Source organism: Ptychodera flava, chromosome 18, assembly GCF_041260155.1.
Source record: "Ptychodera flava strain L36383 chromosome 18, AS_Pfla_20210202, whole genome shotgun sequence".
Classification (NCBI taxonomy): Eukaryota; Metazoa; Hemichordata; class Enteropneusta; family Ptychoderidae; genus Ptychodera; species Ptychodera flava.
Genome location: NC_091945.1, coordinates 2,369,586 through 2,441,674, shown reverse-complemented (window position 1 = coordinate 2,441,674; position 72,089 = coordinate 2,369,586). Strand labels below are relative to the sequence as shown.

At 36.9% G+C, this 72,089-nt stretch overlaps 2 protein-coding genes across 2 annotated transcripts; both read left to right on the top strand.

Annotated features, from left to right (window-relative positions):
* The first annotated feature begins 28,950 nt into the window (after positions 1-28,950).
* LOC139118003 (protocadherin Fat 4-like) lies at positions 28,951-47,862 on the top strand. The gene is made up of 21 exons (XM_070681328.1): positions 28,951-29,562; positions 30,089-30,187; positions 30,377-30,499; positions 31,117-32,478; positions 32,601-32,708; positions 33,399-33,582; positions 33,913-34,001; positions 34,965-35,105; positions 39,992-40,088; positions 40,193-40,477; positions 40,563-40,717; positions 41,505-41,697; positions 42,103-42,317; positions 42,769-42,984; positions 43,401-43,518; positions 43,913-44,040; positions 44,229-44,347; positions 44,971-45,044; positions 45,702-45,819; positions 46,271-46,325; positions 46,579-47,862. The coding sequence occupies exons 1-21, from the start codon at positions 29,089-29,091 to the stop codon at positions 46,879-46,881; spliced, it is 4,656 nt and encodes a 1,551-aa protein (XP_070537429.1). The 5' UTR covers positions 28,951-29,088; the 3' UTR covers positions 46,882-47,862.
* A 4,227-nt stretch (positions 47,863-52,089) lies between these two features.
* On the top strand, positions 52,090-69,009 carry LOC139118002 (protocadherin Fat 4-like). Its single transcript, XM_070681327.1, has 23 exons — positions 52,090-52,645; positions 54,446-54,553; positions 54,913-55,742; positions 56,252-56,350; positions 56,751-56,873; positions 57,282-58,643; positions 58,796-58,903; positions 59,604-59,787; positions 60,046-60,134; positions 60,455-60,595; positions 61,011-61,107; positions 61,219-61,503; positions 61,755-61,909; positions 62,277-62,469; positions 62,845-63,059; positions 63,754-63,966; positions 64,364-64,481; positions 64,874-65,001; positions 65,285-65,403; positions 65,684-65,751; positions 65,981-66,095; positions 66,511-66,565; positions 66,804-69,009. Exons 3-23 carry the CDS (start codon positions 55,074-55,076, stop codon positions 67,113-67,115), a joined length of 4,848 nt encoding a protein of 1,615 aa, XP_070537428.1. The 5' UTR covers positions 52,090-52,645; positions 54,446-54,553; positions 54,913-55,073; the 3' UTR covers positions 67,116-69,009.
* The last annotated feature ends 3,080 nt before the right edge of the window (positions 69,010-72,089 follow it).

Here is a 72,089-nt window from a genome sequence, read left to right as displayed (position 1 = left end):
GCTGATGAAACTTGATACTGGTTATACAGTCCTTGAAATAACGATTACCAACAGAGAGGGAAGACACGGTAAGTTTATGTAAATAACTACATGATAATGCACGGCATTTGTTTTCAATTGATAGTTTGTTAATAATTACAATATATCATACACTTTGACAGGGAAAATTCAGCTTAAGTAATGTGCTCGATAATCTTACTGGACGTGACCCTTTTAACAAGCAAGCCCCTGTTGCAGTATCATCATATACCTATCAATAACTATATGTAGTCTGTATTATGGTATTATGTATTGTTCTAAGTGGGAGGAGGGCAATATTAGTTTCTCTCAAATATCTTTTTGGACGCGGTAAATGAAATTCATAAAAGGTTATTGAGTATAATGTGCTTTTGAGGACAGTATGATAACGGCAGCATGGTTATATATTTTATTAGAATGATTGCTAATGATGATGCTAATGGTCAGGTCTAACAAGGATCAGATCAGATTTAGCCGTATTTTAGTGACGCAAGGAAAGTATGTTGGAAAACATTTTGCCTTCGCGCTGTAGCTGAAGGAATATTTGCTCTGATATTTTTATTTGCTTGTATGTATTGTAGGCATTTCAAATTTCTCGAAGTTGGGAAGGAGGTATTAAATGCGGTACATAAAATACTGAAACACATCACTATCGACCAAAAACATTATTCTTTTTCTTTTGCGCTGAGCCATATATTTCAATGAATGTCATATCATGAACAAGAATGAAATTGATCACGTGATTTGGAACCTATATTGTGATTTAGTACACATTTCTTCCCATAGCGATGTTATTCGCTTCAAAAGAGACTAAATGTTTCTTTTCACTTTCTTTCTTGCCCTGATGTTTCGTAGTTATTTTGCTTTGGTAAAGTGTTTCATGATCATAACACGGTTTCATTTCAATCTAGCACAACGTCTCCTCGGTGCCGAAGTCAGGGTCGGTTTTCAGGAGGAGATCACTGAACATGACTTGTGTGGTACGGTCAACGATACCAGCATTAATCCCATCAAGTTTACATGTGTAATAGATGGTAGATATGTATCTGTGCAATTGAAGGGAGAAAACAGAATACTAACGATATGTGGCTTTCAGGTGTGCGGCGAAAGTAAGTTCTTTCATTAGTTATTCAAGGAATAATGTGTATGTCTGTAATTCTGAATTCCTTCAATTGACCAATCCTGTCATGCTGAGGTGTTATAGAATAATTTAAGCATGTCAGACTTTGTTCTCAGTACTTCTGACTATCCCGTTGTCATGCATTTCTGTGCTGTTCAATTTTGTTTCTTCTTCCTTTCATTTTTTCTTTGTTCAAAAAAGTTCTTCCAACGACTCCCCCGACAACTGAAATGATGACAACTGAAGAGGAAACAACCAACGAATCGGGTAAGCCTATGACCTAAAACTAACTGACCAAATCTGTCTACTTTTATTATGGCCTTTTGGCATTTAAGACAAGTTTTAATAAATGATATAAGAATTAGGACAACTCGCAGCTCTCTCACACAGTATCTTTTCCGTCATTACTATTAATCTTCTGTTGTCAGTTGGAGACGTAGTTATATTTCAGTCTTAACATCTCAAGAATTTCGGCACGTACGGCTCATTTATCACAGTCCCGTGGAGGGACTGTGATTTAACACAGCTTTGTTTAACTTTAAGTGTACTGATTGTAAACTCCCTTATTTCAGTCGTTCTTCAACTTTCGTATTGTCGACATTATTCATCACAATCACGACATTGCATCCGACTGACTTGCGACCTAGCTTCACGACGAGCATGGGACAAGACCTGATCCCATTTCGTCCATTTGCTTTCTCGAGGGACGGGCAGACCTATATTCCGGTCCCTCGGTCAAAGTCTCAAACTGGACCACAAGTCCAGCCATTATAATTAACGCGTGGAGGCACACCCTAAAGCTTTTGCAAGGTCGTGCTGACTGAACCTGATTCTTCACATTTATTTCTGATAATAACTATAAACTATTGCCAACCGTCGGGTAATGAAGTACTTCAGCTCGGATGTCTTTAAGCACTTTAAATACATATTAGTTGATCTTGGAATGTGAAAATCGCTGAACACACCATACCTATTTTAGCTTAATTACAAAATGAGCCATAATGTTCCATGTGTAAAGTTTTTGACAAGGTATATGCATTTTATTTGAGTACTCTTCAAAGCTTATGCTCTTTATACACTCTTTAAATGATTACGCGACAGATCTTCAAATGTCTGTCCGGGCTTAGACGAGCGCGGCGAAAAAGTCTGCTGTTTGTGGATTCTGCGTAGTTTCCCCGACTTACCTTGCGTAGTTTCCCCGACTTACCTTATCCTGAAGTAAACCCTTTGCTTGATGCTTTTCAAATCGCACGAAACATTGCCAGAGTTAAGGATAGACTGACTGATCGTCGGACAATTTCCGACGTCACATCACAGCTCATTCACCACATAAGCTTGGGAGCAGTGATGTGAAAGACCACTTGCTTATGGCTTATGAATACATATAGTCTAAATTCAAATGTAAAAATTTTCAGAAATTTTAATTTGCAAACATAACCAGTTCTTGGTTTGTCCATTTTATAAATATATATTTCCCTGGTATTTTACTTTAGCTCCCAAATAATCTCGTGGGGAACGTGATACGTTCCCATTTCCACATGTTTATGTTTTTGTCTCCTCCGCATGTATCCATTTTAAGGTTTGACGATGCACTGTAAAACTTTATCACTTTACAAACTACAAAAATATTGTCACATTTTGAAGAAATCGAGCATATTACTTGTCATTCCGTTGGACTTGTTTATTACTGGACGCAAACAGTGATTTTAATTTTTCCCATTATTCGAGTCCTTACGTTCACACTATAGACATTAGGTCTCGTCTGAGCCGGTTCTAGGTTAAAGAATGTGCAAGGTCGATGTCGGTCCTGGGCCGGCCTTATTTATGTCGGGTCTTAGGAGTGGCAAAAATTAGTGACCATGCTCAAATTGTGTTGACACCCTAATAGTCAGCCTAGAGCAAAGTCGATAAGTGACTGAAAGGCAGGACATTCAAAATAAGTGTGAACGTGACCATAATTGTTCTTACCTTGAGTCAGTTCCAGAAGCGGCCCTGTGTCTGAGTGTGAACCTTGCCATTGTAACTATTCACTGTAGTTCAAGGTTCATTTACATTACATGACTTCAATTTGCCTGAGACTTAAGGTACACACTACCATTAGTGTGTAAAATTTTACTCGTTGTAAATTTTCCGATCCTTCATATCTGAATCCTTCTTTTTCCCACATTTTATAGCAAAGCAATAGTGACACTGAAATTCATGGTCACATTATTTTATTATATCTGAAAGGCGCAAAGTCATACTGCACATGTAACTACTTTCAAGTCGCCAAATCCAATGACATTTGAATGCATAAACAATAATATATACTATTTAAGTAACCGAGTCTTAGACGGACGATATTGATAAATAGGCATATTTAATAAATTTATAAGTCTGTTTTCAGTATTTTGTTTTAATTTAAAAAATTCGATTGCTTTACGTGAACGGTGATTTCGAAGAGATAGTAGCGTAAAAAGTCCCATCTTATAATTGTGATATTTGTTTGTTTCCGGAACCGAACAACAACCATTATACCTTCCCTATTCACTCGGAATAGTCTGCGGATAGAAATGCTTGATACTATAGAAATAACGGACGACGCGCTGACTATTAACGTTTATTGTGGGCAAGGGCGAGAGGAAAGCCAAAAATTAACGGGCGAGGCTTGCCGAGCCCGTTACTTTGGCTTTCCTCGAGCCCGCGCCATTTTTTTTGTGATTGATTATGATTTATGTTTGAGCTGTAAAGTTACGATATTTTGAGTTAATCTTATTCTTCATATTCACGGGCATGTAAACAAACAATTACTGTGTATTTGTGGTCAGTCACCTGGTTCAGCTCGACCAATCAAAATGCGACAGGCAGGGCATGGTAATATATATTCATTTCAGTATGCCAATGGCCGTATTAGCGTATCCTCTGTTGTGAAACATGAACAAATGCTGGTTCTCAATGACGGGAAGACAGAGATTGTACATTTCTCATCTAAATTCAAAGGTGTCGGCCCGGTAACTCGCTGTGATGTACAGATTGGTGATGTCACCATACAGCCTTCGAACGCAGTTCGTAATCTTGGTGTTACCATGGATACAGTCGGTAGTATGTCGGCCCATGTTGTTAATATTTGTAGGTCACCTCCCATGCGTTGTGGAAGATGGGGAAAATTCGTAACATCTTAGATCAGAGCACTACGGAGAAAACTTGTTCACGCTTTCACCACGTCTCGCTTAGATTATTGTAACAGTTTGCTTTTGGCCTGCCAGCTTATGAAATTCAAAAGCTGCAAACGATTCAGAACTCTGCAGCTCGTTTAATTACTAGAACAAGAAAAACAGATCATATCACTCCTTGTCTTTACAGATTACATTGGCTTCCAGTTAAGCAAAGGATAGAATTCAAATTCTTGCATCACTTATAAGATACTCAATGGTCACGCTCCAAAGTATTTAGGTGAATTGCTTACAGTCCGTGACACTCAGCGCACACTTCGCTCTCACTCTAGTGTTGTAAATTTATATCAGCCAATAGGAAACACAGTGTATTACGGTGATAGGGCTTTCTCAATTTGTGCACCTCGCTTATGGAATTCTCTGCCATTACATATTCGAGCGGTTCAGTCATTCGATGTTTTTAAAAGTAAACTGAAAACTCACCTTTTTACGTCTTTTTATTCATAATTTTTGTAGTTTTTATGATTAATATTTTTATAACATGTTGCTAATTTAACTCTGCTTTTTTACTGTCAGTTTAAAACAATTTATGTTTCATCCCTCTCTTTGTTGATTTTAAGTGTAAAGCGCATTGAGATTATTTTTAATGTAATGCGCTATATAAGAAATAAAGATTATGATTAAGATTAAGAACGATCAGCTCTGATGGGGCATGTTACACGTCAGCTAATATTACCATGAAAATGCATGTCAATTACAAACAACGTTGGGGTTTATTACGGGTCGCTTGTACGACACTTACTTTCCTCACGTAGTTTTTCATAATTTGATGTGAAGTGCTAAATTATAACATTTTGGAGGTATTTAGCCCTGCTTTCTATTGCATCAAACCCACTCACTCGGATGCAACCCTTTCATGATGGTCGTATATTTTGTGCTTGATTCTTTTGCTATCTATGCCAATTAAAATGTTTTCCTTTACACCAATAAGCTGTGAATGCGACAATGATTATCACTCTCGAACATTTGAAAATTAGAAAGTAGCATGATTACCAAAAGGTCGATTATTTGATATTTTGTTTTCTGATTTGCTTTCTTTCGTATTTCAATAATGTTTGAAGCATCAACCGATCCTATCTTCACTCTAACGCCTTCAACAACACCACTCCCTCCAGACCCAGGTTCAACAACACCACTCCCTCCAGACCCAGGTTCAACAACACCACTCCCTCCAGACCCAGGTTCAACAACAACCAAAGGTATGACAGAAAGTGTAAGGCAATTCTTGTACGATAACAAATATTCACAATCTGTCAACACTTAAATTTTCACTTCAAGAGAGGCATATACTTTGGACTGATAAACCGAAGTTCAGCAATCGATATGGCGTTTGAAATGATTAACGACGTTGTCGAACGTAATAAGTCAGAACAATAGACTAAGGACCAAGCCATAATCTACATCATAGCCACATGTCCCATAGTGAAGAACTCACAACAAATACAAACAGCACAGAATAGATAGGCTTTTCAAAGATCCAAATTAGGATGATCACGTGCATGGTTTCATCACAAGCGGATGGAAGAATTTTACTTGTCGAGTAAATACAGATTATAGTAATCTACATGTGCCATAATTTATGATTTCTCTCGTAAAGTATGGTATTGTCTATTTTTTAAATTTTGTACAGGCACACAGATATCACTGGCTGTATGTTACCATCCTGGAATCCCGTTGTATGGTTTCATCATACCAGAAGATGAGACTTTTCCAGTGGAACCTGATACCGAAGTCAGCTTTGGCTGCTGTGAAAACTATAAACTAGTGGGCAATGCAAATTTGACATGTCTTAGTAATGGCACGTGGGATTTCGACCTTCCTGTCTGTAACCCAGGTAAAGTATATAAACTGATCCTCCCTATGGGCAAAAGCAATAATAAAGAAAGATGACTAACTGAAATCATTGTTACTTTGAAACTATAATTGTTGTATTTCGCGATTTAACTTTGAGCCAAGCGGAACTCTTTGAGACCGTTTTTGTCAATGGCGTTTATGTTTTATCCGTTAGTTTGCAAACCCTGGCCAGAAGAAAAAGGCTACAACGGTTCCTGTTATCATATTCCACGTGCTGGATCTGGTAAACACAGGTACGACTTTTATGGAGCTGATGCTTATTGTCGGAGTCATGGATATTACTTGGCTAGCATCGGCAGTTTGGATGAACACTTGTCGATAAAAGAAATGCTAAAAAGTGAAGAGTTCTACAAATGGCGATATTATTTCGGAGCAATTTGGGACAAGGTATTGAGAGAATGGAGGTATATATCTGGTCATGAATGGACCTACGATCCGTGGAGAGATAATATCGACCCGCCAGAACCCAATGATGGGGAAATCAAACAGTGCGCTGTTCTTATTAAAACTCATGAGGACACATATGATGCGGAAGACAGAGAATGTGATTCCATTAGATATGTACTTTGCGAAAGAGGTGAGTTTAACAGTAAAATGTAATCAAGATTTAAAGCCTGCCATTGACAAGTTAAAGTAGCATACCAGAAGCGACATTGAGTTCTTCCAATGATTTAAGGCTAAGTATTAATACTAATTGTTAACATGGAATAGATATTGGGACAATTGAGAAAGCCTATATAATTAAGGAGACGTAAAATTGAGTTCACCTTCGATATTTAATAATTATCCACTTTCAGGTAATCCTGTGGTGTGCGAGGATCCTGGTAAGCCTGAAAACGGGACTGTGTTGCTCAATGTAGGATTTCCGGCTCGTCTTGGCCAGACAGTGACTTTTGTCTGCGATGATGGTTTCATCATGGTTGGCAATGAAACAGTTACTTGTGAAGCAGAAACTGATGGAAATGATACTTGTCCCACTGGATACAAGTGGAATGATACGGTACCGTTATGTGTACCACCAAGTGAGTACAGGCTTTCTTAAGATACATACAGATTTTCTGTTCTTTCATATAAGACAGTATGCGCATATTGCACAAGGCATCCTTGAATAGAGCGGTAACAATTGTTAAAGGTACTCCTGGTTTGTGATGCAAGTAATATGCATTACGTTTTATATTTGATCTTTATAGGTGTCTGCTTTGAGCCATACTTACTAGCGCCGCTTGTGTTGAGGTATACAGTCCTATTTCCTGTTGAGAATGGTACTATTTTGCCTTTAGTATGTAACCCTCATATTATTCGTTAAATGGAGACACAACAGTCACATGCGTCAATGGAACGTGGGAGATTAACGCAAACTGTACAGGTAAGATAAAACTTCGTTGACATGTGAACACTTCGACGAAAAGAGTTCCTAAGACAAGCGAAAGTGAACAAATGAATGTTATTTTATTGATTATAAGAGCAACCTATAGGCGTGATGACTTTTGACACTGTTTCGCAATTAATGGGCAGCAATGTCACGTGAAATCTCATCGCGTTTTATTTCGATGTTGCACGATTCAAGCCATTGAGTTAATTAAGAATATTTACATAGTTAATGCTGTAAGTTTTCCGTGTTTTAATGGACAGAAATTATCACAGCTGAGCCTGAAACTATAACGCCATGGACAGGCGGCGCAACTTGCAGTTTTGGTAATGTATTACACACTTGTATTAGTCTAGTCGGAAGGTAGGGTTCCCATGCACCCCATGGATGTATTTTTTAACCTACATTTTTGTAATCCTTAGGGTCTATATTTAATGAATTTTGATGTTCCAAAATCAAATCGTGTCCCATGGGGTTCACTTGGCGCCATCTTTGCCGCCATCTTGGCCGCCATCTTGGATTTCAACAATGGGGTAGGGGTCACGTATCTACCGCTCGACGGAAACAGAAACAATAAATACTATAAACGTTACATTTTTAGAAAGCCAAGATCATGGCCTTTTCATTGATATATAACTTAATAGGGATTAATTAATATTCGAACGTCGATTAGACTTTATATCGGCCATTGGCCGTAAATCGTAAAATTTGCTAAATTTCACACCCAATAATTAAGTTCCCGTTCCTCCAAACAATTTTTCATAAGGTATTTATATATTTTTTGGAAGAACTCAGTGCAATAAACAAAAAAACAAACATTAATAGTATGTGTCTTGAGATTTAGTGGGTGCATGAGCTTGTTTTCTTATTACGCGGTATGCCACATATCCGTGTGTACATAAGGGGTAGGGGTAATGTTTCCCTTTCTGTTTCGAATCATGAATGATGAAACCATAAAAGTGTTACATTTTTTGAAAGTGCTGCATCAGACCTTTCTAAAAATATATAGATTTATGGGAAAAAGTTGCATATTTAAAAGTTACAAAGCTTAAACCTGTCAGTTTGTGTCAATTTTAAGTCATTTTTAAGAACGAAATTACAACATATGGGGTAGGGGTAAAGTTTCCCTTTCTGCCTCGAATTATGAATTATGAAACCATATAAATGTTATACTGTTTGAAAGCTCTGAAATGGGCCTTTCCAAACATGTATAGTCTTATTGGGAAAAGTCCATATTTTAAAGTTACAAAGCTTATGCCTTTCAGTTTGTGTCAATTTTAAGTGATTTTTTGAACAATATGCACAAAACAGTTAGTCCGTTGGCCAGGTATCGAAATCATCCTCTCTAAGGTATTTTACCCACTATGATTTTCTGTTAGCTAGTATTCTCAGCTGTCATAATCTGCTTATTTTCCATATAACTGATGGTGTGTGAGAGTGTAACGACTTGTTTGTGAAGGGCTGTCACGCCCTCGGTAGTAAAATAGGAATGGGTTAGTTGTAACATATTTACCTCTAGTCGGAATATGTTACAACTAAAACATTAAGAAAAAAGTACCATAAACAATACATTCTTAGAAAGCCCAGATAATCTTCTTACCATTGGTATACAACTAAATGGGGATAAATCGATATTCAAAAATCGATTAGATTTTATATCGGACATGAAATGTAAATTGTAAAATTTGCTTAATTTCAAACTCAATAATTAAGTTCATGTTCCTCCAAACAATTTTTACAAGGTATTTATATATCATTTGAAAGAACTTAATGCAATAGAGAAGTAAAAAACATTAAAAGAGTGTATCTTCTTGAGACTTATGGGGTGCGTCGATTGTTTACCTAATATATGGTATGCCGTACATCCTCTATAATGTACATTTAAGGGATAGGGGTATGGGTAATGTTTCCTCTCCTACCAAACGCAGCGAATAAGGAAGCCACATAAATATCATATCTCTGAAACACTAACGCAGTTGTTTTTCCAACAAGATATGGCTTGATGGGGTAACACAAAAATTATGCAGTGACAATGCCTAAACTCAAAAGTTTGTGTTACTTTACTGACATTTACTTGTTAAAAGGAACATAGAAAAATACTCTATAGGCATTAGATAGCACTAAAAAGCTAAAATGGTGGTTAATAAAAGACGTTTTACTCATTTCAATAACTCAAATTAGGGAAAGAAAGTTAACAGCTATAATATGTCAAAAATTATATATTCCAAACCCACAAACACTAAATTGGATGTCATAGTCGTCATGCAAAGTTGATATGACAGCAGCAACAATCAATCCCTTTTCTTTAATTGTATCGCGAGAGATATATAAGCAATAAAGCACCACTTTGAAAGGATACCACACGGTTTCGACCGGTAAACAACATATACGCACGAACTTCAGTCGTGTGTATAAGGAGTGAAATGGTCAAAACCGAGCTCGAGTGGTGTACCCAACTTATAGGGGTTGTTTATCGCTATATTATATCAGTATATTGAAACTTGTGATGAAAATACAAACAATGTGAAAGAAACCCACTTTGGAGATAGGAATGGCCAACTTTACAGTATATCGTAAATACATGCACAGTCACGTGACCGTCTGGCCAAAGCAGAGCTCACTATCAATAGTGTTACTTTTAATACCACACGGGAACACGAGAGAATCTTTCATCGCTGAAAACCAATCACCATTAATCCACAATATATCTTCTCTATAATAAGATAAGATGGATCGACAACACTTTACCTTCCTTACCAGAAAACAAGAGATCATAACCAATTTTTCGAAATTATTTTACAACGCAGAACACTATATACTCCCAATGAGGATTACATTTTCGACTAGGTACTAGAATTCAATAGCACAATAATTCTGGAACTAAAACCCGAAAAGCCAAATGTCACAGAACGCATTCAAATTACGCAACTAAATAGTAAACAGAAGGCGAACAAACAGTCTCTACACCAAGCAATAAGAAGGCGAGACAAACCTCAGAAAATGACTAAAAAGGCTTATATTCCCATTGACACCTCAATGTTTAAAATGCCTTGTGAGTGAATCTATCATTAGTTTCTTATCATGGATGACATTTAACCAATGTTAGACCCTGACGTCTTTGAAGCAAAGACCCTACAAACGGACGTTTTAGGGTCAATGCTTGAAGATACCATTCCCACCAGCATGATCGAATCAGAGAGACTAGATTGATCTAACTTTCAAGCTAGATCAGCCACCAGCAGCTGAGAAAAAATAAGTCAACATAATCATCAGAGTCAAGCGAGCTAGAAAACGGCTTCACACATTATAATACTCCACAGAGAGGACATTCTTACACAATTCACAAAAAGCGTTCAAAATCTTCGTTAAAGGCATTGTTCGCGATCCAGGGACGGGCATGGCTGGTTGCGTGGCAAATGCAAAATGTTAGTCATGCTGAATCAAGGTGTAATCAAGTAATAGCTTATTTATAGATTGGGAAAATCCTTATCCTGATAGTAATGATGGAATATAAAGTTTGTGAAAAGTTGAGAAATTTGCCACTTCTTTGATTTGTATGTTTTACATTCCATGTTGTACTAGCCTGTACTATACATGAACAGTCATACATCCGGCAAGTATTCTGTGCTGTTCTTTTATAGTTAGGTCCCCGCAATCCGAGATAAGTCTTTCTATAGTGTCAACCATTCTTCCGAGATAAGTCTTTCTATAGTGTCAACCATTCTCTTCGATTACTGTAATCTACTCCAATAAATTCCATTTAACTCATTGTATGATTACAGGGAAGCCTAAGCCTATCTCTTACAATCTAAGATTTGAGATATTTGACAACAATATATATGCAATTTTCATATTTTTCATAGGCCTAAATAACACACAGAAGAAAGTCATACTCAATGTTTTGTCCAATTGAAAGTCAAATTTTCACCGACACAAGTAGAGGTGGCCATCTGTAAGCCAAACGAGAATTAATATTAGCAAAGATGGATATTAATTAAGCCTTTCCCATTTCCGATCCCAGTTACTCATACAACGGGGTATAAGCGAAAGCCAAGAGTATCGAATGTGTTGAAACCTAAGTGGCCCCTATTCAGTACCACGTAGCCTACAGGTACACCTTAAAGAATACTTACCAGGCCAAAATACGAGTGTTGAATTCCTTCAAAAGTGGCAACACCTGGAAAGACACTGCGGCAACCAATTTATCACCCTGATCTCTAACTATTTACCTCTACACCCGATAAAGCATCGGGACTCAAGACAGTTGTACATCACAAACTTAAGAGAGCGATCGAAGACACTCGCTACACAGAACGCAGGATGGAAGGCTGCAAAGACGATTCTTCAAATAGGCAAAAAAAGAGGCTAAAAACAACACAAACATTCACAGCAACGACGACAGGTCGGTTTTCTTCTATATACGGTACAAAACCAAACCAAAGGGTCTTTCAAAGGCCACTGCACTTCCCTTAAAGCCCGGCTCGAAATGGACTGGGATCATGATTAGTGCCAAGTATGGTTGGGCGTTTTGGGGCATGGCTCTGCATAATGAGTCTGTTGGTAACGGTTGCGATCGTTCGCATTATCTGCGGATCTGTTTGCTCTCAGATCACGCTCAGGCTCGGACTAATATAGATACGTACAGCCTTCGTTTCAAGGTTCGTTTCAGTCATGTCATGGCAAATACTCGAAATAAAAAAGAAAGGAAAACTATCAACTTAATCAATCAAGAGTTTGCTTGAATTAATTTACCGAAGTTTCAGGCCATATCAACGTTCGTTATGTGAATGATTCAGCTGCTGACCGCCATGTACATACGGAATATTGGCGCAATCTAAAGTCGAATAATTATCAAAAAAGTAAAAAGCTTATATCTGGGCTTTCTAAGAATGTATTGTTTATGGTACTTTTTGTTTTGTTTCCGACTAGCGGTAAATATGTTACCCCTCACCCATTCCTATTTTACTACAGAGGGCGTGACAGCCCTTCACAACAAGTCGTTACACTCTCACACACCATCAGTTAAATGGAAAATAAGCAGATTATGACAGCTGAGAATACTAGCTAACAGAAAATCATAGTGGGTAAAATGCCTTAGAGGGGGATGATTTCGATACCTGGCCAACGGACTAACTGTTTTGTGCATATTGTTCAAAAAAATCACTTAAAATTGACACAAACTGGACGGCTTAAGCTTTGTAACTTTCAAATATGCAAACTTTCCCCAATGAAACTATACATGTTTGGAAAGGCCCATTTCAGAGCTTTCAAACAGTATAACATTTATATGGTTTCATAATTCATGGTTCAAGGCAGAACGGGAAACATTACCCCTACCCCTTATATTATAATTTTGTTTAAAAAATCACTTAAAATTGACACAAACTGAAAGGTTTAAGCTTTGTAACTTTAAAATATGGACTTTTCCCAATAAAACTATACATGTTTGGAAAGGCCAATTTCTGAGCTTTCAAACAGTATAACATTTATATGGTTTCATAATTCATGGTTCGAGGCAGAAAGGGAAACATTACCCCTACCCCATATGTTGTAATTTCGTCCTTAAAGAATCACTTAAAATTTACACAAACCGAAAGGCATAAGCTTTGTAACTTTAAAATATGGACTTTTCCCAATGAAACTATACATGTTTGAAAAGGCCCATTTCAGAGCTTTTAAACAGTATAACATTTATATGGTTTCATAATTCATGGTTCAAGGCAGAACGGGAAACATTATCCCTACCCCTTACATTATAATTTTGTTTAAAAAAAATGACTTAAAATGACACAAACTGAAAGGTTTAAGCTTTGTAACTTTAAAATATGGACTTTTCCCAATAAAACTATACATGTTTGGAAAGGCCCATTGCAGAGCTTTCAAACAGTATAACATTTATATGGTTTCATAATTCATGGTTCGAGGCAGAAAGGGAAACATTACCCCTACCCCATATGTTGTAATTTCGTCCTTAAAAAATCACTTAAAATTTACACAAACCGAAAGGCATAAGCTTTGTAACTTTAAAATATGGACTTTTCCCATAAAACTATACATGTTTGGAAAGGCCCATTTCAGAGCTTTTAAACAGTATAACATTTATATGGTTTCGTAATTCATGGTTCGAGGCAGAAAGGGAAACATTACCCCTACCCCATATGTTGTAATTTCGTTCTTAAAAAATCACTTAAAATCGACACAAACCGAAAGGTTTAAGCTTTGTAACTTTTAAATATGCAACTTTTTCCCATAAATCTATATATTTTTAGAAAGGTCTGATGCAGCACTTTCAAAAAATGTAACATTTTTATGGTTTCATCATTCATGATTCGAAACAGAAAGGGAAACATTACCCCTACCCCTTATGTTACACACGGATATGTGGCATACCGCGTAATAAGAAAACAAGCTCATGCACCCACTAAATCTCAAGACACATACTTTTAATGTTGTTTTTCTTGTTAATTGCACTGAGTTCTTTCAAAAAATATATAAATACCTTATGAAAATTGTTTGGAGGAACGGGAACTTAATTATTGGGTGTGAAATTTAGCAAATTTTACGATTTACGGCCAATGACCGATATAAAGTCTAATCGACGTTCGAATATTAATTAATCCCTATTAAGTTATATATCAATGAAAAGGCCATGATCTTGGCTTTCTAAAAATGTAACGTTTATAGTATTTTATTGTTTCTGTTTCCGTCGAGCGGTAGATACGTGACCCCTACCCCATTGTTGAAATCCAAGATGGCGGCCAAGATGGCGGCAACGATGGCGCCAAATGAACCCCATGGGACACGATTTGATTTTGGGAACATCAAAATTCATTAAATATAGACCCTAAGGATTACAAAAATGTAGGTTAAAAAAATACATCCATGGGGTGCATGGGAACCCTACCTTCCGACCCGACTATATATCCTTGTACAATGGAAGTCTGAGAAACCTTTATGTATACGTCATATAAATAATAATTATTCCGATAGAGACATTTTATGTGTTTTCAAAATATACTTTCAGATGGTCATCATTTATCAATGTTTTATGCATTGAGTGACATTTTCAGCCTGGCAAAGAATTTATATTGAAAGGAATACCACGCAAATGATGTCAACTGACTTGTTTGCCATGTTTCACTCAATTCACAAGGAAATAACCTTGCTCTGGGTCAACCCTCTGGACAAAGCTCAGTAGCAGGTTTTGGAAGTGCAAGGCTAGCAAATGATGGTAACAATGACATGGACTACTTCAGCTGTACTCACACTTTAAAGGAGACAAATCCTTACTGGAGAGTCAAACTTCCTGATGTCTACACGATCGGTACAATCATTATAATGAATGGAGGGAAATACCGTAAGTAAATCAAGCTGAATAGGAATTACATAATGTATGCACACGATGGTTATGTACACCCAGGGGATAGGTCATGCCTATCAATGCAATCGATACAAAGATCTGAATTTCTACATCAACAAAAAAATCGACCTGGTGTGGAACAAGAGTTTCCAGTGCACTTTTTGCCGATAATAAAATTTACCTGTTAAATACTACATGTTATATGTTGCTATCATAACTGTAACAGTCTTATACGATTAGAACAGACATCACAATCGAAAGAATGGTGATATCGCTAAATTTTGCATGGAATTTAAAAGATTTAGTTGCGGTCATTTGAAAAACCAAAATGTCAAATGTTTAACTTAAAAACACATATCATGAGCATAAGGCAGCAAAAATACCGAGCAACTTTCGTTTATTAACACTCCACTTCAACAATGTTACTTTTTGTCCATTGACTTACTGCACAAAAAGTGGAATGAAGGCCTAGAACGCGTGAAAAGTCTTAAAAGAACGTTTTGAATATGTCATATATACGTCTTACAGAAAGTATTTTGAAGGCTGCTGAAGTCCGAGTAGGGTATGAGGAAACGCTCAGTACCAATCCTTTATGTGGTAAAGTCGAAAACGTATCAAACCCTGTCGAAATTGAATGTGCGTTGGATGGCAATTACATTCAAATACAATTGAGAGGAGACAGCTTAGTGCTTACCTTGTGTGAAGTTCTAGTTTGTGGATATCGTAAGTATTAAATGATAAGAATGGTGAAAACTCTGCTAATTCAAATAAGAATAAGAACAGCTCGAAGGCATCTACAAAGGTGGTCCAGAGCAGAAAATTGGTGTTAATTTGTAAGAATTCACTGATTAAAAATAACCAAAATTGCAAAAGAAAAGAAGAGGGTTATAATTGTACAGGTATCATATTAAGTATTCAAAGTTGTACATTTTTTCAGGTTTGCGTCCTTTAAATCGCCATTATTCTTTATATGTGAAGAGAATATATATGATGTATTTCAGTATGATTGCTATGAGGATATTTCGAATTCTGCAAAAGAAGCATGAAGTCGTCGATGTTGCGTATCACCCCAATACAGAGGGCGATACGCAGAGCCAGCCTCCCCGTGCATCCTTTTGCGGTATTATCGAAATAACCTTAGTATTAGATATCTCCATTCGTGACTGGAGCATCTTATCGGCCGACCGTTTTCGTGCAATGTCAACGATTATTCTTCCGAGTCATTGCAAAAGTATGGAACGCTTATCATTGACGGGCTTCATGATTGCCTGTGCACTCATGCTGTGAACTGAACGTATAGAGCGCTAGACAAGTTCTGGCATTTGTCCGATGGGCCTTTGGAAACAGTTCAACAGTGAACGCGTAGCAAGGTAGCAACAGAATGCACTGCATATGAGAGATAAATGTTAACAACAGAAATGTTTTCATCGCATGAACATTTTCAATTTGTATGCTCAGCTTACACTCTGGTTATGTGTCTAGTCAGCGCATGATCGTGAAACACAAGCTAAGAAGCAAGAAAACACAATATTAACCCCTTTTTCTGTCAAATTTGAAGAATAGGTGTTTTAAAAAGATTGTTTAAAACACTGGGATTACGTCCTCATTTTTTACAAATTTGAAATCAACAGCTGCATCACCAACAACACCAACAGCTGAAATGGACACGACTGAAGATCCTACAACACCTGATACATACGATATGGGAAGTGATGCATCTTCTACCAATGATATTGTCTTCACTATTGGGGACAGAATGGAAACAACGGAAGGTGAGATTCACTCCACAGTTTGTATAATACCAGTTGTACAAGTCATGCATATTTCTGTGATATCACTTAAAAACATTCGAGTAACTGTATATATATATATATATATATATATATATATATATATATATATATATATATATATATATATATATGAATGATAGGTCAAGCAGCATGAACTCTAGGACACTGTGTTCTCCACTACAAACTAATCTCACTTCATCAAGGTTAAAAACTGAAATAAACGAATAACAGACGTACTATAAAAGCATGTAATGAGGGAAACATAAGAAAGCTTAATATTGAGACGAACTTCAAAAGCGAACTGTAAAATACATTTTCAATGGTAACTGGACCATGGAATCTACACGAGGGTCTATACTACACAATGTGTTGTAGAATAACGCAAGACTGTACTCACTCGTTGACTGTCAAGATGGAAATGTCAGTGAACCAACTAAAGAAGCGGTTGAAATGCAATGAGTAATTAACACCTACAAGCTGATTAAATATATTGAATGCGCTGTACATCACGAGAGAACCTCAACAATTTTTTGTCGATCCGGTGGGGACTAGACGTATCTATTTTTCTCGTCACGTGACGTATTCTGGCGAATCGCGACACGGAATGAGCATGTGGCGTGTTATAATTATGTTTATTACACCTCACGTATTATCCAGGTACTGTGATTGGCTGAGCCTCACTCACGTGATATAGAACAAAAAGTGATAGAACATGGCTTAGGTGATATAGCCCTGTCGCGTGCACTGATATAGCCCGCTACCACGTTCTGGAATACCGCGCGTCCTTTCTGCGCGTACCACATCATCGCGTACATTTGCTTGGAATTTTCTGTAAAGCAATGGCTTTTGAAAAGGTACAAGAAATTAGCTGGACCTGAAGTAGAGGACATTTAGTACATTAATGATTAAACGAGAAAAGCTTTAACAACACTGTCTTTGTTTTTATAGACGTTAATTTAAGTTGACCTCTAACTTCATATAGCATTACGATCGAGAAACAAACGGAACGCTTCACTGTTGCGAGTCTTGATCGACGCGACACTTGACTGCATTCTCAGCAAAGTTTCGAAAACAAAAGTGTTTGTTCGGTGTGATAAAAATCAATAACACACGCTAGCACGGGCAAGATCCCGATTTGTTGCCTGCCCTCGGGCTGGTGCTCATGACGGTATGTGATGATACCCTCACCTTCGGCTCGGGCATCATCTATATAACCGTCATGAGCACCATCCCTTGGGCGGGCAACAAATCGTGATCTTGCCTTGCTGGCGTGTGTTATTATTTAATTATTGACGTATATGGAACACAATATTAATTGCATACGCAACGTATATCTTTGTATATGGCCCATTCCAATACGTTGATATGCGTAGCATATTTCTTTGCAGATCATGAATATAAGTAATGCAGATCTTTGCACACTAAGTATACACTGTAGTTTTGCATTTTATTAGTATACGTACGTGTATACTCACTGTATTTGACACATGTACAGAGTCAGTATTTGTGTATATATTGTTGTATATCAAGCATTTAGCCCAGTGTCATATCTTGAAAGTTTACTCACCATAATACGTTTATTCAAAATAACTGGACGAATTTCCACATATTATCCATTTTGTATGCAAACAGTCACATCTTCAAACCCAGATACAGCCGCAGAGAGCGGGGCTCCATGAAACCGTACGTGTTACGGAATGGGCGTTCGATACGGCTTTTTTAGCGCAGGCAATATGCTGTTGTTCTCGATGGTAGATATAATAATAAAGATGTATATTCTACTTTAAACGACAACCTACAGGATAGCTACACCTTGCTATAATCATAAGTATAGAAACAAATATCTATTCTTATATTGTAAAGTGTTTTACTGTACAGAGAAACGTTTTATCACAGAAAATCGTATTATCTTAAAATATAATAAAGACATCAAACAAATGCAAACCATAGTGTTCGTCGGAACGAGAGTGCGAACAACCAGTAAACGCACCTCTGTGACTCATGCTGCAACAGAAAAGGACACAACATAGATCCAAACGACAACGATTCTATCAGCAGAAGATACTTCCCTCCTCTTTATATTGTCAACAAGTAACACTGCATTACATTTTTGCACACAATACATTAAACATCTGAAAATATGTCATGCTTAACAAATATGCGATAAATGTGAGGTTATTAATCTTAGATTTATAACGTCATCTATCGTTAATTAAGCTTGTATCAAAATTTGAACATAGTACCAACTGTCTTTCATGCTAAGATTTTAAAATTTGCATATATATTTTGGGATATCATATCTTGAAAGTGTTCTTATAGGCCTAATAATACGTTTATTCAAAATATTTGGATGAATTTCAACATATTATCAATTTTTTTCTAAACAGTCACATCTTCAAAATCAACAACTTCTGAGATGTACACAACAGAAGAATTGACAACAGATGATCTATACGATATGACAAGTAGAGCACATTCTACCATTGATATTGAATTTACTGTAGATGACAGAATGGGAACCATGGAAGGTAAGAATCACTGCATATTCCATCGTTTTTCATGTAATATCAATTGTACAGGTCCTGCATGTTTCTTGCATCTGTTAAAGTAAAACAAAGTGCTTAAGATGAAAGTAAACAAATTATATTTTGCGTTTTGCTTGTGATCATAAAACACGATTGAAACTACTTTGGGAGAGCTAGATATTAACATTTTTCAAAGTTCTCAGAAACTTTTAGGTGCCTTATAGCTTAATGTTGCAATTTTACAAATTACTCATAAAAAACAAGTGAGTGCATTACTTAAAGAGGAAGGCAGATGAGCTTATATTCGCAGATTAAACCGACATTAGTTCACTCTCCAAATATCCGGACATTGGCCCTCGCGTCGGGCGATACGCTGCGCCAATGTCCTGGTGCATCCTTTACAGTATTTTCGAATAACCTTAACAGACAGATTTGGCTGCACGTTTTACGTGAACGCGTAACGTCATAAATTTCTGCGATGATGTCATTGACTTGTGCATACATTCTTCACATACACGGACCCAGCGTCTCGCATTTACGTGGAGACAGCTGTTTCACATAATTTGTAAACGTGTAAATTATTCTCATCTTTAGGTATAAAAACATGATATAAACTGTGAATCATTCGTGCACATTGTAAGTTGGATATATGATAGTGATATCCTCAAAGATATTCAATGTGCATGAATAATTCACAGTTTATATCATGTTTTGATACCTAAAGATGAGAACAAATTTACACGTTTACAAATTACGTGAAAACAGCTGTCTCCACGTAAATACGCGACGCCGGTCCGTGTACGTGAAGAACGTACGCACAAGTCGATGACATCATCGCAGAAATTCGTGACATTACGCGTTCGCGTTCACGTAAAAAGTGTAGCCGAACATCTCTAGTGTGTGTGCACTTCACACGTATGTACATACAGAGCGCGCGCGAGATATGTACTGGCACTCGTCAAATGGGTCCCTTGAAACAGTTCAACAGTGAACGCGTAGATACAGTGGCAGAGGGCGGGGCGCCTTCAAACCGCACGTGTTACGGAACGGGCGTTCCGAACGGCTTTTTAGCGCATGCAAAATTATATTGTTCTCGATGGTAGATGTATAATAAATATATATATTCTACTTTAAATACTCGAAACGGGTACCAGCAAATGAAACGATAACCTACAGTATAGCTACGCCTTGGTATAATCATAATTAGAGAAACAAATATCTTTTCTATATTGTAAAGTGTTTTACTGTACAGAGAAACGTTTTATCACTAAAAAAATCATATTATCTTTAGATATAATAAAAATATCAAACAAATGCAAACCATAGCGTTCGCTGGAACGAGAGTGCGAAAAACCAGTAAACGCACCTCTGTGACTTATGCTACAACAGAAAACGACAAAATTCAGATCCAAACAACAATGATTCTATCAACAGAAGATAATTCCCTCCTTCTATTTATATTGTCAACAAGTAACACGGCATTACATATTGCAGACAATACATTAAACATCTGAAAATATGTCATGCTTAACATATGTGCGATAAATGTAAGGTTATAAATCTTAGAATAATAAGTTTAATGAGTTTACTGATTAATTACTTTACTGATTAATAATCTTAGATTAATAAGGACATTTATCGTTAATTGAGCTTGTATCAAAATTTGAACATGGTACAAACTGTCTTTCATGCTCAGATTTCAAAATTTTCATATATATTTTGGGATATCATATCTTGAAAGTGTTCTTATAATAATACGTTTATTCAAAATATCTGGATGAATTTCAACATATTATCAATTTTGTTTCTAAACAGTCACATCTTCAAAATCAACAACTTCTGAGATGTACACAACAGAAGAATTGACAACAGATGATCTATACGATATGACAAGTAGAGCACATTCTACCATTGATATTGAATTTACTGTAGATGACAGAATGGGAACCACGGAAGGTAAGAATCACTGCATATTCCATCAATTTTTATGTAATATCAATTGTACAGGTCCTGTACGTTTCTTGCATATGTCAAAGTCAAACAATGAAGGTAGGCAAATTACACTTTGCGCTTTGATTGTGATAATAAAACACGATTGAAACTAATTTGGGAAACTAGATCTTTTTATTTTTCCAAATTCCCAAAAGTTTTAGGTGCCTTATGGCTAAATATTGCAATTTTACAAATTACTTACAAAAACAAGTGCATTACTTAAAGAGGAAAGCAGATGAGCTTATATTCGCAGATTAAACTGACATTAGTTCACTCACTATCCAAATATCCCCAAATTAGTTCTAATCGTGTTGTAAGCAAAAATATGTGTGTGCCAAACTTGAATTTTGACCCTAAAACTCATTATTCGCAATGTTTACCGGCAATGGAAACGGCAACTTATTTACAAAGTGAATATAGCTCAGCTTATTCAACAAAGCGCAAAATATCTTCTCTCAAATCGAAAACTTTCATTATACAGAAGAAATGAATCATAATGAAAGTCATGCTACTTTTTCAAAATATATACAAAGTCACAATCATGAGAAATCATAACTTTCTCCATACCACTACACCATCCTCTGTGACTCTTGCAGCAATAGAAGAGGATATTACATTCGAAAACACCTGACATCACTTCTTGGTCTTCTGGCCAGAGGTCCATATATCTTTCTTTCATGAATATGACTTTGTTTGTGTACCGTCTATTTACTGTCTGTTCTGTGCTGTTTTGTGTCAATGTTTACAACTATTGTCTTGCGAATTCTGACCTACTGTCATTGGATTATGGATTAGTATGATTGCAATTATTTTATATAACAGAAACCACAACAACAATTAGGCCATTAACTGAAGGTTATGTTGCATAATTAGAGTTGATACTGTCCTATGTAACGTGGTACTATATTGTTTACATAAGATACAGTAATTAATTAAAAATTGTAAAATGTCATGAAGAGACATACCCTGTCAAATTGTATGTGCGAGGGGTGTAATAATATCTATCATAGAAAAGCTTTAACCGATTTTTAAAATTCCTAGAAAGTCAATCTTCTGACCTTTTATAATGCAAGACTGACATCATCAAAGTACTTAAGTTTTAACTACATCCATACTATATTTGTAACTGCAAAACATCTTACACGTTTTCCGTAATAGTTGAACTTGAAAAGTGCCGAAACTAGGTCTTCTTTTCAAGCAGAAACACTTCTTATAACACCAACATATCCTACCAACCAGGCTAATATTATGGAATCCGCTACACTGACATTACATTTAGTTAAATAAAAAGGATATGCAACCGTGATCGACAGTTTTCTAATGTTACCGTCTAAAAATGTTCGTAATTTTGTACAAAGTAACATAATGTTACTGTAACAGTAATAATGTATCTAGTAATACATAACGGTAGTACAAGTAGTTGAACCCGGATGTACAGCATAGATAAATCTGGTTAGTAATTTTAGAACATAGAGTTGTAGTTCCATCATTGACACATAACATTTTTAACTGTCGGAATATATTGCTAATTCCATAATTTTCAGCGTCGCCAGTAAGGACAGAAGTAAAGAGCAGTGTGCCCACTACATCACATGACACAGTGACTACAGACAAGTCAGCTGTTGCCAACTTCTACAGCTCTACAGCTGAAAATGTGACTGGAACAACAACTATTTTAAAACAATCGATCTCGATGGAAACTTCAGCGGCAACCCAGTCAACGACAAAATCGACACCCGCAACAATTAGTTTAGATCGCAGCACAACAAGCGCCGCGGAACATCCAATTACACCCTCTGTCGAGAAATCTTCATCTACGCCAAAAGCCGATTTAGAGACGGACCAAAGGAAACGTCTATGTCTCAACCCATCACAGATATCACAGATTCGTCCCATGCAATTCACACTTCTCTGACATCGGCGATACCTTTGTCAAGTTTGGCGTCTGCCTCTATACCCCAAAGATCATCACCTATTCCTGTGGGAAAAACTTCGGGAATACCAGAAACTACTTCTCCGCACACCGGTATGTTACCTGTAATATTCTGCATATTTATATCTCAAGTCAAGAAACACGAAACAGGAAAGCCAAATACGTGAATTATGCTATCATCAAACTCTTGTTTGCAATAGGCCGTGCCTGACAAATACTTAGGTTATTGATGCTTACATTGCATGTTGTGCATAATTTGTTGCTTTTTTATAATTGCTTGTCAATGTACACATGAAGAAAAGATAGCTGTATGATGACAAATTCCATATCGCTAGAAGATATATCGAAATGGAATAAAAGCATAAGGACAAAACATTTTGTTGATAATACAGCAAAATCACAATTAAAAATATTTATCTTCATATTTTAGATCGATCAGGAAAAGAGTCGACACCAGCAACAATTGGTTTAGATCGAAGCACAACAAGCGCAGCGGAATATCCAACTACATCCTTTATAGGGAAATATTCATCCACGCCAAAAGCCGATTTAGAGACGGAGAAAACAAAATCATCATCCACGGCAAAAACCGATTTAGAGACGGAGAAAGGAAACGTCTGTGTCTCAACCTGCAAAGGCCACAGACATCACAGATTCGTCCAAGCCAATTCAAACTTCTCAGACATCAGTGACACCTTTACCAAGTGTGACATCTGCCTCTACATACCAAAAATCATCACCTGTTCCAGTGGAAAACACGTCGAGAATACCAGAAACTACTTCTCCGCACACTGGTACGTTACCTGTAATATTCTAGATACTTCAATCTCGAGTCAAGAAACACAAAACAGGAAAGCCACACACAGGTGTATTTTATTGTCATCAAACTCTTGTTTGCAATAGGCCGTGCCTGACAAATAGTTAGGTAATTGATGTTTACATTGCATGTTGTGCATAATTTGTTGCGTTTTTATATCTACTTGTCAATTTACACGTGAAGAAAAGATAGCTGAATGATGACAATTTCCATATCACTTGAAAGATATCTCGAAATGGAATAAAAGTATAAGGATAAAATGTTTTTGTCGATAATAAAGAAAATCTACACAGAATCTTGTTAGGATAGATCAACACAATTAAAATTTTTATCTTTATATTTGCAGATCGATCAGGAAAAGAGTCGAAACCAGCAACAATTGGTTTAGATCGAAGCACAACAAGCGCAGCGGAATATCCAACTACATCCTTTATAGGGAAATATTCATCCACGCCAAAAGCCGATTTAGAGACGGAGAAAACACAATCATCACCCTACACAAAGGAAACGCCTGTGTCTCAACCCATAAAGGCCACAGACATCACAGATTCGTCTCAGGCAATTCACACTTCTCTGACATCGGCGAAACCGTTGCCAAGTGTGGCGTCTGCCACTATATCCCAAAGATCATCACCTGTTCTCGTGGAAAAAACGTCGGGAATACCACAAACTACTTCTCCGCACACTGGTATGTTATCTGTAATATTCTAGATATTTCAATCTCAAGTCAAGAAACAAAAAACAGGAAAGCCAAACAGAGGTGTATTTTATTGTCATCAAACTCTTGTTTGCAATAGGCCGTGCTTGACAAATAGTTAAGTAATGATGTTTACATTGCATGTTGTGCATAATTTATTGCTTTTTTATATGTGCTGGTCAATGTACACATGAAGAAAAGATAGATGGATGACGACCATTTCCATACCGTTAGAAAGATATACGACATGGAATAAAAGTATAAGGATAAAACGTTTTTGTCGATAATAAAGCATATCTACACAGAACCTTTTTAGGTTCGATCAACACAATTACAAATATTTATCTTCACATTTGCAGATCGATCAGGAAAAGAGTCGACACCAGCAACAATTGAGTCAGATCGAAGCACAACAAGCGCAGTGGAACATCCAACTACATATACCATCGGGAAATTTTCATCCACGCCAAAAGCCGATTTAGAGACGGAGAAAACAAAATCATCACCCTACACAAAGGAAACGACTGTGTCTCAACCCATAAAGGCCACAGACATCACAGATTCGTCCCAGGCAATTCACACTTCTCTGACATCGGCGAAACCGTTGCCAAGTGTGGCGTCTGCCACTATATCCCAAAGATCATCACCTGTTCTCGTGCAAAAAACGACGGGAATACCACAAACTACTTCTCCGCACACTGGTATGTTACATGTAATATTCTAGATATTTCAATCTAAAGACAATAAACAAAAAACAGGAAAGCCAAACAGAGGTGTATTTTATTGTCATCAAACTCTTGTTTTCAATAGGCCGTGTCTGACAAATAGTAAGGTAATTATGTTTACACTGCATGTTGTGCAGTTTTAGATTCGTTTGCTGGCTCAGAAACGACATACCTTGACTGTTCCGTCAAAACAACTTGAAGCACCAATTACATTATCAGTCCAGTCAAATTCAACAGATACCTATGGCTCTTCTTCTAAAGGCCTTACTAAAACAACAACCCGGCTAGCTGGCGCGTCAACATTGACTCAAAGAGGTCTAAGATTTGCTTCTGATATCAGTACGATCCTACAGTTTCCATATACCATTCCTTTCGAATAGTCTGACATTTCGTCAATATCTTGGTCACATTTATTTAAGCATGCCTGTCAGAATTTAAATGTTAGATCCGTTGTCCGGCTTCAACCTGTGTAAAATAGCATCGAAAGAGTGTAGATCTAGTTTAAATTGGTGATACATATTCCGGGAAGGATCTTTTGCTATATCCCGAAAGTAGAGTAACAAGATATCTGGTACTCTTTTGGGGCATTGACTTGTACTTCTATTATTTACTCGTAACATTTCTAATTGTAGTCATATATTGCTAATAACAGGAATTTCAGAGTTGCCTCAAAGCACAGAAGTGAAGGGTAGCACGTCTTCTTTGTCACATGATACTTTTACAACAGACAGATCAACTATGACCACGATGCACAAGTATCCCTCTCAGAGTGTGACTGGTACAACAGCAATTTCAACGCAATCCAGTTATTTTGAAACTTCGGCAGCAATGCCCTCTACAACAAAGTCAGGTACGACAATAATTTTAAAGGTGGTGGTACACCAGGTATAATATTCCAAGGGGATAGAGACGGGGCCTCTGAAACGTTTACGAAATTGTTTAAACATAACACTTGTGATGGGCTTTATGAAGCTTACGGAGTAAATAGAGATTTTGCTAGCTATGTATTGTAAAAATTGTGATTTTTTATTTCTCAATATACATAAAACAGAGATTCAAATGATTTCAAATTTCAAATATCGGTTCTTATCGGGTATTTTTTTTCTAAAGTAGCAAAATTTGTACGTTGACTCCGTTATTTGTCCACGGTTTGGTGGGCTAGAGAATGGTTGAAAATTTCAAAAGGCAAAAGTTGACGCCTTTCCCTTTATTTAGTCTTTCTATTGATAAAGCAATTAATCTCTCGTATTGAACAGCACTGTTGATTCCAAAGAATTCTACTTCCAATATGGGGTTATAAGAATTGGTATAATTGTCTTCACCATTTTTTTTGTATTGCGCTGCATAACAGAGAGGTGAAACTTTGAAAAGAGAGTGATCTTTTTCAATTAATCCTGAAAACCTTGAAAAGTTTGAAAGTAGCTTTTTCCTACTCCGGCTTAGTGCCTCGTGTTGATATTTAGTCGTGCTTTTCTGACTGTGATGTCTCTGCTATTTGACTTGGTGCCGTACGTTGTGAGTTCGAATCCCATGGATATTTTACTAAATTCAAATTGATTAAATGTAATTGTTGTGTTTACTATTAATTGTTAAGTACTGGAGAATGGCCATAGGTGGGTCAAGGGTCAACTTTGACTTTCACATTTTAGTGCTGTAGTTAATCTATATGGATTTGACATCATCAATATATAAGTTCAAACGAGAAGCAACCACGAGATATTTGTTGCAAGGCCATCATTCTGCATTCGACCTATCTGCATAGTTGTGTGTGCTTATTTGTCTTGTTCAACATTCTTTGGAAGTAAACCCATAAATCACTGCTTTTTAAGAGCTGGGAAAAGTCAAAACCTGTTTTCAAATTTTAGTTTTATTCCAAAATACACGTTCGACACTCTGTTTTATTGTTTTTTTCTTTCCTCGTTATAGTCTTTATTCTAAATGGTTGTACGTGCAGGTTTTCGTAGAATTTATCCACCGTTACATATAATGAGCATTATTTAAGAGTACACGTCTGAATGAGTAACGTATAATGGTGTTTATCTCCATTTTGTCAAAAAGACAAAGTGATTTTAATATTTCTTGTATTTATATTGATAATAATCATGGTATGCAACATGACCATCTCAATAAATAAACAGCTGTTAATATGTCATAACACGCAACGTGAAAATAGCACTGGTCCAATAATCATATCCCCATTCGAGGTAAAACATTACCACATTCGTATGACATTTACTAGTTATAAATCAAGTTGGTTTTACACATGTCAATCGTAATTTCTTGTCCGACAAGTAACATCCAGAAGCCTGCAGTCAGCTTACATTGGCATAACTACTCAACCACCAAAAGCGTCTGAGACAACTACCTCAGACTTAGCGATCAGTGAACTGACTGCTTCAGAGAAGACGAGCAAAATAGAGTATAAAGCAACATTTATAACAACAGAAAAATTAAGACAAGGTGACGTGGTAATACACGTTAGGAATACTTCCAAAATTTGAAAGAAGTGAATAAATGAACACTTTATAAAGATTAATAAGTCTTTAACGTGAAATACGTAGCTCATTGAATACGACAAAGGAAAGTCAATTTTCACTTGCGCTGGTACAATTGTATCATAAAAAAGGTTGATAGATTAAATGATCTTCATCTCAACACAAGTAATTCTACTTTTACACTGTAATTGGTATTGCTTCAGTTGATATTAGTATCCATGACAAAAGTAAAAGTTACAACACAAGGTGTTACACTACCTCTTGCCACTATGTTTGGACTGGCAGTTGTTTTATGTTATTAGGTGAAGACAAATGTAAAGGACTGCCTTGCATGAATGATGGAAGATGCGTCTCTGAAGATGTTGGCTACGTCTGTTATTGTAGAGATAATTTCATCGATACTCAGTGCAGAACAGGTATTTGATCATCTCACTATTTAGATTGTGATACAATCACTTTCCCATCAGACACGTTATTGCAGTATATGATGCAATTGAGGAAACACTTATAAATATCAACTTTGATGAGCTAATAAGGTGGTACTAAAAGTTTACAAAATGATAATAATAATTTTTTATAATTTGCTGGTTGGTTGGTTGGTAAGTCTAGGTCAGTCGGTTGGTAAGTAACCTTGTTTGTTGCCTTACAGTGAACAAACCTTCAAACCATTGTCATCGATCTCACATTCTTTTCATCTCATTTTGCATTTTTCCCCACAGGGTATAAATAGTCATTAATTTTGTGCCCTCTATTTGACAGTAACACAAATTTTGTCATGCTCTGTGAGATTTCAATCACCGTAATTGTCTGTAATTTTCCTTTCAGCATATCAGGAGCCCATAATAGTCGAACAGGTTTGCGAGACAATTACGTTCACGGAAGGCGTGCCTCTTGTTAACCCCATATTCCAAATATCCTCCCTAATCAGGAATCCAGATACAGTCAGGGAATACATACTGGAGACTAACACGTATGGTTCTACCTTCGTGGTACAAAGAGGTTCAGGTGCTCTCGATGTAGCATTGCAAACGTTTGATTATGAAACTGATAGTTATTATGATTTGAAAGTACGACTACTTGGAGCAGACGAAATTTCGTTCGTTGCGCTGTCAATAAACATCATTGATATTGATGAACACAGCCTACACTTCATAAATGAACCATACGAAAGCGTCGTGATGGAATACTCACCTGTAGGGACTCTGATTGCCGGCCTAGAAGCCGAAGGTGGCGCAGGCGCTCAACTATCTTATTCCGTCACAGGATTAACAGTGAAAGAAGAAGTCTATTACAGATCTTTTTTTTCTGCTGATGTTGATCTTGGAAGGATTACTGTCAAACGTCTTCTAAAGCTGAAGGAAATTGAGGATGATGGGTATTTGAGTAGTACTGGTAGACTGATTATTCCCGTCAGTGTCAGTGATGGTGTAGCAGTTGACTCTTCCAAGATTTCTGTGAAAATTGAACCCCTGTATATCAAAGACACAAAGGCAAACGAAAGCAGACATTATCTCAACCTGCCTGAAGATACTATTGTCGGCAATGTAGTCTTCAACCTTGCAACAACAAGCAGCCAACAGGCAAATTACGAATACAAGCTCCTAGGAGCTGCTGCATATGAAGATTTTCCGTTTGCAGTGGATGCAGAGACGGTAAGCCTAGCCTTAGATTAGTCTTTGCTTTTGATATCACTTTAATGTACGAATCGCTTACAGAATCGTAAAATTATTTTTATTGATTTATTTAATCATGTATTTAGTAAGTATTAGTTCAATCGTATCAAAACTGATAGCAATATATCCTTATTTCTACGGTTTACTTTTGAGAAATAATTGTTATTAAGAATAGTTGTATTTGATGGAATATTATCACAATACTTGCGCACAATCATAACGGCTATTACAAAATCCTGAAATAATATACTATTTGAAAGAAAGTGAGTGAAGGGATATTTTCAAAATTCCTTCATGGAAGGTAGCGTAACAGGTATTCGGAATATCTGGGATTCGACATTCAACATGTAAGCTAAATGGCGAGTCGCACATTTCCTGCTAAAATAGTTGATGTAGTATCGCATCAGGTTCTCCCTGACTCTTATGATGTGCATGTTCCTGTAATGTGAAAAATGGATCACTATTGCATAAATATGTCTTTTTTCATATCTGTGCATTTCACCAGGGAGAAATGACGACAATATACCCTTTGGATCGTGAGATGCAGGACGTGTACTTTTTCTCTGTTATAATACTGGAAAGTGAATGCTTGACCGGCCAGGAGGTCAGTATAGCTGTCACAATCATATTTTCATTTATGTGATATTGATAAATATGATGTAGATTGAATGTAGAGATTTTAACGCATGCTGTAAACTGTTAAAGTGTTATACAAAACAAGATAATGAAATGTGGATGCTATCACATTGTACATCGACAATCTAAACATCTTTGTTATGTCCTTCCCTTCCAGCCATACTTTGAAATAAGGATTGATGACGTCAACGACCAAACACCCTTCTTTCTGCATCCGTCATACACTGCAACTATTCGGGAGGATGTAGGTAATTCTGGTGAAATGGAACGTGTCGTCATCGTAAGTAGCAAAACACTTGCTTGGGGACTCTGCTCTGCCTAAGATTCTACTATCGAGACCATTGTACTAGTCACTTGTGTTGTGGGGCAACTCTCCTCCGAACCTGACAATTAATTACGCTCTCCATGTTTCAAACTTTTGATTCAAACAAAGAAGTTCAACGCTTTGTGTCATAAAACGTACTTAATAACCTGATATTACGACATTCTTTACTTTATATAGTTATGTTTTACCAATAAACCCGCACTTTTAATTGGTATTCCGATGTAACATGTGTGTACCATGATCGTCATTTCCTAAATCTTTCTGGAACATGATGAGATCCGAATAATCTGAAATCTGTTCCGAAATTCTTAAGCAGGGTGCGGAAGTGGCTCCTTTCAGACCGCAACGTCTCCGTAAAGTGTCTATGATAAGGTAAAAGTTAAAAAAAGAAACCTAATATTTGTTTCGATTTATTGAACATTGTTCAAACTCTCAAAAAATATTGGTACATTTGCTCTAGGCTTGATACAATTTTATTAAAGACTAGGGCTATTGTCATTTAATTGTCATATTTGCAAATTGATGAGACTTTTAATTACAGTCCTCAGGAAATTTGTATGTGTCTTTGATAGGTGCCACCGATCAGGGCTGAGGATAATGACATTGGGGTAAACGCAGACATAAGGTACTCACTAAGTGGACGGGGAAGTGAATCATTCATTATAGACTCTAAGAATGCCTCAGTATGGATTGGACTAAATTCAAAGATAGATTATGAAAATATCACGACATATTACCTGAAACTGACGGCCACCGATTTAGATGGAGATCTTACTGGCCTGTCAAATACTGTCGATTTAACTGTGAGGGTTTCCGATGCGAACGATAACCCACCAATCTTTTACAAGTCATCGTGGTATATTGTAGTCAAGGAAAACATACCAACTGGGACAACTTTGGACATGATCGGTGCCTCTGATGCTGATTCTGGCTTAAATGGTAACATTTTGTATTACATCAAAGATGGAGAGAATGGAAAATTCAAAATAGACTTGTCAACTGGGGAACTGTCAACAATTTCAAACATTGACCGAGAAAGTGAACAATTTTACCATCTGACAATCGCTGCAAGGGATCAAGGATTTCCAGTGCAGGAATCAGAAGTCGATGTCTACATAACAGTAGAGGATGAAAATGACAACCCTCCTGTATTCAGTGAGAAGTTTTACATTGAGCATGTGCCAGAAATAACAAATCCTGGAAGTCTTATAGCGACAATATCTGCTTCCGATTCTGATGAAGGAATGAATGGTGAATTTAATTACCAGATTGTTGAGTATTCGTCACAGTCAGCCGGATTATTCACCATTGCAAGCGACGGAGGTATATATTTGATGGCAAGTCTTGATAGAGAGACTGCAGATACCCATTCACTGCAAGTCGGTGCTGTTGACGCTGGTACGCCAGCGTTGAGTTCTTCTGTCAGAGTCACCATCGTAGTGGATGATAACAATGACAATAGTCCAATCTTCTCACAGTCACTATACACGTCGACTGTTGTCTATCAACCGACAATACCCATTGAAACAAGCACTCTAGTAACTGTCGTCATAGCAACTGACAATGATATCGGAATCAATGCAGATATAACTTACGAATTGCAACCATTCGAACATATTGACCACTTTGAGGTCTCTAACGATGGAGTCATCAGGTTTAAACGTCCGTTTTCTCCGACTGTTGATGAAATCTCATTTAATGTGACTGCTTCTGATGGCGGTGCTCCTCCGAATCAAGATTTTGCGTCGTTATCTGCGTCATTTCAAGAATCATCATTTGAGTTTAATTTTAATGCGACAGTCTATCGATTTCGTGTTAAAGAAAATAAGGCTAACGTTTACATTGGAACCCTGTATGCTACAAGTGAGCTTCCAGGTGATATTGTATATTATCTGGCATTTGAAGTTGAAGGAATCAATCTCGATAATGAAACGGTAAGATCATAATATCTAGCTGCAAGAAAGTTGATTTAGTTATTGTTTGCTTTCAATAACTTTAAACACGGTTATTTTTATTGATCAAGTTATGTTATTACTATATTTTTTTGCTGAACTAGGCTCGAATTTCAACAGCGATGCCTCTTAACAGAGAATCTAATGCTTTTATCGTGTTCAACGTGCTGGCCAGATTCGATGACAGAGAAGAAGGATATGCGTTAACAACAGTAGGTGTTTTCGAATTGCTATGAAATTAAGTTTGAATAATGAAATAGATGCCAATTATTGCTCTCTGAATGTTGTTGCATACTGCAAATTCATGATCATTGTGCAAACAACGTACTCACATTTCTTTAACATCTGTTACCAGAGCAAGTATTTTAGACTTGAGTAAAGATTATTTAAGATAATAAGTAAAGATTATTGCTACTATAATTTGAAATTCATATTTCGTCAGTGAATGTTGCAGTACGGGGCTTATTTGTGAAAAGCTTAATCAGTTGGGAATTACAAGGTAAAATTGCAACATATATTCGGGGGATGTCAGCCATTTGGATCTCGTCAGCAGGCAAACTGTTGGCTTACCAATTGTACATTCATGAGCAAATATGTATTACTCAGACGATATGCAATACAGTGGGTAAGAGCGGTTACAATTATCCCTGTGGCATACTGTGAACAACTGAACGCATATATAAAGCTTTTTAGAGAGGTTATATTCCGTGCATTGCATATGTACCGTTCACCTAAATGCCTAGAAAAGTTTATTTGATTGTCTTCTGTGTGAAATCTGTACTACAAATCAATCACCATTGCTAGTACATGTCATTGGGACGTCTTTACAAATACGATTAAGAGAGGTCGGGTACATGTCAGAACTAACATTTCCTCGTCTACATTCTTCGTTTATTCTACAGGTCAACATTACAGTGGAGGACGAGAACGACGAAACGCCTCGTATTATCTTTCCACCAGAACCAATCCACTTTATGAGCATTCTTGAGACCGGACGTCCTAGGTTATTATTGTCACTACAAGCAGAGGACGATGATGATGGTTCTAATGCCAGGGTTGTATTCAGCATCCTCGATGGCAATAGAGGTATGGCTCAAAGCTTTGAAGGTAGTGATATTTGATTTTGTCTCCGTTAAAATGTTGTGAAGATTTTCGATTGGTTATTGAAGCTTATTATCTTAGAAACATGCCAACATTACCAAACTTCCTTGCTATTCAAACAATCTATAAGCGATAGATTGAACTACAGGGACAGAAATACTTCCACGTACATAGAAAGGGACGCAGAGAAAATGATTGGCTCACAGACAGGTAAAACACAATAAAAATTGTCAAAAACCACTGCAACTGTTGATTGTATGAGTGTTTTTATTTTGATAACACAATAAAAAAACAAATCCATTTATTTTGGTGTAGATGACGCCTTTTCAATCACTACATCGGGAGATTTGTGGGTAATGAAGGTCGATAGAGAGCTCAATGACTCCTACGAACTTGTCATAATGGTGAGTCTATTTCTAAAACTGTTTATCTGCTTTGAAAAGCATACCTTTAATACACGTGATATACAATAACATTGATAGCACTCATCCTGAGCAAGTAACAATCCGCTTCTATGCAAAATGTGTGGCAGCCATGCCCCTATACTTTTGAAAAATTATGATATCTTTTCCTACTTTTGTGACAAAGTCTTCTATCCTATTTCTATTTTTACTTACTAAACTCATGTCCTTTTATTGTTTACTTCAGTGAATGTGTGGAATTATTATAGCAGTGCAATTCACATCAGTGCCGCAACTCAGCATATAAGACGGTCACATGGCATGTACAAACCTGACGGTTAGCTTAAGTATCGTGACACATTTCAAAGTAACTGCGACTCATTAATTAAGAACAGTAAAACCTGAAGAGGTGTCTCAGCTGCAACTAAATAAAAAAACACATTTTCATGTTTTAGCTTTCAATTGAAACTGTAAAAACAGCTACATTGTAGATACAGTGTAATCAACTGATCTGGTATCAGTCTAGACAGAGTTGTCCCATGCTTGTTTAATGTAATAAATCAGTCGGTGATTTTGAAATGTGTCGTGATACCCAAGCTAATCGTTTGTGTTGTAAGTGCCATGTGTTCGCCTTATACTATAAGTTGTGGCACCAATGTGAAATGCACTGTGTATAGTTGCAACCTGGATCTTTGGTGTCCTTATGGACATGTTAATTTAATTCTCTACCTGAATTGATAAAAAAGACATTTAAGATTTTGTCAAATCAGTATGTACGCTCGTACAGAACATGACACTTAACAATCTAATGAGTGGTAATCAATGAAACTGTATGTGACAGATCGATTGTAAGTTCCTTACCTGCGTGTTTCCTACTTACTTTTGAATAAAACTGGTCACATTCAATAAAATAATCGCAATCATACCAATCCATAATCCAATAACACTTTTCTGCATATCCTACAGGCTACAGATGGCGGTGATGACCCTCTCAATTCAACTGTATCAATTATAATCGAAATCCTCGACGACAATGACAACGCCCCAGTGATATGGACTGAAACAAATCGTATTAACATCACAGAAAATGTTCCAGAAGGAACGCTGGTACGTTTATGCCTACTTGATGATGACAAAGAAGAGAAATGTCTTTTCTCGAAGGAAATGTCTCTTGTCGCCATTTCACGTGCAACTTGTTTACCTTGCCTTGACTTTTCCCAAAATGTTACTTCGAAGCGTACAGTGACAGCAGTTCAAGAGAGAGGTTACTATTATTATCTAATCCCTGAGATACCTTGTTAAGCCTTGATTTTACATTGATAATGGTGTCATCAAAACATGGTCGACTCACTAGGAGTTATCAGGTGGCGTAAATGATATACAAACTATAAAAGAAACAGAAGAAGAAATCACGACTTTATTTATAATGACTGTGTTAAATACGTGGCACGGAACGATTTTTCGAGAAGTTCCCGATGAGTTGTAATAACTCAGCAACATGCTTTAACTTAAAAATCATTTCATGAAAACTAAATGAATTGGCTGTCCTTCTTAAAAGAATGGTCCACCCAAAATATAATCAGCCTTATACAGGTTTATATTTATGTTATAAAAGCATTTATCATTACTTTTGCTCAGAAACAGCGATTTGTTGAAGTTATCTATGAAAATAAGTATCAAAATCAGGCAATATGGAGACCCTTATAGCTGACTATGCGTGGCCATATTGTCTACTTCATCGCAAAGCATGCCGGGAAAATTCCCGGATGATGACGTAAAATTTTCGTGTTTTGGTGCATTGGCTAGAGGGTCTGATCTAGGGAGTCTCATTAACAGCTTATGCTTGCCCGTTAGTGTTACTGATGTACCAATGATCGTGCGCGAGATTTCGAGAATGCATTCTGCATGATTCGAAACCCGAGGTGAAAACACCGCCTCTAGAATTGTTGCTGGTGAAGATTGGCACTGACATAAATTTTCAAAATTATAAGCACAGTGCATGTTTTTTACGTATGCGAATGCCGTTTCCAAGAGAAGGACTTCGTCGGCAGTTTGACGATCCCTAATCAAATTGGGATTAGGAAAAGACTTCAAGATGATGCTGTACCACAAAATTACACTGGAAAGCAAATGCATTCGTGAAAAGGAAAGCATCAAGGGCGATTGTGGGAGAGACTTTCCATAAAAGAAAGAGGTTAATGTTTAAATATTTATGATTTTTCTGAACCGCCGGAGAGTTTTTTGGGATGATCTTTCCTACAAATAGTTTACTAGTCTTATTATTCTTGTTCTTGTTGTTGATGACATAGCATTGATATTTAAAACATAAAAAAGTTTGCGTGATCAGTTGAAATCAGAAAGTTTATTTTTGCTCGGGAATGTTTAACCGCATCAACGAAACTAGCACCCACGCGTGACGTCACCGGAAACGATCCGTATGTTGAACGTTATCTGGAACCAAGAATTGGTGCAAAAGAGTTCGAGAAAGAAGAAGATACATTGATGACAACTTTCATTGATGTCGGAAAAATTTCAGACATAATAAGTCTTTTCTTCCTTTTAGAAAAAATAGGCACGTCAAAGTAAATTTTATTATCGGACATCAGTGCTGTGAGTTGAATTTGTCTTAGCTGTGAGTCCATATAGCTGTGGTGTTTTCAGACGGGATTCCTGCCTTTTACGGGCTGGCGGATTTAAAATCATAAAATTCAAAACCAGCCCGTAAAAGGCAGGAATCCCGTCTGAAAACACCACACCTATGGACCCACAGCTAAATTTGTCTATGATACCACGGCAGCAAGCCATATTTTTGTGGCGTCGAAAAAATAATGAGCAATTTGCCACTAAATTATAAATAAAACAAGAAGCAGTAAGTGAAGTTCGTTACTTCGTTGCTAGTGCTGAATTACAAGGGATTTTCCCAAAATAACTAATCACATGGATTTCATAAAATGGTCCAAATGAACCAACGTTTTATATAAACACGCTACAAGACCGTTCTTACGATCATGTTGGATTGTAGTGAAAAGGAGGCTCTCTGTTGTAAGGTTTCTAGAAATTTCCACGTAATTACGCCGCGCCAAAGATCAGAGTGCATCGTATAGTAATTGAAACACGCCACTCAACCTCAGCAGCACTTATAATAACATCATTTAGCCTAAAAACTTTAAGGTAGCTACACACCTTTTAGACACTTTCAGATTTTTATTTTTTTCTCAATTGAACACGTCCCAAACCCCAATAAAGTATACATTTTCTGAAAGCCCTGATATAGAGCTATCCGACCAAGCACTGTACACGGTCATTATTTGCATAAGAGTCACGTGACAAGCGTTTTACCAAAAACCGGTTTTTCCCGCCTTATGCAAACACGCTGCAAGGTTTCCGGTTGGAATTTCTTCATTGACAAGCCTTGACAATATCCTTCAAAACCGTGTCTGGGATTTTTTTTATATGCCTTTGTTTTCTTTTAATGCGCTCTTAAAGGTGTTAGATGAAGGTGCTTTTCAAGGAATTTTAATTATCACGCCATATAATTTGAATGGAGCCTCCGAGAAAAAATCGCAGACACGGTTTTGAAGGATATTGTCAAGGCTTGTCAATGAAGAAATTTCAACCGGAAATCTTGCAGCGTGTTCGCGTAAGGCGGGAAAAACCTGTTTTTGGAAGGTTCAGCAAAACGCTTGTCACGTGACTCTTATGCAAATAATGACCGTGTACTGTGCTTGGTTGGATAGCTCTATATCAGGGCTTTCAGAAAATGTATACTTTATTTGGGTTTGGGACGTGTTTAATCGAGAAAAAAATAAAAATCTGAAAGTGGCTAAAAGGTATTTAGCTACCTTAAGTTCAAGAGTGGAAAATGGAATCAGATACTCAATATGTGTGATCGAATATATTTTACGTTTCTCAGTCAGGCTAATCAGACACCGTTACTCTTGAAGCGTAGAGTAACCGTGATTCAGATTTTTTTTCTCAGAGCTACTTTCTTTCCATACTGCTATATAATAGTACATGACTTTTTAATTTTGCCACCTTCCCACCCCCAATCTGTCGAAAGGCAGTTTATTTCATTCCTTTTTTCTGTAATTTTTCTCTACTACCGGTCGCGAGGTCACGTTCGTGGCTGTAACTTTTTAGTGTTGAATTTTTGCCGACATTTTTCTCCGACACCGGCCGCGAGGTCGTGGCTTTCAGGCTTTAGACTTCTTTCAGTAATTTTTCTCCACGACCGTGAAGAAATGGCTTTCAAGTTAATGAGTTTTGTTTTTATTTTCTCTCCACGATCTGTCGCCAGGTTGTGGCATTAAAGTGCCATTGATTTTTTTTACAATTTTTCTCCACAAGACCGGTTGTGAGGTCGTGATTTTCAGATTTAGACGTTTGTCAGTAATTTTTCTCCACGACTGGTCGCCAGGTCAAGGCCTTCAGTTGTTTTTTTTTTCTTTTGTTTTTTCATGACCGGTCGCCAGTTCATGAATGTAAAGTGTTGAATTTTTTCTGACTTTTTGTCCACGACCGGTGGTGAAGTCGGGGTAGACTTTCACGCTTGTGATTTTTTCGGTTACTCTCCACGACCTGTCGCCCGGACGTTGCTGTAAAGTGTTGAATTTTTCCCAAAAGTTTTCCTAATAACTGGTCGTGGCTTTCAGATTTTGACAATTCTCAATTATTTTTTCCAATACTGCACCAAGTTGACAGCAGAAAACGGCTACTCGGATTCGCGATCTCTTCCTACCTCCGTAGCGGTTTCTAACTGGTAACTTACGTTTGAAGTAACCAGACTGTTCGATGTGAGTTGTGAGAACGGGACAATTTCAGTGTGTTTTATGACTGTACTTTGAAAGGATAAATTGAAATTTCATTTAGTGCCCCCTTGAACATGAAAGTGTGTTTGAAGTTTAATTTAGTGCCCCGGAGAACATGAAGTGTGTATATATAACTATTGTTTGTTAGATGAGGGACACTCCATTTGGAGTCGGACAGATGAGTCGTTTCCGGTCGTCCGCTTTGTGTCTCCTCCCTCTCCAATGGAGAACGGTGCTTTGAATTATCTCGTCATTCGTTCATTCTTTTTCTATAATATGTAACTGAAAACTTATACTTTGAATTGGCAATTTTCGATAACCATTCTTTGTCATAAAAGAGTTAACCGTATTTTAAAACCAGCGTTGTAATGGTTAAATAGGCGGAGCAATGTCGTCATACAGTTTTCTTCGGGCGTTTGAAATCCAACATCGTTTTTTTTCAAGTGATAGCAGCTAGCTTGCAATGCTGATCAAAATGTTTTGCCCAAATTGGCAATCATTTTGGCAAGTTGAGTTCGTTTTGTCACCAGGCGATATTGAAGATGTGTTCAACCACGGTGGGGGACCGTGGTTCAGCTCCAAACATGGCCTCCCGTAACGTTGTTACTTATAATGGAGCTACCAAAAGAGCCATGCTTGTACAGCTTCCTTCGGTAACTGGTTGAGCCATGTGCCCTTCTTTTACTTCTGAATTTATCGATGTGTCCGTGTATTCGTCGGAAACACCAAGTTCGAAATCCTATCTAGAGTTCAGTAACGCTGAATTCCGGTTCAAAGTTATAAGGTTGAAGGCAAAGTGTATCCATGGGCAGCAGCTCAATACAAACGTACGTAGATCAGACCCCCTAGCGATACCCCCTAACTTCCTCAACCAAACACGAAAACTTTACGTCATCAAATGTCAAGCCTCTCTGAGGAATTCCGATAGGTGGCGTTTCCATATCGCTAAAATGGCGTCATACACATCAGTTCATAAAACATCTATTTTTAGGAGAATGAACAGCACATTTTTCATCTTTTCATTATAAATGTTACAAAAATAATCCTCTTCAACTTTTAAAGGCAGCTTGATATTTGGGTGGACTATCCCTTTAAGTTTTAAAAGTTGTTAACATTGTTAGAATTCAGTCAATATTTAACTGATACACTTTTTATTGAGTACTAACCATTCTTACTTTCTCACAGATTACTACCATATATGGACGTGATCGCGATATCGGTAGCAATGGTGTCATTGTATTCCAACTGAGAGATAACTCTAACGGCACGTTTTATATTGATGGTAAGTTACTCCCACCTTAACAATCGCTAAGTATAACATTTGATTGTTTTTGTGAGTTACTTTACATACATCCTGCCTTACTTGATCTCACTTCTGTTCAACAGAACTCTCAGGAGCAGTACGCACCGCCAAGACAATAGACAGAGAAATGAAGAACGCCCATACTATCATTGTAGTAGCACGTGATAACGGTACTCTGAGCTTATCATCGTTGTCTTTGACCATCGATATACAAGTTGAGGACATCAACGACAATGCACCGCAGTTCCAAGATCTTCCGTACGTGGCTAACATTAGAAAAGATTCACCACCAGGTACCCATGTGATGACAGCCATTGCAGAAGACGCAGACGTCGGCAATAATGCAAATGTGACGTTTCGGTCAGACAGTAAGTTGTTCTCAGAATCACAAAACGCATCATTTACCCGACAACCGTTTCGCTATTAGAAGTAAAATACTGTTTGTATTTATAGGTTCACGGGAATGCATCGAAGATCTCTTTAAGATTAATCCAACCACGGGCGAGATTTATACAACAGACTTTCTGTATGAAGAATCATCACTGGCCTGTCATCTCGGTATCATCTGTATGGATGATGGTGAAGAGCCATTGATGTCCACTGCCACTGTGAGTGGTTAAAATATCTTAAAGCATGACTGGCAAACAGACAAAAAAAAGGATGAAGTGGCAGGCAAAATGAAATCTTTGTGCACATTTGTTAACCAAGCGATTATCCTAATACATCAGCAAGCTATATATTGCAGGTTTAATCTCGCATTTTCAAGACGTATATTCTTAATTATATCATACCAGTATATTGAACGCGCAAATACAGCGATCTGATTGGTCGAGACGCGAAAAGAACCGTGGTATATTGGCGATATACCACGGCTGGCACACGCGTCAGCTCTCGGCAAGAGCCAAAATCCATTTTTGACGTTCTATGCGAGAACTTCAATATACTGTTATGATATAATAGCAATAAATCACACCCTGCGACGGTATACCACTAGATTTTGACCAGTTCACTTCATATATGCACTCGCTATCGCTCGTGCATATATGTCATGAACTGGTCAAAATCTCGTGGTATACCATCGCTGGGTGTGCTTTATTGCTTAAACATCAACCTTGAAATGTTTTTACGTGATTGAGTAGCAACCCGGGGAGCCTCTAAAACTTCAACAAACTGATTCAGATTCATATAATCCCGTATATTCAAACTCTAGCAGTCCATCGATAACATAAAGCAACATTTTCAACGCAGGCTTCTTGCATGACATAATGTGATGTGCTGGATTATATTCCGCAAAAACTGTCAAAATCATATACATATGTAAAATCATGATTTTAAGAAAATTAACCTATCTCTGACTTTTCAGTTTATACTGTTGTTGTCAAATATTTTTTGCAGCTTGAAATCAACATAGTACAGGTGAATCACCCACCACGGTTTGAGTCTAATGTATACAGGGCATTCATCTATGAAAATTCTGGTGTTGGGTCTCGTGTGGATATTCGTCCAAATGGGCGTGTAATGGCAATAGACAGTGATGAAGGACCAAACGCAGTAGTTATATATGAAATAATGGATGGTAACGAGCAGGGTAAGATAGTGACCAATGATCAAAAATGAGCCAAGATGTTTTTTGCCTAAAATGTATACCATGCCACAATGGACAAAATCAAGAGACAAAATGTAATTCCGTTATGCATAGCCATCTCAGCGTGAAGATATTCTTTAACAGATACAGTAGTAGATCAAGTGCGGTAGTCTTTGGGAGAATGTTTCACAGATAGCCTAAGTTAAAATATCAGATCTGATCATTCTTTTGATGTTATGTTGTAGTCTCCGGCATACTTACAGAATTGACTCATTGTGTCCCCAACAACATATCTTGCTCTTGGAGCTTTGCAAGGTTGAAGGGTGTGTGACATTATCTGTGCACAGCTTGATATAACTACAAACACACCGTCACAGCTTGCTATAACTATCAACACACCGTACACAGGTTTGTTTCAAGTGGATCCAAACACTGGCGTAATGCACGTTAAGCAAGAGTTAGACAGAGAACGTACTGAAGAAGTAACGGTCACCATTGAAGCTCACGATGAAAACGTGTTCGACCGACAGTCAGCAACAACGTTAGTTATCATCACGATCGGTGACGTAAATGACAATGGTCCTAAATTTGAATACCAATTAGACACTGTAATGGTACCACAGGTAAGATTGGTCACGCAGTTATGATTCAACAATTGTAAACAACTTAATGGTCATGCATAAATTATAAATTTTCCACTAAAATTATAAAGTTCCCATAGTAGAAAAGTGTGCAAAACAAAACAGAAGACAATGCAGTCTACTTTCGATCATAAATTATTCAGTAATATCCGTGAGGCGGCGTCTTGAACGGCAAATCCAGCACGTCATTTACCCAGCAATCTCTAGATGATCTTTTACTGATGATAATCTTGTGGGGGCGTGATTGAACTTAACAGTAATTCAAACTTACTTTCATGTCAGTTTAAATCATCCACGTGGCATTCTGAAGTATCGTTATTATTTAGCCACACATTTTTTCAGACATATCTATTCCTTTTTAGAAATGTATCGTGTTCTACTGTTTTGTGCATTTCATGGAATCACTCCGTATAATTTGTCAATTTCTTGCCAGGATTCTGAACCAGGTTATATCGTTGCTGTGATGAATGCCAGTGATCGCGACTCTTGGGTGAACGCAGAATGCCGCTATGACATAATGGCTGTTACAGCCGATAGAAGTAGAACAAATGACTTGTTAGAATACTTCAAAGTCGATGAAGATAATGGAACAATAACAACCTCGTCAAGTCTATATAACCTGAATTTGTTGTCCACGATAATTATACAAGTAGGTCCATTTAATTGTAAGGTAAATTGAGCGAAAATTACAGGGGTTTTTCATCACGTATATTTCAAATCCCATTTTGTAAATGTATTCGAGCTTCCGTCGTCGGCAATCCGTATAGTAAATGCGCTATTCCTTGCACTTTAGTCGATGATTGTTAATGAACATTGTATTTAATCCTTGCATGTACTGTATTGAAAGTTGTCCGAAACATCTATTTTATAACTGTGAGATAAGTTGTTGATTCAGGAAAATTGATCTATGAAAGCCTAAAGAAGAAATGCCCTTAATGTTGTGACATTGAATCATACGAGAAATGCTCTAGTTGAAAAAGGAAGTTAGATTTTATTGATTGAAATTTGTACATTGCACATTTAAGAGATCAGTACAAATGTGCAGCTGTTTTGTTGTTACCACAGATCATTGTCTCTGCTGAGAATAAGGAACAAATGGCGCCAGGGTCACCTGAAAATAGAAGAGATTATGCACGGATTATAGTGAACTTTAAGTACTCTTACACACCAAGATGTGGACAGCGTAAGAACGGTTTACATTGAGTTCAGAGCAAATTTGATTGAAAGAGACATCAATAGCTAAAATAATTTCCGGAGAATGGAAGGAAGTTGCTTTACAGTTGATTTGAAAAAAAAACCTGAGACATTTATCTTTACCAAGAGAAAGAAAGAAGGTATTTAAAAATACTTTCGTGTTCCATTGTGCTCATAATTGCAGGCCAATGGTACGTAACTCTAGGTTTGGTTTTTTGCAGCTTTGTATGTGCCCGAGGATAAGTCAGTCATTATTCACGCTCATGAAAGTGATATGTGCCGATATTGGCAAATGTCCAACCAAAAAATTTCGTGCGTACAAATGTAATGGCTTCAAATATATGTCTTTTAAAAAAATGTATGTTTTCATCATTTAACTTCAGGTGAGTACTTTGTAAACATAAGAGATGACACAAAACCTGGGAGCACCCTGGGTATCGATTTTTATCCCGACAATTCAACTAAACCAAAACCTGACTTGATGTATTCAATAAAGGCTGGAAATAAACAAGTAAGAATTCAGCGTATCATTTATCTTGAGTTTTGCAATATACGTTTAACTTGTCCATCATTGATTATTATTTTATTCTGCCTATTCACAAAGTCGGCTTTAACTCGAAATCTGTCTGGTACACAATACGTTAACTGCAAATGATGCGATGTTCAACTTTTAAAGCACTTTATTTGCGAATGTTTCAGGACGCATTCCGAATCCAGCCATTCACTGGTGAAGTATTTGTCATTGGGGTCACAAGAGAATTTTACAACATAACCATTTCCATTCGGACGCGAGAAACAGATATATCTGACGAAGAAGGGCAAGTAGTGTCTAGTGACTTTCACTAATTGGAAATTTCCACCATTTTCTGTAAAAATCTTTTTATTTAGCGAACTGTTGAATGAAATACTCATAGTAAAGTCGTAGAACCCGCATATCAACATTATGTTTCATTGGTCATACTCTTGCAAGCATTACTTGATACTTTTTATCTTTGTTGTCCCTTTCTTACAATATTGCTACATAGTATAATGCTGAAACCATTAGATGTAAAGTTTTTTTATAAGCTGTACCTCATACCACGCTGTTTTACTTGAAGAAAAGACATTCAATAGAAAAATATTAATGTCAACTAGAAGCAATTCAAGGAAATGGGACAGAGGAAACTGGTTGCCATGCGCCATATGGTAGTCCATTTGATCCAGTAAGAACGCCTTGATGGCGCTGTCGCTTTTCTATTAACGCGTTACAATTAAACACCTCTAATGATCATTTATTATTAAGTTATTTTGAATTTGTATCACTGAATGTTAAAATTGGCATTATCCATTTATTTATCGTTTCTTTGACAGAAAACAATATCAGGCAAATATCCAAATGGTAAAGATATCCTTCACACTATATTCAATCAAATTACAATCTATTTTTTTCAATCTCACACAGATTGTGTTCGTTACTGGTGAGTGTTGTTTCTCATGAGACACCGACGCCACAGCCAACACCTAGATCAAATCCAGGTAGAAACACAAGAGGCATTATTTAATCTTTCTACAAATTAAATCATGTTTCAGTTTTAAATTCGAATTTGGTGTTTACGTACTAGGCTCATTCAAAACCTCAATTTTCCTTAGATTCAATATTTATACTTGGTCAATTGGCGCATCCGATGAATGTGGCAAAAATTAAAAAAATAACAGAGTTATAATGATGTAGTAACCTTCATTAGGTTAGGACTTTTCAAAATTTCTATTACAATTAAAGACTAAAAAACAAAGCAGAGAAAAAAACACATCACAGAAGAAAAAGGAAGAACAAACACAGGAAAGACAATGTTCGAATCTAAACATTTTAATAGGCCCACAGGAAACCACCTTGCTGAAAATGAGATGATTTTAGAGAGTACTGTGTAACATGACAGTGAAGCTTATGACTACTTAGTCTTGTATTACAGAAAGCTTCAAAGCCTTTCTAAAAATGCTGCTCACTTTTACAATACCAGAAAAGGTGCTCAAGTGTCTCCTCTTGACTGGAATATTTCAATTTTTACACTTGGTCAATTGACGCATTCCATGAATATTGCAAAGATAAAAGAAAATAACAGAGTTATAATGATGTAGTAACGTTGATTAGGTTAGGACCTTATCGTGACAACAACGTTTACATCTTATTCGCAGATAATCCACCAGAAGATTTTTCCAGAGAGGCAATCATAATTATAATCATACTTGTTGCAGTGATAATAATGACGTTGTTACTTATCATCATGATCACTATCATCTATGTTTGGCAGGCGTGAGTAGCTGTAAATAGCTATCCTTTTTACTATGGCCAACTCTCATTGTAGCTGCAATACATATAAGGTGTAAAACCTTCTTTGGAAGGTATATTTACAGATAATTTTTTATGTAAAACAAGCGTCGCTCATGTAAAGTGTGTATTTGACGCAGAAATCAAACTTAAATATGTTATTGTTATTTCATGTAGATAATTGTGTTTGACTAGCCGACAACTTTGGTTATTTCTAATTCATGATGCCAACATGCTTTCATGTCGCTAGGTATAATGAGCATCAATAAATAACTCAACGCATTTCATGATGAAGATTAACATTTGCGTTTTCCGTATTGAACTTTAAGTTGACAAACACACCATACCATGTATGCAGTACTAAATTACCTTACGTTTCATCAACTATTTTCGAAACACTCACGTACCCCTATGATTATCTTACTTTTACATTTAGCCGAAGATTGAAACCAGCAAAACGATACAAACAGAAACCAGCAAAGCATTCTCAAGTGAGTATATTGTAAGACCATCAAAGAAATGATGCCATTTTCCGTAATTTTACGTGAGCTTCGTAAATGTTTTTGCATTGTTGTTCTGTCTGTAGTCGTAATGTAAACAATCTGTTATGCAATGATTTGTACATTATATCGAGGCATATTATTCAGTGTAAATTTTTATAAGCAAATAATAAGGTCAAGAATAGTCCCTTTACAACTGCCTGCAAATCACTATGATCTCTGTAATCCTTCCTTTCATTTAAAGGATACTCTTCTGTCTCGGTCATCTGGCGTGACTATTCCTCGTGCTTCACAAAATCCAATGAGAACACGTGCTCTTCCGGAAGCGCCTGAACCGAGGAGACTGGATTCAATGGAATATCCTAACGAGCAAGTTCATGATGATTATCTTGTTTTGCAATCGCAGTCCTGGATGCCTGAAAGGAAAACGTCAGATCGAGGCTTCGCCCATACGTATATGCGCATGCGTGATTACCAAGGCGATTACAAACGTTCCCTGGACAGTCTGCATCATCCATCGTCGTTACCGGAACCAGACTATGATTAGCATCTTTCAGATGGAATTAAAAGAACTGACTGACCTTCCATCGCAATGTCAGTAATTAGGGAATTTGTTGTGAAGTCATTAACATTATTTTGTTAGAGACGGATAAATACAAGTTTGATGTAATCGCAAGTTAAGAACAATCGCATTGCCCTGTGTGAACAACTGATTCTCGGACTGTAATCAAATCTCCAAGGCGAATTGTTTGGAGTTCACTTTTGTAAATGCTAATTAAGAATGTTGTTTTAAAAATCATTGATGCAATCTTTGAATGTATTCATTTTAACTTTCCTTCTGTATATTTGTATGCGGCACTTTGACGCAAGACATTTATGGCTTGTTATGTTGGTTTGTAATGTTTTGAAAACAAATCTGGTAGACTAGCAAAGAGCATATGAGCAAGTCACTTTATCTGTGATTGCTTCGTTTTTGGTCTTTGGATTTTATCTAACCGAGAACAAAAATCAACACTGATTTACTTGGGATTGACAATATTTGACGTTAAAACTGCTCTTCATAGAGTTTGTAACAATCAGAATTCAACTACAACACGCATGTAAAGATTGCTGCGAAGTCTTTTACCTACCGCTGATGACGACATCTTTCGCCGTAAAGTGTCAAAGATCAATGGCCAACAAGTATTGCCGGCTCCTATGTGTGCAATGCGTTATTCAGAAGTTGTCTTCGTCAACTAATGCACTCATCTTTTATTTGCTGTAAAAATATGCGAAGTCATTTGCTGAGTGTCATAGTATTGTCACTTGCTAGAGTCGTGACTTTAAAATAATAGAATTGTAGGCGATATCAATAGACGACTTTTATGGACGAGACATAGTCGCCATACCCACGTTGTTACTCTCTTCATTTCTAATGTGAACAAAACGTTTTTTTCTGTACTCCTTTGTTATATATTCTATATAATTTGAATTCTATTAGACTCACATGTAAATGTTGAACGGTCATTAAATTCATTCACACGTTTACAAAAAAATTATCGAATGTGTCCCGTGTTTTTCCGATATCTACGAAGTCAGCGAATTGCATATTCCTTATGTAGTACTATTATTAATTCAAGTCTACCAACTTTAAAATGGCTCCCTGTCAGGAAATTTTCTCATTCAATGCCTTATTGAAACTTACGCTCGCAATATGTCACCTCAACTATCAATGATAATTGAGAATGAGAGTATGTTTGTAATACATACACCGATCTCATTATTGTCTGAGTGGCGAACGTTCAGAGCATCTGATTGTATTCTACGATTTTGCCATTCACTGTCGAGTTGCCATCTGGACTATGGTGAAACACTTATAATAATGCAGATTTACGAAAACACAAATTTTGAGGTATAACGTAGACAGCAGACATCACCATGACATGTAGATTGGATCTTCTATAGCCAATTCGAGAAATGTTGCTTTCATAGAATATCAACATATTCTATTGACTTCAGCTGACCAATTTACTCAGCTTCTGTTCTCGTCATTTCGTTGTATTTCAACAGCATGGAGTATGCTCACATGATCACACCTAGTTCATACACCATATGCCGCATTACACCCTACATTCCGATTAAACAGGGCACTGAACTTTTGACAATTCCTTAGCGTCTTATTTCGTCGTCACAAAAGGCATCCGATCGCCAGAAAACAATGATTTAGCTTTGAGTCTTAACCGAAAAGATGGCCTTGGGTTTTCTGAACAAAGTATAGTATGCTGGTATTTAGGACACTCAATGGTTAATAAAAGAGTGGAATGTTTAGGTTCCAAACAATTTGGAATAGTGTGAATTCGAATTGTGTCGTCAGTTTTACCATCAATGGCACTTCGATTAACAATAATGGAACTGTCTTTATGTACAAAGAAGATGTCAGCACCCTATTGTGTGTCATTGAAAAGGTATATTTTATGATGGACACTTCGTCATATCGAGGCTAGGCAAATCAGCTGTTCTCTTAGCGCACTTAGTAAGAGTCGGCGTGTCACCGTCAACATGCAGATGCTGGTGTACAATCATGACGTTAGTAAAGTACGCTTTGGTAAAAAACGGTAAGTTTTTGTGACAAGGATATGGGATGTTGTTAGCAAGTGTATGTGTCAGTACTTTCATCGCTGCTTAGAGACACCGTTCGGCAGCCTCTAATACTCAGCATTGACTAAACCCCGTTGAGCGTGTACAAAAGCGTATTAGTATTACATTACACTATACATCAATGAGGCCTGCAGAAGCACCCTTTCTGAAATTGACCATACTTGTTCTTTTGTAAGTGTTCATCTACCTCAGGATTTCCTTTGACCGCCATACTCAACAAAAACGTATCGACATGCTTTTGAAGACCAAGCAGCACAGGTTTTGGTGATAACCACAGCAATGCTTAAGTTGTGCATGGTGATCATCTAGTGGGGAGCTACACATGATATTAAATGATTTGTTTAATTGTGATAAATAAAGAGGAGATATTGTAAGTATAAGGAAATTATACTCTTTCTATAAAATGCTTTTTCCATAGTGGTCAAAATCATCTTACTGAATAATTCAATGATGATGTAAGAGTGACGTTAAAGCAAACTTTAGCATTTTTATCAAAAATCAAAATATCTTTCTTAAAGTTTCTTACTTTAGCGAATGTTGACGACAATCGCGTTTGATTATTCGCCTTCGATGTTACTGAAAATATTTTAGAAATCACTTCTGTCCATATTCCGTACGAGGCAAATGCATTAGGTCAATATTATCACCATGTGCGGTGACAACGGCATACTGCTTACCTCAGATAAGAGTGTACCTTGGAGAAATCATTATGTATGAACTGCAGATTGTGAGGTTTAATGTTTGACATTCTTGTTTTTAATTTCAACACGATTGGAACTTGTATGGGATAATTGGATGGTGAAGTAGTGTCGATTTAATCTTAAATGTAATCTCATCTGCTTTTCTTTTTATATTACACACTTGTTTTTATGAGTAATTTGCGATATTGCAACATTCAGCTATATGGCACCTAACACTTTTGAGAAATTTGCAAAATATGAAAATCCAATTATCCCAAATTAGTTCAAATCGTGTTTTTCACAGATTTTCAGAATTTCTATATCTTTGGAAAGTCTTCAAGTAAACAAAAGACCATAAATACCGAAGCATATTTTGTAATATTTGCAAGTTCATTTTATTTTCTTCAGTCTATGTGATATAGATTGCCTGACATAAGCTGTGAAATGAAATAGACACGGGTGAAAGGCATTGTATTATCTGCTGCAGTGACATCTTTGACAGCTGAATTGGACAAAGTGCAGAGTTGTCAATATCATCTGTTATGCTACCATCGACGCCCATCAAGACTGACGCTTTACCTAGCCTGCAAATCTGTAAAGACAACATTAGCCATATCAACAACAGGTGAGTATGAGCCCGCAACACGCAAACAACAAATTTGCACGTGATCCATGTGTTGTACAACTCATATTTTCTGAATAAAAACACCGTTAAGTATTACCTACATTAACTCTCTGTGATCCACTGTTTCGAATCAAAGCCATCGGACACAATTTTCGAATAATTTAGCTCTGTGCACAATTCCATGTTAGCCCATATAACTGCAAATAGAAAAGTACACAGATTGAGGAATACAACATCTAATTTGATTGACAACACGACACAACTGAAGTGGACACTACTGCAGGACCGTGAACAAGAGCGGGAGTAAACCCAGCTCACTGCGTAGTTCAGATATAAGGCTCACAGAAAGTGATACAACAACAAATATGTCGACTTCAAAAGGTAAGTAATAATGATTGCTAGTATGTCTTTACGGCTCGCTGAGTTTGTACCTTTAAATTTACAGGTACACAAAATACCCTGGTGAGTATTGCGTCATGTTCTGTGAAAATACATATTTCTTCCTGGGCAAATGCAATGCATGTTTTTTTTTCAAATTTATATGTAATGCATTAACGGAAATGGGTACAGATGTAAGGAAGGAAACATCATGAGCATTCACCATGACAATTCATCGACACATGAAATAAACGCTACTGTAAAGCTTTCAACAACATTCGATGTGGCAACCCACACTAATAGCTCAGAAATGACGCTTCTACAGAAGAAGAGTTTAACAGCGTGTGTGTTAACTTCCAAAGGTGAATTTAAACCTGAAGCGTCCATACTGTAAGTATTATAAACTCTTGTATGTTTTGAACATAACAACTTGATGGTAGGTATCACCCATAATGGGTATCGTGATAACACATCCCTTCTGTGAAACGAAAAATGTGTATTCAGTGATAGATGTAACATCATATTTTCTTGTACTTGGATATTTGAAGTTCGCATATTCTATGGCACAGTATCCTAATCTATCCTAGGCATCAGTGTTAATCAAGATCCCCGATGTTAAAGAAAGAAGACACCAACGAAGGAACTTCTGTTTGGTCATTTGCAGTCGATGATACTATGTGCTGCATCGAAAGGACAAATACGGTGGTAAAGTAAATTATAAAAACCCACTGAACAAAAATACCATTCATCCCATGCACATGTATAATGACCGATGTTTTGTATCATTATGTAATCTTCTCCATGATTTCATTATTTACAAATATAACATTTCTCTGAAATGTCTCCTCTGGGCATGTTATTTGTACTTAATTTGTTGAATATCGTATAATTGAAGTGTATCGAAGTAAACATAGGCCATGGTGTGTTATTAATACTTCTTACCTTACAGCTAGATTTGGTGACACATTGTGATTTTATAGACATCCAAGTCACCTCGCAAAAGCGTCTGGGACTCAAAGATATTGTATATTAGCATCACTGATGTTTAATCTTGTTAACTGTTATTTATATTAATGTATGTTGTAATACCTAAGGTTTGAATGTATTTATCATTTCCATATAAGCAGTGTAATACCCAAGGGTTTAATGAATATCATTTTCATATAAGCAGTGTAATACCTAAGGTTTGAATGTATTTATCATTTCCATATAAGCAGTGTAATACCCAAGGTTTTAATGAATATCATTTTCATATAAGCAGTGTAATACCTAAGGTTTCAATGTATTTATCATTTCCATATAAGCAGTGTAATACCCAAGGTTTTAATATATATCATTTGTATAAGCAGTGTAATACCCAAGGTTTTAATATATATCATTTGTATAAGCAGTGTAATACCTGAGGTTTTAATGTATATCATTTCAATATAAGCAGTGTAATACCTAAGGTTTCAATGTATATCATTTCCATATAAGCAGTGTAATACCCAAGGTTTTAATGAATATCATTTCCATATAAGCAGTGTGAAACCTAAGGGTTTCAATGTATATCATTTCCATATAAGCAGTGTAATACCTAAGGTTTCAATATATATCATTTCCATATAAGCAGTGTAATACATAAGGTTCAAATGTATATCTATATGTATGTCCTGTTATTTTTATCAGTATCATATGTATCGCTTTGACATATAAGAGTTGATTGAAATTCAAATTAAGTATCTAGTTATATTTGTTTTCGTCGAACATTTTTTCAATTTCAGTGTTTTCGAAATCATCCCATAATTTACAAACGAAGAGATCCGTGGCTGCAACGACATATGAAGCATTGGTAACCAAGACAGTTTTGCCAAAAACCAAAACAATTTCACCACACACCACTCAAGCCTTTGTAAAAGACTCTTCTACACATAGTATTACAACGACAACAATTACTGAAAGACGATTGAGCTCAGTGACAAGTTCGACACCGACACTAACAACAAGATCAGGTATATCATTGATTTGAAATGTAATAAATTACAGCGCTTGTCTTTTTAGTGTGGAGTTTCAGGGTTTGGCACACACGGGTTTCTTGACTGTAACGTACAAGTTGTTGTACTCCGACACATAACATCAAAGGATGCGTCGATTGCCGCACGTTCTCTTATCATGCAGAATGTTACGGAGCTATAACACTGTAGCAGAACTTTTACCTAAGAGTGACAGTAATCTTTCCCGATACAGGCGTATGATTGGTTCAAACCTTCGCAGTCTCGGTCAAACACACCGGAAGACTATTCCATTTAGGCCTAACATCAAGGGATGTGATTTGCACTAAAGGGCGTGATTTTTACCGGGAATATTAAAATAAATGCAAAAATTGAAACTATTTGTTATGAAATTGACTAAACATTTATTTGTATTGTACCCTGAAGGGTAACACTCACTCAGTGTAGCCAGGTTTGACTTCCATAACGGAAACCACCTGTGTATTCAGTGTTCATCAAAACTTGCACATGAAAACTTGTTTCCGCCAACTTTGCTCTCAGAGAGCAGCGGCGCAGATAGGCAGGCACAGATTGAACTCATTGCAATAAACAAACATGAGTCTAGTAGGCCTACCAAGTCCAAGTCCAATACAGGGGAAAACGCAGACAATTTTACACAACCCTTTGGACTCGTACCACGAGTCCTAATTAACAGACGTTTGCATGGATGTGGCTGAGAAGTTTGTGCACTGGCATCTCTGCTACACGAATAAAGCGCCGCGTACCGGAGTTCAAATCCAAACCGTGCGGGTAAATTTGACATATGTGTTTTGGTTATTTTTCATGGGGGGGTCATCAAATTTTTTGGTCTGACAAAGGGGGGGGTCATCTTTTTTCACGAAAAATGCAGGGGGTCTATATTTTTTTGGACACCGGCGACCCAAGGCCGTAAAAACTGAACGGTCCCTAACTGAGGGCTTCTCAGATTTGATGGCTCCTATGAACTCAACTTCAACGTCCAGTAACACTCTTTGTCGACCACGGCGATAGTTTCTAGGGGATTTACTGAACCGGTCTTGCAAAAATGTACCCAAATCTTCTTTTAATACGGTCGTTGCTGCCAATCGCAATTTCTTCGCTGTTTGTACATATGATCCACGAGGTACAAAACCAGTCGCCTGATCACCACCTATCTCCTCTATTTCGTGAACTACTTATTGCCGGAGATCACTGCTGGTTGCCTTTCCACGGGTGTAGGTTCTTCCCCGTGTATTTTGCATTATTTCGATAGATTACTCCAAGGCGATAGCTATACGAAGATACGACGATCAAACGTGGGTCCTTTTCTGTTCAGACCGACAGTTGTGACCGTTAAAACAACTCAACAACACTGCACTGTGCGGCATTCTCAGACGAAGACAGAAATGAAAACGTGTCGTCTGTCTTGGATAAAATGTTGCATTTCCGTCTGGTATTTCTTTGTGTCGAACTGTAAACCTTGGCTGTGCCAAACAAAAAATCCGTGTGTGCCAAACCCTGAAACTCCACACCAAAAAGACAAGCGCTGTACTTTCATTTTCTTTGGGAAGTTTTTGCGAACACAACAATGATAACTCTAGAAATCAACACGAGTGTTTGAAAAGTTTTTTGTTTTCAATAGTAAATCAAAGTTATCAAAAGCCTATAACATATGAATTTTAGTTGATGCTATATTTCTAAAAGCTCTTTAGTGTCACATTTGATGTTCTTAGCTTACGTTGCATAAAATTTCAGTTAGATTAAAAGCTAATTTCATAGTCAATATAATGTTACATTTTACAGCTATATGTGAAGGAAGTCTTTGCTTGAACGATGGAAGATGCGTAGCAGAAGATGCTTATTACGTTTGCTATTGCCTAGATACCTTTATTGGCCTACAGTGTGAAACAGGTAGATAATACATTATCATGTTACTCTATTGTTATCGAACGATTGGTTTCTCATGGAATGTAGATTTTCTCTTCAAAGAGAACATAGGTACACAGTCACTATTTCACTATATCGAACATGTCCTGCTACAAATTATCATAAGAAACAAAACCCTGGGATTCTGGTGCGATAGTATCAGACGAAAGAGAAGTACTAATTCTATGTAAAAGCTAAACTTAGGAGGATACGGTTATACTTAATTGGTCGTTTAATAAGAAATGCCTATTACCGATAAACTGATATTCGCATTAATAAAAAAACAACTGACGTATATAGTTTTAATTTCTAGTGGTGACAATGTTTTTAAATTGCCTTTTCAGAGTATCAGGAGCCTATAATAGTTGAACAAGGATGCAAAAGTCTCACATTTACAGAAGGTATTTTACTTGTTAACCCCTTGTTCCAAATTTCCTCTATCGTCCGGAATCCAGACACAGTAAGGGAATACATACTGGAGCCTAACACGTACGGTTCTACCTTCATGGTACAAAGTGATACAGGTGCTCTATATGTAACACTGCAAACATTTGATTACGAAACTGATAGTTATTATGATTTGAAAGTACGACTACTTGGAGCAGATGATGCTTCATTCGTCACGCTGTCAATAAACATCATTGATATCGATGAACACAACTTACACTTCATAAATGAACCATACGAAAGCGTTGTGATGGAATACTCACCTGTTGGGACTCTAATTGCCGTACTAGAAGCTGAATCTGATGCCAGCGCTCGCTTATCATACTCCATATCAGGATCAACAACTGAAGAACTTGCCTATTACATGTCTTTATTTTCTATGGATACTGATGATGGTACGATTACCGTCAAACGTGTCATAAACCTTAAGGATGTTGAAGATGATGAGTATTTGAGACATAACACACTAACCATACCTGTCAGTGTTTCTGACGGTGTAGCAACTGACTCTTCCACAGTTTCTGTTCAAATTGAACCTTTACTCGTAAAATACACAAACGCAAATGACAGTAGATATTATCTCAACTTGCCCGAAGATACTGTCGCCGGCAAGCTCCTCTTCAATCTTATACCAAGTGATCCAGGCTTTGAAAAGGAGGACTACGAATACAAAGTCGTCGGAGCGAGTGCATATGACAACTTTCCGTTTGCAGTGAATGCAGATACGGTACGAGTATTCTATGTGCTTTATGCAATGACGATTTACACGTCATAGTGATAATATTTTATTTTATTTAGGAGCCGAATCCATTCATGAATGGAATCTGATCGCGGCATTTGCCGTGTAAACTTTTGAGTCGAGCCCTATAGGATAAGTGTGAAATATTATCACACTTTCAAGAAAATGCTCGTGAAAGGGACACACTTTGTGATTTCAACGTTCATAAAAATGTAAACGACTTTTGTTTTCCTTTCTTGAACCATCTCATTATCGCAAACTAGTACAAATCGGGCTTTTGGCAAATCTTATTATCAATATTAAAGAAACAAGAATGTGCTCAGGGAAAATTATCAAACAAGAACGTGAATCTCAGAATTACAAAGAACAGTATAATGCTTAGTCATCTTAGGTGATTTGTTCCATTTTATCCAGTATGGACAATACTAAACATAATCAGACTACGTGCACTGTGTTCAGTAATATGTCTTGTCTTTCTGATCCTTGTCCTTTACCAGGGAGAAATGACGACAAATTATCCAGTAGATCGCGAGATGCAGGAAGTGTATTTGTTCTCAGTTATAATCCTTGAAATTCAATGTTTGACGGGACGAGAGGTAGGTACGGCGGAACAAGCTTTATTATATTTCCGCAGCATTGAAAAAAATGCCCAGTTTGCCATCGTTGGCTGCTTGGTTTTTTCAAATATTGTTACGCATACATTTTTGCAAAAATTCATAGCAATGCAAGTCTAATACTTTTTATCTGTGACATATTCTAATCACAGCAGAGAGTTCAACTCATCATGGCACGATTGCAATAATTTGCAAGCTTTACCTTTTTAGAAATACACAACACATTTGATACAATAGAACCGTCGAACGCTAAAAATAAAGTAAAATTTGTAAAATGTCTATACAGAAAGCATTGGTAATGATCGTAACTTTACTTATAAATCGCCATCATTTTACGCGGGCTACAACACTAAACAGTGTGGATATATACTTTCTGTTTCAGCCGTACTTTGAAATAAGGATTGATGACGTCAATGACCAAACACCCTTCTTTCTAGAGTCAACGTACACTGCGACTATTCAAGAGGATGCTGGCAGTTCTGGTGAAATGCAACCTCTCGTTGTCGTAAGTATATATATCAAATTTCTCCCAAAATAAAGAGTCCGGATCTTCCATAGTTCTTTTACCGGTTGTATGATGCCATGCGCATTAGGGTATACAAAGTGTATGTTACTCGTAGAACTGTTTAGCTGTAGGGTAAACGCAGGGTATGTTACTTACAGAACACTATGGCAGGTTACACCCTGGCCTACATTTTCGTCGCCGATGAATGAAAATCCACGATGTATTTTTTGGCATTGCAATTTTGTGTCATTTTCGTATTAAAAAAACCCGTTGTACAACCGAAATTTAGTACACTTCTGTTGTTTGAGTGTGTACATGACGTTTGATACAGCCACAGCGATGCATCGTGGGATAACCGGGAAAGGTCAATTTTAAAGATTTACGTTTGTGGCATCGTTTCTCTCATAGGCACCTCCGATCACTGCAAAGGATAATGACATTGGAATCAACGCAGACATAAGGTACTCTCTTACTGGACAAGGAAGTGAGTCGTTTATCATAGACCCTAAGAATGCTACTGTGTGGACAAAAGAAAACCCTAATATCGACTATGAAAATACCACTATATATCACCTGAAAGTGACGGCAACTGATTTAGATGGCTCTGTAGAGGGTTTGTCGAACACTGCCGACTTTATTATTAGCATTTCTGACGTGAACGACAACAAGCCAATCTTTTACAAGTCATCTTGGAATATAGTAATCATGGAAAATGTACCAATAGGAACAACTTTGGACACAGTCTATGCTAACGATGCCGACTCCGGCTTAAACGGAGAAGTCTTATATAATATCAACAGTGGAGGAAATGGACGATTCAAAATCGACCTGACGACAGGGAAATTGTCCACACTCTCAGACATTGACCGAGAAAGTGAACAGTTTTACCATCTGACAATCGCTGCAAGGGATCAAGGATTTCCAGTACAGGTATCAGAAGTCGATGTCTACATAACAGTAGAGGATGAAAATGACAACCCTCCTGTATTCAGTGAGCAGTTTTACATTGAGCATGTGCCAGAAATAACAAATCCTGGAAGTCTTATAGCGACAATATCTGCTTCCGATTCTGATGAAGGAATGAATGGTGAATTTAATTACCAGATAGTTGAGTATTCGTCACAGTCAGCCGGATTATTCACCATTGCAAGCGACGGAGGTATATATTTGATGGCAAGTCTTGATAGAGAGACTGCAGATACCCATTCACTGCAAGTCGGTGCTGTTGACGCTGGTACGCCAGCGTTGAGTTCTTCTGTCAGAGTCACCATCGTAGTGGATGATAACAATGACAATAGTCCAATCTTCTCACAATCACTATACACATCGACTGTTGTCTATCAACCGACAATACCCATTGAAACAGGCACTCTTGTAACTGTCGTCATAGCAACTGACGATGATGTTGGAACAAACGCAGATATTACTTACAATTTACAGCCTTTTGAACATGGTGACCACTTTGAAATCTCGAGACACGGAGTCATCAGAATTAAGGACCTCTTTTATCCTTCTAGAGATGAAATTTCATTCAACGTGACTGCTACTGATGGCGGTATCCCACCAATTCAAGATTCTGCAACGATAGATGTATTGTTTCTACAATCTTCATATCAATTCAATTTTAATGCGACTATGTATCACTTCAGTGTTAGAGAAAACCAGGCAAATTCCATGATTGGAAGAGTGCATGCTATGAGTGAACTCTTAAGTCATCTTGTGTATTACCTTCCGTTTGAGGTTGACGGCATTAATCTTAATAACGAAACGGTAAGTTCATTAATTTCCGAAATGTTTCGAAAATTTATGAACTTGATTCAGTACTGTCATGTGGTTGCAATATTTCATTTGTTGTCTGTTTCGTAAGCATTAATTTGAAATTCTACTTTTAAAAATGACATTTTTCGCTTTTTTTGTATCAGGGCCTCCTATCGACAACGGCGCCTTTGGATAGAGAAAGTAACTCTCAAATTGTATTCAGCGTGTTGGCCAAACATGGCGATGGGACAGATGGATATGCATTTGCTACAGTAGGTCTTTCTTTTTCCCCCCCTCTCCTCTCTCTCTCTCTCTCTCTCTCTCTCTCTCTCTCTCTCTCTCTCTCTCTCTCTCTCTCTCTCTCCGTTTGCTTTTGATGTCATTGTTTGTCCTTTTCTCTCGAACACATTTGTTTGAAAAATGTCAAGAAAGATGATATCAATGAATCACTATTATAACCTTGACATTTTCAAAATATTTGTAGCTTAATATCAAAATTTTCACCACTTGTAAAAATATATGCAGTTGAGAATGAAAAGGTCAAGTACCAGAATATGTTGAGAGGGAGAGACAAGCTCATGTTTCATTTAAATTGGCATATCATTCATTAAATCAATTAATGAACAAGTTACAAAAGCGATACATTCCAAAGCTTAAGGTGTTGCTCTGTGACACTTGACAGCTTGGCCACGATGTTTGCTGCGTTGCAGATGGGTCTTTTTCCTTTTAAAAGTTTGCAAACATACGAATTCTCGTTCATTGTTTGTCATAAACAACGCAGGACATAGAGTCAATGTTGCAGAGCAGGGTACTGCTCATGTCCGAAGTCCAACACGCTGTGTGAAGAAGACAAAGAGTCTGCAGCTGACACACGCAACAAAAACTTAAAAAACTCAACCTTACAGTCATTGGATCTTTAGGCATTAAATATTGCCGTAGCAACGTTTCATGCCCACTTTTTGTTTTGCAAAGGTGAACATTACAGTAGAAGACGAGAACGACGTAGCGCCTCGCATCGTCTTCCCATCGGAACCAATCTACTTTTTGACCATTCCGGAAAACACGCCTGCTAGGTCCTTACTGATATTACAAGCAGAGGATGATGATTACGGATCCAATGCCAAGATTGAATTCAGCATCCTTGATGGCAACAAAGGTACGAATGACCTGTAATTTTGACATTAACGGAGGATCAAATTTTATCTTCATGAAAAACTAATAATGGAAATATTTAATACTAAAATATTGGGTCGCTATAAACTGTTCTAAATATAACAACAGACAGATATACATGTTATCGGATAGTAGTGCAGCGATTACTTCAGAATAAGAGATATAGATATACCCGATGGAAGTAAGTAGAATGTATTGTCAGCATAAAATATTAAAACGGATATTGTTTATGTCGTTACAGATTATTCTTTTGATATTACCGTATCGGGAGCATTGTCGGTAATAGACGTTGACAGAGAACGTGATGACTTATATGAACTTGTCATTATGGTGAGTGCAAAGTTTTTTACATAGTTCCGATAATAGTTGAATTTTTAAATATAGAAAAGGCCCACCCCCATTCTCATTGATTAAATTATGACTTGTGAACGTATGTGCATGAACAACTGGTGATACAAAATCAAAGTTTACTGTGTCTATGTACGTTCCTTGAGTTTCGCTCGCTCAAGCGATTTTAAGATAAGACACATAAATCAATTAGTATTGTAACCCGGTCAAGTTCATGTGACAAATCCATGGCCCTTGGAAATTACACTTTGAGTGAACAGTTCATGTGGAAGTAATTACGTTAATTAATTAATTTCTAACAGGCTAGAGATAGTGGTGATGTCCCTCTCAATTCAACAGTGTCAATTATAATAGATGTACTTGATGAAAATGACAACGTTCCTATCATATGGACAGAACCAACCCTGTTAAATATTCCAGAGAACATTCTTGAGGGAACACTGGTAAATATATCTGTATTTTAATATTCAAATCACTTCGTAGACATGTTCGAAATGAAGCGTTTATATCAGATATTAATAATTTCCTCAGTGGTTTTCTTAACTACCACGAAAGTCGTAACTCGAAAAAATCTCTCCTCTATTTAACACTTTGAAAATTATACTGAGAACGTTTGTGAAATGTTTACAATGATACAAATTTGTTCTGATTCAAAGTGCGGCATAAGTTGCATTTACTGTGCACACGTAAGACTGCCGGTAGATACAACAGCGGTAATCTATAATTAAGTTCGGTGATTATGCGTGAGTTTTTGCTTCACTCAATTATCTCAGTGCAAATATAGGTTATCATATCAATAATTATCCTGCCTTTACAATGATAAAAAGTTGATTGATTGTCAGTAATATTAACTTCCAGGTAACCAATATACAAGGAAGTGACGATGACATCGATGAAAACGCCGTTATAATTTTCAAACTACAAGACGACTCAAATGGAACGTTTTCGATTGACGGTGAGTTATTGCTTTCATCGACACACCAAGTATAGACGAACGTCTGATATAGTATTTTACGCACAGACTTTGAAAAAATTGTCGAGACGAAAATATTCCTTTTATCAACAGAGCTTTCAGGATCGGTTCGCACCGCCAAGACAATAGACAGAGAAATGAAGGACGCCCATACTATCATTGTAGTAGCACGTGATAACGGTACTCTGAGCTTATCATCGTTGCCTTTGACCATCGATATACAAGTTGAGGACATCAACGACAACGCACCACATTTCCAAGGTCTTCCGTATGTGGCTAATATTAGAAAAGATTCACCGCCAGAAACCTATGTGATGACAGCCAGCGCAAAAGATGCTGACGTCGGAAAAAATGCAAACTTGACGTTTCGGTTAACAAGTGAGTACCTAGACTTGAATTTCACCTTTTGCACTGATATTAAGAAGACACATTCAGTTCTCGATGTACTGTTTCAATTACTTTAATTTACTTTCAAAGCAACCAATCAAGCTGCAGTATTCACTATTTAATTGTGTCCCATCACTTTGTATCTGACAGAGTTATACATAATTTTTATGACGACATGCATAGAATAGGGATCTGTCTGTCATTCTGCCAAACACAGTATTATATATACCTTGTATCCCTAGGTTTGGGGGATTGCATGGAAGATCTCTTTGAAATCAATACCACTACCGCCGAGATACACACAACAGACTTTCTATACGAAGTATCATCATCGTCCTGTCATATCGATATCGTCTGCATGGATGATGGCGACCAACCACTGATGTCCACTACCGATGTGAGTGATTATTGGCACAAACAAGTGTAAATACATGTGCAAATGAAATTATTTACTGACAGAAAAACGTTGTATAAGAAGGGAAATGACTCCATTTTGGCACTAAATAATTCATTCAGAATGAAACAGATCCTGGATAAACCTCTAAGTACAGCTTTGGCGTAATCTTGTCTCGCACTTTTCGATTCAGTATTCTTCAACATCGATTTAAAAATTCCAATCAAATATAGAGAAGTAGAATTCTCATATTGCTCGTTTGAATTAAATAATTATTTTTGAAAGACAATCTTGTGTACAATATTTTCTGTAAGTTGTCAGTGAAATGTATACGTTATCTTAACATTTTGCTTTTTTGCATTGTGTGTAGCTTGTAGTCAACATTGTGCAAGTCAACCGCCCACCCAGGTTTGAGTCTAATACGTACAAGGCGTTTATCTATGAAAATGCTGGTGTCGGAACAAGACTTCCCACTCGCCCGGTCGGTCGGCCAATGGCCACCGATAGTGATGAAGGGTCCAATGCAGTAATTATATATGAAATCATCGCAGGCAACGAGGATGGTAAGAAACCTGTCGTCTATTTGCAAAACGTAAGCTATGACCAAACAGAGCCGAAGTGCCTTGTGTTGTACTACTTGGGCGAAATAATATCACATGTGTGAGAGCAGAAAGTTTTAAGCACGACATCATATTATCCAGATATATCTGAGTATGTTTCGTGTTTTGAAAATTATACTACATATATAAATATACAAATTTCAATTTATTAAGTTAGATTATACCTTCGGAGATAAGCTTTTTGACCGGCTACGAGAATTCCCTCTCATTTTCTCCGTTAACTATCGGACAATAGAGAACCAAAGAAATCAAATTGTGCAGTATAACATTAATTCGAATTAATGGATTGTCTCATAAAAAGCCATGAATGTGTTACAGGTTTATTCCAAATGGATCCAGGCAGTGGCGAAATGTACGTTAAGCAAGAGTTGGACAGAGAACGTATCGAGGAAGTGACGATCGTCATCGAAGCTCACGATGCTAACATGTTCGATCGACAATCAGCGACAGCATTACTTATCATCACGATCGGTGACGTCAACGACAATGGTCCGAAATTTAAAGATTATATAGAGACAGTCGTTGTACCGCAGGTAAGATTGATTGTCTCTTGATGATTACGTTATCCAAAGCCATACAAAATCTTACCTTGAATATTTCTTTATTAAACTTACGCGCTTTGAAATATTTGAAAATAAACGAAATTAGGTGAAGAATTTTCTTCTCAACCTCGATCACAGTAAGCTAAATACAATTGTCTGCTATACCTGTCTCATAGGGATCACTATCCAAATAATTCTCTGTGGGATACAAATTCACAAAAAACGACACCCAGCGTAGACATCGCAGTCAAAACCGCCCCGGCTAAATCCCCACCCTTAAAAAAGAGTAGTTCAATATGAAACTGGGTTGTACGACCCCTCTACACGCTGTAGAGTTCATGAAACACACACACACACACAAAGACAAACAAACACACATCGCTCACAAACTTTATCAAAGTGATGAATACATCGCTTATCTGGGCTAAAAACATAGTATATGTCGATCCGTCTTGCTAATTATTTCGTCGAACAATAATGAACTAATACTTAGATAACATTTAGTTTAAAGTATGGCGAGCTAGCTTTTCACTTAAACGTATCACTTCAGTTCTCTTGATGAGCGTTTATCGCAATCTCTACACACACTTCTAAATTTGTCTATCTTCAGGTACATACCTAACTCTACCGCTGTTTGCACACGGTACGAACTCTTAACATCGTACTTTTACCAATTTAATTTCAGATTTCTGAGGCTGGACATACTGTCGCTGTGATGGAAACCAGTGATCCTGATTCATATCTGTATGCCGAATGTCGCTTTAGCATCATGGTCGTTACAGACCTCGGAAATAGGCTGGACTCGTCAAAATTTTTCGAGATTGATGAAGATAGTGGCACCATAACCACCACAGAAAAATTGTATTATTTGAATTTTCTGTCTACCATCAATATCCAAGTAAGTTGTAGTTCAGTCTGACCGAAAGTTTTTTATTGTCACATCGAAATTGATCTTTTGTCATGTCCATGCTCATACCTGTATTTAAATATTATAGTGTCTACATACTTTATAGTGTCTACGTATTGCGCAATTAATAGTAGCAGTAGCAGGGCTATGAAATGTTCAGAATTGTTCCCCTTGAAGAAGTTTAATCGTTAAGGGAAATAAAATCAAACAGATGAATACAGTGTTAATGAAGAATATAAATTCTCCTAATATGCAATACCAATATTTGTAGTAAACTATAAACTGCGCCATTTGGCTATATAAGATCAAAGCATCATCACCATTGACACCAGGCCAAACTTGGTTTATTGTCATTTGACCTCATATGTATATTTTATTGTCGCCACAGCTCATCGTCTCTGCTGAGAATAAGGAACCAATGGCTCCAGGGTCACCAGAAAATAGAAGAGATTATGCACGGATTATCGTGAACTTTAAGCACTCTTACACACCCAGATGTGGCCAGGGTAAGAACGGTTTACATGAGTGTATGATCGTAACCTTGATGTTTCCGTCAAATTGAGTAGAAGGAAGTGACCAAACATGTAAAACCAAACAGTGTATGCCTACACCTTTCGCAGTAGGTTTGGCATCGAGTATGAAAGACAAGGAATGAATGACGTCATTACATTTTAATTTTTCTTATCAACAGTGCCTATATCTTGCTCAAATTTAAGTTGAACAACGTTTGCATGTGAAGAAAAAGAATCTGTGTCTATGAACTTTCATGTCAGTGATATTATCAGTGTTAACCCAATGTCAAGCCCCGAGTCCATCAAGTTGACAATGCTGTGAATACAAAGTACGGGGAGGAAAACGTTTAAAAATAATAATAATATCATTCAAATTGTACCCTTAGATGAATACATTGTAAATATCAGAGATGAAATCAACTCCGAAAGCAGCTTGAACATCACAATTGAACCAGGGAATACAGCAGAACCAAAACCTGAGCTTATGTATGCAATAAAGTCAGGGAATACTCAGGTATGTAGTTTTGTCGTCATCATTCTCTTATCACAATTTGTTCTTATAACTGATTGATAAATTCCTTCCATTCCTAAAAGCAGACATACTCTTTCACTATTCCTATATATTTACATATATATATACATTGTGTCAAAGGCATTGCAAAATTATGTAGGCGTTAAATGATCAAAAAAAACTATTAAGCAAGCGCTTTTTTGTTTCGGGGTTTTATCCTCAACTGATGAGAGCTTAGGCATGTTGTCATTCACCTTGTCCTTTACTCACCGCTTTAACTTTGCAGGGTGCTTTTCGCATTCACCCTCAAACCGGAGAAGTATTTGTAGGGGAGACTACTCGAACATTTTACAACTTGACCATTTCAGTCCGAACAAGAGACAGAGACATTTCCGACGAGGAAGGGTAAGCTCTTCATGCCATTAATACGATTATTTGACAAAACTCATTAGATACGAACGGAATTTCGATTGAACATTACATTCTGAACTTACCTTATAAGTGTTTTATCTAAGCATATTTATTCCAGGCGAAGGTTCAATACCTGATGCTGAATGACCTTTTGAAATATACCAATGTACATTTACACTTACGGCCAATGACCTTACAATGAGATATATTTGAAGGAATTTATCTGATGTGCATTATGATAATTATCTCACGAATGTTATTTTATATCACACAGACTGTGTTCCGTATTGGTCAGTGTCATTACCTCTGAGACAACAGTGCCAATGACTACTAGCGGTCCAGGTAAAAATGCAAATAGTGTCAATCCCGTACTTTGCTACTTATCTCGTCGTAGTTTTCAATGTCAAAGTAGCCAAACAATGCAGATCCAAACTTGTAATGTCCGCAGATCTAGATCTATTGAAAGGGCGAACATGATAGAAGATATTGCGAGAGAGTTTATAAGATGTTGTTTGTAAAGGAGTGTGGTAATGGCTTCGTGACGAGCAATGCATTTATATTTTATTCTCAGGTATATCAGACGATTTCTCCAGGGAGGCAATTATAATCATCATTGTACTTGTTGCAGTTATAATAATAACATGGTTATTGATAATTATGGTTACCATTATATATCTGTGGCAGGCGTGAGTATTTTCTTTAAAAAGTGTTTTGGATTGCCATGTTTCGTTCAAACTCCATGACAAATTTTTGATATAAATGTAAATATTATCCCATATGTAAACTGCTTCTATATGCATGTTTACATTTCAATATAGATCGTCCAGTGAAAATTTTGTGCTGTCACCTGTCGATATTTGTAAAAGATCAACGAATTTGGATAATTGAAATGACAACTCGATCACAAATTTTACAGATATCACTTGCAATGATAAAGAAAAAGTAATGCACTGTAATCGATAAATCAATCCCTTTGGTGAATTTTAACGAACTAAAAGCGTAAAACATATTGTCCAGCCGATTTTCATCATAATGCCTTATTTGCATATACTTCATTTGGTTTTTTTACTTGAATGTCAAACTTATTTGCTCTATTTCCAGCCGAAAATTGCAATCAGCAAAGAGACAAAGACAGAATACAGAAAATCATCCTAAAGTGAGTATCATTCATATTCAGCAGCGAAACCATGTGATCAACCCAAAATTGTCACCCATGTCCCAAAGTTTCTGACCATTTGTGTACCATTTCGCACTTTTCAGTGTTAAACTAAAATGTTGACTCATGTAGTGATGAAAGTTACACAGTGAAAATCCCTAAAAGGATAGCAAAACATCAGGAATGATCACTGACGCTACAATTTAACTGGAAGACATTAACAATGTTGCTGTTTCAGGAGCACGCATATCCAGCGAACACACCAGGCTTCACCATTCCACGTGCTTCACACACGCCAGCACCAACACGTGCTCTCCCGGAAGCACCTGAAACGAATGCAATGGATTCAACGCAATATCCAGATGAGACCCTTGACGATGATTACTTGGTCGCCGATTCACAGTCCTGGGTGCCTGACAGAGCAGATTCAGACCAAGGTTTCACGCATACCTATATGAGCATGCGTGATCGCCAAGGTGATCACATCGAACACACTCATCAAGACTCTCCCCATTACCCAGAGACACTACCGGAACCAGATTATCAGTAGAAGCTTTTGCAAAGGAAAATTAGAGGATGGGATAGCAAGAATGGGACAATGTAATGTAGTTTCCTTTGGTAGATTTTAAAAGGTTTTCAGTAAAATCAAAGCTTCTTATTCAGAGTCCTTTCTCTCAATAATTTAAATTAAAGATTATTTGCAGGATTCGTGAAGTTCATGGTAGAGTATTACCTATTTAATGTAATCATTGTAAAAGGCAATATAGGACTGGTTCATGGTATTTTGTGATCAAATGAAGTATGTCATTCCAGATTGCCATGTTGAATTTCAAGCTTGTTATTGTATTCACATAGTCATGTAAACGTTATCAGATATAGTTGCCATAATTAATTTTGACTTTTAGAAAGAGTCGAGAAGGCGTTGACTAACTTACAATGCAAAACATGTTGTGTCGAACAGTTAAAACTCAATAAAGCCAACTAGTAGCAATAAAATTTGGTAGTTTGGAAAATATATTTAATTAGGGAGATTGAGCAGTCGACAATATCTTTGTAGTCTAAAATACCAAGTTAAGAAACCAATCACACCATATTTTGTAGATCATGTTAGGTAATTTCTTTCTCTGTTACCAAAGTTTGCACGATGACCTCTATTTTTATTCTTGATTTTGTAATAGAATGACTGAAAGTCTCATTGAGGAAAGTTTGAACTAAAGTTTAAATCTTTCACTTTCGAGAAATATACTACACTTTTACAATTCTTTTCCGATCTACCACTTGTGGGGCTCATTTTAAAGCTGTTGATGTAAAAAAATTCACCATCTTAGTTTTCGAAAGTCGAAAAAAAAATTTTCTCTATTGAGTTAACACACGGATGGCGGCCATTTTGAATAAATCTTGGGTCATTTATTTCTCTAATACCAAAATTTGACCGATGACCCCTGATTTGTATACTGGATTTTGAAAGAGAATGGTGGAAAGAGTCCTTAAGGAAAGTTTGAGCAAAAGTTTAAAGTCATTCACTTTTGAGGCACGAACTACCCTACGAGAACAAAATGAAGGTCCGTGGTGTTACCTTAGTTTGAAAATCGATTTCTTTTGTACACGATGAGCTTACATGTTGTATACTCGATCGAAGCGTCAGTTTTCGTTATTTACCTGAGTCGTGAGCCGGAGATGTTTGTTATTTGCTGAAGTCGTGACTTTTAAATGAATGAATCGTAAACTTTACAAATGGTCCACTGTTATGGATGGAAAAGTGTCGCCACACCCGGGTTCTATTCATTTGATACCAATGTACTCACACGATACTTCATTCCGCAAGAGCTGAGAAACTATCTTAAAGTTCATCGGCCTCGCGCGATAGAGGAAACCAGATATCTTATGACTAATTCACGATGCCCAACAAAACCTAGTACTAGTAATGGATGTCAAACCCTGCATAGCTTACCGTCCTAACCTTGCAGAATTTCTTCGATACATCGAATATTATCAATATGAGGTTCTAATTTTAGTCCTTTTGTGTTTTTCGAGGCATTCTTGGCTTCTTTTAAAGGGGATAGAGTCACAAAGACCATATAATAATGAGAATTTTAATTAAAGATGACGTATCGTTAATTATCAATTAATTTCCATTCTGAATTAAAGTATCTTTTTATCAATTAGTATGATTTATAAAGCAGTGTTGCAGTCATTACTTCTAAGAAATGCCCTGGCTAAGTTGAGTGTAGGGTTTTATCTATTTTCTAATGCATATTTTGTAATATTTGACTATTTCTCAACATAGATGTAAATATGTAGCGTCCATTAAACATTCCATTTACACAACCGTGAAAGCAAACTTTGTGAAACTGTCTTGTGTCACGGAAAGTACAATCCATTGAAGGTTAATTGAGCTACAGAATTAGCAATAAAATATAAAGCTATCTTGTAGGGTTACTCGTATTCATCTCCTAGAACTTTATTTGTGCTGGGTGTGCGTGTGTTTGTGTGTTTGTGTTTCTGCTTGGATAATAAATCGTCTTTTCAAAGTTGCGATAGCGTATATCGGTCACATAACCTCCTTTATTTAGAGGTGGGGAGTGTCACTGCGCGATTTCGAACGCAAAGCTGTTGATTGCAATCAGAGACGAAATCAAGTACGCTTGCCATCCGTGCCGTAATTTGCTGCGTGCGGGTAAATAGGGAAACTTCAACATGGTAATAGTTTTGTTTATATTGCCTGCACATGGAACTCTTCATCGGTTGACGGGTGATGACAATTAGACTACTTTTTTTTATTTCTTTATTCACAGTTGTACTTTGGTTTATCTTTAATTGAAAATGCCTTGCGTCGGGGAGTGTGAGAAACTTAATATACAAAATTGTATATATGCTTACAAAGCTCATACAGCTGCTCGAAAGATTTACTGTGGCTAGTGTTTACGGCATGGAATTTTATTCAAGTGTCGTTGTTATCGCTGTCAAGTTAGTATCTGTTAACTCAACCCCGACGGTATTATCATTGAAGGTTAGGGACTGGACACAAATTACAGGGGGGGGTGGGCCGCCATTTTTCGCGCAAGCATTTTTGAAGGGTCATAAAATTTTGTGCAAGCCTATTGGGAGGGTCACCTTTTTATGCATCAAAGCTGAAATTGCATGTGCACGTATTGGAGAATATGGAATACTGAAAAAAGAAAAACTACCTGCTGGCACTTTCATTTTCTGTCATTACCATTTTCGGCGCGCCCTACGGGCTCAAGTTTAAGGGTATAATAAACAATATATAGATGGTCTAAGCAGCCACATTGATTTAAGTTGTCATGATTTCTTCTTATCCAACTCCTCTATTGCGCATATAAACTGTCCCCTTTAATGACGCTTTCAATAACAATTTGGGAGATCACTTATTCGACATCATTCTCCCATTGACAATACATTGGGTATAGGTCGGTGTCAAATGTTCATGATCTGTATGTACATTTTTTATTTTTTGAGGACATTGACAGAATACACACTATTCAGAATAGTTCAAAATGTCATCAATACCAACTGGAAGCTTCAGGTCGAACAACTTTTGAATAACAATTTAGGATAAGATAACCTATGAGTTGTCTGTAGTTTCCTCAAAAATCAAATTTCTTGCACAACCATAGACTTGAAACCACTCTAGTCTAATCATTAACATTAATACTAATAATTAGGTGTACATAAATACACAGATTTACCTAGTTTTGTATTGGAAAAAAAATATTCATAGTTTCATCATAGGCTGCCATGCATAGTGAATCGACATTTCAGTGAAATTCCAAAATCAAATTTCTTGCACAACCATTGACTTGTAACCACTCTAGTCTAATCAAGAACATAAATATCAATAATCAAGCATACATAAATACACAGATTTGCCAAGTTTTGTTTTTTTTTAAAAATTATAGTTTCGTCATAGACAACAATTCATAATGGATCAACATTTTATGCGAAATTCCAAAAACAAATTTCTTGTACAAAGATGCACGTGTTACCACCCTCTTCTAATCAAGTACAATTATATCAATTATTCAGGGTCCATATATGCACAAATAGTGCATATTTTTAATTGTGAAATTTTTTTTTACAGTTTTGTCATAGACTCCCATGTATTGTTGATCAACATTTTGAGCGAAATTCCAAAATCAAATATCTTGTTCACATGAGCACTTGTAAACAACCCATGCAAATCAAGTATATTTATATCAGTTTCTAAACATCTATAGATGAACAGATATTGCTAGTTTTATATTTGAAATACACGTTCATAGTTTTCTTTTAGTCGACTACCATGTATAGTGAATCAATATTATCAATGAAATCTAAAAATTACATTTTTTGTACACTCATGGACTTTTTACCTGCCACTTCAAGCAAAGTACTTTTACATGAATTATAACAAACATATGATTTGATATTTTTGGACAAAGCGTTATATCGGCCACATTTTGCCTTCCTTTTAGGAGAGGACTTCAAAAGTATAGCAACTCAGAAGGAGGTCTTGAACACATTGCGGGTTTGTTGGGGGGGGGGTATTGAGTAACAGGGGAGGGTCACTTATTTTCATGTACGGATAAGGGGGAGGGTCACTAATTTTGTGCATGAACTTTTGAATGGTCACTATTTTTGATGCAGCGGTGTTTCAAAAAACACCGGCCACCCCCATCCCCCAGTAATTTATGTCCAGTCCTTAACCAAAATTCAGTCACTGTAGCCAGGTGACATGACTATGGAACGTAAAGTAGTATCCTCTAATAAGGAACCTTAGAAATGCCCCAAGAAAAAAAATCTGGGACTCGAGCTCGAGGTACAAATTCAAGACGTACATTTTTTTTAACTTAAAATATGTTATCTTTGTATTGGCACAGGTTAATTAGTTGAGCTCCATAATGTACTTGTACAAAGGCAGCAAATTTATTGGATATTCAGAATAAATGGAGGGAAATCGGGATTAAAGCTTGCTTTGTATTTTAATATAGTATTGTATTTTATCTTATTTAAATCCTTCAGGCCCAATATTCTAGCAACGGACCCCTATATAGGACTTTGGGCGGTAATATATTCCATGTCTACTGCTGTGTTTGTTTTCAGTCATTTTTCATCATGCATCAGCGTATTGTTATTCCTGAAACGTCTGATTATATCGCTCCACAATTATTTTTTTTCCCGATTTTGTCCCACTTTTTCATTTTATATCCTAAATAGCCCATTAGTTGTGCTCGTTTTTATGTCTGGGAATTAAAGCCCCGCTAGCTTTATTTCAGCATTATTTTTATGTATAGACGATTTTCAACAAGATCAATTTTACACTGCGATTAAATGTGTGCCCAATGTAATGCATAGGGGTGAATGTTTTCAACTGTGACATTGTATGTACTGTTTCCTTTGTAATATTACCAAATTTTGAAAATTGCGGGAAATCAAAATGACCGTTAAAATTTGAATTTGAATGGTTTCCGAATGCAGTAAAAGCCTGTATCCCTTCAGAGGGTAAAACTCAGGAAAGAATATG

What these genes read in the sequence shown, in the direction of transcription:
- LOC139118003 (XM_070681328.1), top strand. Translation starts at nt 29,089, where the DNA reads ATGGAATACTCACCTGTAGGGACTCTGATTGCCGGCCTAGAAGCCGAA. An exon ending in TCAATCTCGATAATGAAACG is followed by an intron (nt 32,479 to 32,600) that starts GTAAGATCATAA and finishes TTGCTGAACTAG; the next exon opens with GCTCGAATTTCAACAGCGAT. An exon ending in TGTGACGTTTCGGTCAGACA is followed by an intron (nt 40,478 to 40,562) that starts GTAAGTTGTTCT and finishes TTGTATTTATAG; the next exon opens with GTTCACGGGAATGCATCGAA.
- LOC139118002 (XM_070681327.1), top strand. Translation starts at nt 55,074, where the DNA reads ATGGTACAAAGTGATACAGGTGCTCTATATGTAACACTGCAAACATTT. An exon ending in CATCCTTGATGGCAACAAAG is followed by an intron (nt 59,788 to 60,045) that starts GTACGAATGACC and finishes ATGTCGTTACAG; the next exon opens with ATTATTCTTTTGATATTACC. An exon ending in GACATTTCCGACGAGGAAGG is followed by an intron (nt 65,404 to 65,683) that starts GTAAGCTCTTCA and finishes TATATCACACAG; the next exon opens with ACTGTGTTCCGTATTGGTCA.